Consider the following 72,089-nt stretch of genomic DNA (forward strand, 5'->3'; position numbering starts at 1 on the left):
AAAATTTCACTCAGGGCTTTACACACTTTTTTGAAATTTAACTTTCAACAAAACAGACTTAAGTGAAATATTAGGATAAGAAAAGAAAAGAAAATACTTATGATTGGATTCATTGTATCTTGCATGAAAATGTCTAATCAATCGTCAGGTCTCCGATAAGGTTATTTAACGACTAACGATACAAAGAAAATGGTCTGAATAAAGTCTACTTTTGTTTATATCAGAATTGATTAAGGTACAGTGTAATGTACAATGAAACCAATTGGGTGAAAGTCCTATCTTCCATTTTTGTTAATTTAATGAAGAAAACACACATACTAACCATTAATAATATCTCCAACTATTTATGGCACACAAAAATCGTCGTTTGGAGTAGCCATTGCAGTTCGTGTGTTACAGTTCCTGTTAATGTGTCTCTATTTGTAAAAAAATATGCATTACCATTATAATATTCTTAAAATTCTGTATTTAATTATTTTGAGACAATACGTAATTCTTTAAAAGACTAAATAAGTATAAAGTAAGTTGTAAAATAACTGGACGATAACGGCTATTGTTTTGCAAGTATTTAAAATATGTAAACGATTACAATAATTGATACTTTTGTGTTAAATATGTAATTGCCTAAATGATTTTACGAATAATCCTTTCTGGAGTATTATATAAAAGTTTTCAATACACCAGAAAAATTACGTTAAAATAAATACCAAGATACTTTTTTGTGTAGGTCCTTGAAATTTATTAATTTACTTTTAATGTAATATGAGTTTACCAAAACATAATATATTGATCAGTGATAGAGTTAGTTGTGAAAGATGGTAATCTTTCTGGTGGTGATTTCTTGTGATCCGTTATTTTCTTCAGTTATTGATGTTCCAAGATACTTGAATTCTCTAACGCGCTCGAAGTTAAAGTCATATATAAAAGGTATATAAACAAAAATATCTTTTCGGGCTACATTACAACGTGTTTGGACAAAAAAAAGTCCTTGGTACTATTACACTGATGATGGACTTTTTAGTCCGAAAACGTTATATGATGTAGCTCGAAAGGGTATTTTTAATTATGTATATATTTTTAAAAGATTTAAAAAAAAAACTTATGTAATTCATGGTATACAGCCAACTTCAGGAATTTCATTTTCCTTGTCCAATAAATAAGGATGCAGTCAAAGTCGGGTGCTTTTCTCAGAAACTAGAGACTATTATTTAACAGATACTAAATAAAGTTAATAAGAGCAACAAAGCACATCCCTGTAGAAGTCTTTTCTTAAATATTTCGAAATTATCTAACTAACCATTGGAAATTTTGTCAATACTTTTTTACTTTACTTGTATGCCCAAGCACGTGATATAATCAATTCAAAATTATTACTGAATTTCTCCTTCTTCTAAATTTTGCTCATTTACATAATATACCGTGTATATATATCGTACAAAAAACGTTGGTGTGTACAAAAATTGTAAAATCTAATACTATTAGTTCGTTACATAAAAAGTACTTTCAATGTAGATCACAATTGATCACAAACTGAGTCAAATTATTGTTTTTACCACACATACAACAATAAATAAATCATTTAGGCAATTATTGAACCAATATACTGCTTTTAGATAATAGATTGGAATAATTTTTTGCTTTTCTTGCTATCTTTGGTTTGCTTCGAAAAACTGTTAAAGCTTTTAATTACCACGATTATTTTTTATTTAGAAGTAATTTTTTCATTCCAAAACCTTTAAGTAAACACTAAACTATATTGTTATTTACCTGTGCACTTTCTAATATACTTTTTTCCTACTGAGTTCATTCCACGTGATTAATATGACTATTCTATTTCCTAGAATTTGGAGATTAACCACTTTTTTTTAGTTTTAGGTATAATTTTAAGGTCTTCTTCTTAGTTTGTCAAAGATCAACATTAATCCCATTTTGATTGATTCATTATAAAATATTTAATAATTGATATTTTTACTAGATATAAGTAAAAAATCATCAGCATAACGTATATGGTATATGTAGTTATTACTTCTTTATGTTACTACCTAAGTTGTTCTAAGATATTTTCGAGCGCTTGATTAAGCAGCTTTGTTAATATTGTATATCCCAGTCTGATTCCCAAATTTCTTTTAATTAAGATTAGTTTGTACCATGAGTTTGATAGATATTGTTGTTTCTTCGTATTAATTCTCTTCTGCTCTCTATGTAATAATCTAATTGGCCACTTGCTGTATCTGGCCGAATAGATGTGGCGGTTACAGTCGTTTCATGTTGGCTGTAATTTGTTCTTGCGAAGTTTAAATACGCCAAGTGACTTAAAACCAACAAGCGCAAAATCACCAATATCTTTTAAATTGTGACGATACAGCTGAAAGTCCATATCACACATACGACTTTAGCCTTAAGATCATACAAAACAAGGCTAGGTATTTAGCCTTGTTTTGTATGATCTTGATTGATTTTGTATGATATAAGGAGAAGAAAAAGAAACTACAACATTTGGAATATTTTGTCCAAAGAAAAAAGATTGCAGAATAACCTAAATGAATGGTATGGTTGCCGCTTACATTAACTGTTAATCGCAATTGGTCCGAAGGTGACGGTGACCATAATAAATTCTTGACTTTTATATAGGAATTTACATTAAAAGAATAATTTTTTTTATATAAATAACAGGTTTTTAATGGCCAAACTCAACAGAGGACGAATACTTAAGGAGTGATTTATTAAAATCAAATGCTAAAAAATTACCAAGATCTTTTAAAAGATGACGATAGAAGAAAAAAAGAAGAAATTGCAACAATTGGAACATTTTGTCCACAGACAGAAGATTATCTTGGCAGAAAAACCTAAGAGGATGATATAATTGCAGTTGAATTGTTAAAAGCAGTTGGTTCGAAAGTAAGGGTGACCATGTTAATTTTCAACCGTCATAAAGGAATTGACACTTCTTCTTCTTAGGGTGCCTATCTGTTCCGAACGTTGGCGATCATTCTGGCTATGATGACTTTGTTAGTTGCTATATGGAATGGATGTGTTGAGGTCCTTTTCTACCATGCTCTCAGGTTAGCAAGCCAGGATATTCTTCTTCGTCCTGATCCCCTTTTTCTTCAATTTTACCTTGCAGGAGTAGCTCATATATGCCTTGATTTCTCATTATATGTCCCAAGTACTGCAGCTTACGGCACTTTACGATGTTGACCAAATCCGCGGTTGTGTTCATCCACCGTAGTACTTTTTCATTAGTGACTTTGTCCATGGTTTCTTTAGGATCCTTCTGTATAACCATAGCTCTCCGTCCGGCTCGCGGAGATAAGAATACGGCCGGGGTCAGAAAGCCCTGACTGTCGTAAGAGGCGACTAATGGTTAGGAATCGGGAGGTGGAGAGCTGTCGCTTGAGGTGTCGGGTTGGTAGAAACGCACACGGTCGCTTCGGCGACACGGTCACCGGTCTACATTCCTAGTACCCGAGACGAGGCTCTCGTGGGACCACTCTACTCCCATTCCAAAAGAGCCTGATGAGGTTGAACGGGCTGGGCCCGTACATACCTCTCCTGACCTTGTGTCAGGCGTGGTGTGGGTGCCCCGGCACGTACCCACCGGGAGATCTAAGAGTGGTAGAGAAGAGATCCTCGGCGGCGACCTGTCAACGTGCGAGGTGGAAATTCCTCCGCCTGCCGAACCTACTCGCCCGTGGTGTGTGAACAACGGGTAGGTAAGGTACTCGTAACAAAGATAGGTAGCCCAGGGTCCTGCCAGGTTTCTATACTTGGAGGGCACGCCATTGTTGCAATGTATAACCATAGCTCAAAAGCCTGAAGTTTTAATAAAATGCACTTTTTGACTTTCCGATGCGACATTTAATCTCTTGGGTATTGTCCCACGACTGATTGATTATAGTTCAAAAGTAGTTGTACAGTGAGACACGTTCAATTCTCATTTGGTTTACATACAGATTTGCTTCAGTTATGTTTTCCTTGCTGTTGATCATTAGCTGTGTTTTAATAATTTTATATCCAGTCAATTGTTTTCATTATTTTGTTCATTAAGTTTTGCGGTAAAATTATGCACCCCTGTTTCTCTCCCTTTAAGATTTGGACCTCATCTGTATATTCTTGATCTATTCGGGGTACCGCTGATTGATTCCAATACAGGATAGCTATTATTTTTAGGTAACTTCAGTCAATCCCCGTCCTCTTTAACACTTCCATCATTTGTTCATGCCTGACTCTATCGAAAGCCTTCTTGTAGTCAATCAGGCATGCAAAAACATCACAGCTGACACTTTTTCATTTCTAAAACAATACCTGCACGCTAAATGAAGCTTCCCTCGTACCAACGGCGTTCACAAATCCTGATTGGGCGCAATTTGTTCCTCGCATTTCCGGTAAATTCTTTTGTGGATGATTTTTTAAAACCGCTTCAGCAGATGGCTCATTAGGCTTCTAGTCCTATAGTCCTCACAAACTTTTGTTCCTGGTTTTTTAAGCAATGCTGCGAACTCCGATTTTAGCCACTCTAGTGGTATTTTTCCTGCCTTGTATATTTCATTAAATATTGCAGTTATTATTTTTATTTGTTCTACATCTAATAGCTTCAGTAGTTCTGCAGGAATTCCTTCAAGTCCCGGTGCCTTTCCATCCTTCATTTGTCTGACGGCTGCCGTTATTCCTTCTGCTAGGATTTCGGGACCTGAATTTTCTTCAATGGTGGGTTCTTGTATTATTCTAAGGTCGTGGAAAAGTTTTTCCAAGTATTCTTTCTATACTTTCTTTTTATCTTCTTTGGTTAAGGCAAGATTGCCTTCATCATCTGTAATTTTGCCGCTGTTGCGTTTTCGGCTGCTTTCCAGGTGAACAGCTAAACATTGACACTTAAAGACGAACATTTTGTATCTAAGTGACTGTTTTTTAATCGCTCATCTCAAACAGCAGATGAATACTTAACGAATAAAAAGGGATTTAAAATCAACAGGTATCAAATTACCAAGATCTTTTACAATACCTACAACATCTAAAGCATTTTTTCTAGAGAAAAAGATTGTTTTGCCAGAAAAAGTTAAGAAGATAGTATGGTTGCAGATAATTCGAAAGTAAGAGTGACCATATTGATTGCCAGCATTTGGGGCGGAATTGGCACGTAAAGAAGAAAATTCAACGAGTCCAAATTTTTTTATCCTGAAATCTGGAGAGCCAAAGACTAAACGGGTATGGACACCTGCAGAGAATATCTGAAAATAGATTGCTAAAAAATATAGAAAACTGGACTCTTCCCACTAGAAGAAAACATCATCAAACACATCATCATCAGCCTCTCTCAATCCACTGCTGGACATAGGCCTCCCCTGTTTATCTCCAAAGTGTTCTATCTTGTGCTTGTTGTATCCAGTTTTTTGTTGTCTTTCGTAAGTCGTCTTGCCATCGTGTTGGTGATCTTCCTCTGCTACGTTTGCTTTATTGCTTTGACAAAACACGCTGGAAATTCGGATGCGGGAAAGGGTGAGATATATTATAAATTGTTAAATCAGCGGTAATTTTTTTATTTGATAACTACTTTTGTGGCATGGTGCTAAAACTATCTACTTGTTGCATTTCTTTTATCTTTTCTGTGTATTGTTTTTCATCTTTTTTCAATATTCTAGTGAATGTCAATACATATTTCGAATACTTAGCCCTCCTAGTACAATTACTAACTCCATGACGTCATATTTTTTAATAATCACGTAGAACTAAATCTGCAGGAACTACGGTACATTTCTGAAAGTGCACTCTTATTATGTTTTAGGATATTGTGTAAATATCATATGATTAAATCGTGTTGAAATGGGGCCAGCCTGTATTTTTGTTAATAATCCCCTTATAAAATATATAACTTATGTTATCATTAAAATTGTTGAAATAGCTATTCGCTTGAATGTTCAGAATGTACATATCACAATACTGTTTCTCTATACCATATAGTCTGTGTTTCGTTATCAGTATGCGGTGATTTATGTTGATATAGAATAGTCAAAATATCTACAAAGTCATCAAGAAAAATTGTAATTAGAGTAATTTGAGGAATTTTCATTTAATTGACACTATTTAGCAATTCAATCATTTTAAAACTATAAACATCAGTTCATTGTAAAAATATAATATAGTTTAACATGTTTTAAAGAAACATATACATATTATGTCATACTGTTAAAGTGACTAAAATCCCTAGTTACTACTCCAAGTGAAATTTTTCGATGACTTATATATTTTAGTCCTTATTTATTTTATTTTTATATGTTACCTCTTGCAGTTGTTTTTTAATAGTAATGAAAATGGAAAGGCCAAAATTGAGGTCTGTATCAAAGAAAAAAAGTGGACGAAAAAAATCAATCAAGTGATTCTATAACTCATATTTGTAGTCTTATCTAGTAAGCAATAAAGTGACAGTACACATTCAAAATTGACTCTGCTGCATCAACTGTTAAGGATAGAACTTATAATTTGTGAAATACTACTCTTTTCTGTGTTTTGTATTATTTGGATACATTTTAATCTTACCCTTTTTTTTATATTTGTTTTCCGACGCGATTGATTGTTGAAAGTTTTTGTTGATGTTTTGGTGAATTGCAAGATTAGAAAGGTGTCATCAGCGAAGTACAAATGATTCAATCTATTTCCATCGTTGTGTATTTCTGGTTTATCCAAGTATAGTGTCTTACAAATATATGTATCAGGTGTATGGTGTTGAAAAGGCTTGTTACTAGATTCTGTAAATGAGCTAGGAATAATTCTGGCCGACTCTGAAGTCATTTGGCGTCTTTAGATTGGTCCAAGTCACTCATATTAATATTTTTTAAATAAAATCGTGAGTAAATTGTTCTAATTCAAGAGTATTGTGTGTTTATTAAGACATAGACTAATAGTCCTCAGTAAAGGTACATATTTCATTATCAGTAGCAAGCACAAAAGTTTCTTTATTAAGTAGTTGCAGAAAAACTTATTACCAATATTAAAATCTGATTTACAAGTTCTCTTTTAGGATTTTTTTCTGTAAAAATACCAGTGAAGAAAATGCTTGCAGACTCTCTCTAAATTTGGAGTTTGTAAAATAGAATCAAGATATAACTAAGGCAACAAAACTAAACGGCAACTAAGGTCATATGTATATTCTACCTCATGAAAGATCAGTATCTTCTCAATATCAATATCTTTTGTATGTTTTGTATGTTGCTGTTTTTGAAAGCTAAAAAAGCGGGAAAATTTAGACGGTAGTGATCAAATGAACACCTTGTGGCTGTAGAAGAGAAATAAATAAAAATATTTAAGAAAAAGTTAACAAACTGGAACATTGGTCCATTTAATGTCCGAATTTGACTGCGGCCTGATCTTTTTGCAAACGAGTATTATATACGTCTTAAGAAGAATTTATGATGCTTTTAACTTTAACAAAATTCTAGGAACCTGAGCATTGGTATGTTGCTTTTTATATCAATGTTTGACCACTTTTGGCAGTGAAAATGAATCAAAGGATCAGAATTTTACAGTTTATTAGTTTTGTTACACTAAATTGGTGGAAGTGTTTGATTTGAGACTACCCAATACATTTCTTGTACGAGATTGCATTTTATCATCTTCATATTGTAGACAGAAACATATGGAACCGATAGATAAAAGTGGCTGTGGTTTTCCACAGTTTTATTTTAAATATGTATTGATTTTCTTGTTCTTTTTTATTTCAAAGTTTAGTATATTTTATAGATTTTATTCAATACACTGATATCACTGGTTTTAATAAACACTCATTTATCAGGTGTAATTATTAAGTTCCGAAATTTTGTTTTGTAAATTGCATTAACCCTAGAATACTAACCTTATTTTTACCTTCATTTATACTAACCATCGTAAAATTTACTACGCTGAGAAAAAAAATGTGGTCACTGAAAAAGTATTTTATTTAACGTAATTTTACAAATTATTTTGAACAAAGAGATGTTTCTAAAACCTGAAAATCACAAAAAAATATAAATTCTAAATTTTAGAACTACACTGCTGACAACAAAGGGCGCGATGTTCACCACAAAATGGACGTCGGCAGTGTTCGCAATGATGAGTTGTCATTCGACGTTTTTTAGACGGACAAAATTGACACATGGCACGTTTTGACACAGTAGGGCATATTCGTTCTTGCTGCGGCTCCAGATTTAAAATATTTTCAATAAGTAACTTTACCGAGCGGTTCAAAGTTGGCCAATTTACACGACGCTGTAGCCAAGGTTTAGTCAGTTGTTCAGACAAAATGGCCATAAATTTTTTTCTGGTGATGGTTTTTTTCTGCTGTCGTTGTTGGTTATGATTATAAATTATCCAAGAGTTTATGCAAGCTATATTTAACATGCCATAGAACAGGCAAAGAGGCCATCTTCGTGTTTTTCTGGAAATATTTATGTTTCCGCACATTTGGTCAAATGTGTCTACTCCGTACTTGGTTGCATTATAAAATTTAATGATATCTGGCTTTCCTGTTCGATCACATTCTGCTGGACCATTGTGGATTGTCGACAGAAGAAGCACAGACTTATTTACTTTTGTCTTATAGGATACCATTGTTTTTTCACCATCAAAGCAAAATAAGGAATGACCAATTTCACGATTTTTGAGATTTATCATCTCGGGAGGTATGTCTCTTTTATTTTGCCGTAGGGTACCAACAATAGTTAAATCTTAAGGAGGTTTTAAGAGCTCCGTTGCTAGTGGTACTGACGTAAACCAATTATCCATGGTTATGTTACGCTTACTTCCGTATACACCCTGAGTTAATTGTTTTACATAATATTCTCCTAGAGGCTGTCCATTGGTTTTAGTTCCCTTTCCTAAATACAATTCTGCATCAAACATATATTTGGTACCTACGTCACACAGCATTACTATTTTCAGTCCATATTTGGCTGGCTTGTTTGGGATATACATCCGGAAAGGACATCTTCCGCTAAAAGCCAGTAGCTGCTCATCGATTGTTAGGTATGATCCGGGCTTATAGGACGTTTTGCAGTTCTGTATAAGATCATCCCATATTTCACGAATGGCTGCTAATAGGTCTGTTTCCTTTCTGTGTGGTCTAGATATTTTATCATCAAAACGTAAACATTCTACAAGAAATTCAAATCTTTCCCGGCCCATAGTTGCTTTATATATCGCACCAGAAATTTTGTCATCAAACATTTGTCTTGTCGCTAAATGATTGTCTTTTTGGGCAGCAGCAAAAATAAGTAGTCCTAGGAGTGCATGCAATTCGTCAATATTCACTTTCGAGTTTGTAAGTTTTTCGACTTTATATTTTTGTGCCCTAACAGAAATTTCGGCATTTGTATATTCTAGAATTTTTTCCAGTGAATTTGGACTCATAAAACAATGAAAAGCATCTAAGGGAGTTTGTGCTTCCTTGGTTTTATTAGTGGGGCCTTGAACAAAATGTACGAAATTACGTTTTGGAGTTTTAGTTGCGGCCTTTGGTTGAGAGGACCATCTGTGTCCATTTTTACCTTTTAGACTCGACGGCAACCGAATTTGCTTCTCTTTAGCTGCAATTTCTGGAGATTTTTCTTCTTTTGGTAGAGTTTGCTGAGCAGGACATTTATTTTCCTTGTCGATTTTAGAGCCATTACTTTCTTTTCTTGGAAACACTGAAGTAAACTGTTTTCCAACTCATTACTCTTTTTAGAACTTCTTTTTCTTTTCTTACTAGTGGATGGCAAGTCATGGTCGGAATCTGAGTCGTTTTCGCTTGATGGTTCGAACTCTGATTCAGATGGACTGAATGCTTCTAAAACGACATCTTCTGTTTCAGATCCACTTTCCGATTTATCAGAATTGTTATCTGATTCATCTGGCCAAATTTCTTCCAGGCACAATTGCAACTCAGCTTCCAACTCCCGCTGCGTGAGGGGCCTGTGCATGTCTCTCTGTTTCATATTCATATTTCACACTAAAAAAAAATAAAAACTGATAATAAAAAAATAACTGATAATAAAAAAATAAAAACTGACAATAAAAAAAATAAAAACTGACAATATCGTTGTTTTTGGCAATTATAACGTTACCACTTACCTTCGTAATATTTACGAAGCTGTGCTCATTTGCAGGTACTTCACTAATAGTGTAGGCGTCACTGTACTTGTAAAACGTTTCGATATACACTAATGTAAGAATAGATGAGCGGGCGAGAGATACTGGTGTACCCCTTCCACAATATCCTACAGCAATGACATTGGCGTCGTAAAAATTACGATGGTTAGTATTCTAGGGTTAAACCACTGTAACTTTGTAACACTACAGACGAATTTCAAAGTTTGACAGATGACGTTTGAAGATTGAAAGGCCGATGAGTTTTATCGGCTACAAAAAAATATATTATGACAAAATTGAGCAATTCTTTTACATTTTATACTGCTAACAAAACTTGTGTTATATGGTATAGAAAACTGTCCATTACATTTATGATTTTTTTGCTACCGTCATAAAAAATGTACAAACACCATTCGTAAAACGGTTATTTCAATTATCAGCCACTTTAGTTTTAGTATATCAAGTATAATTCCTATGAAATAGGATATAAAAATTGTAATCTAACTTGTAAATTGTAACTTCGTCATAAGCTTCTCATTTTATAATAAACATGATACATGGTGTTTGCTGTTCTATCAACTAAATGTTTTAAACTTTCACGAGTTTTACGACCAAAAAGAAACATTCTAAACTAATTAAAAGATTTGTTCAGTATTTTCTTTCTTTAATTGCTTTCGAAATAAGATGTCTTGCAATTACAGTAAAAAGGAAACCTCTTCTGCTGGAAATTATTATGGAAGCCCTTCCTAGTTCTGGAAATTATAAAGATGCGGTGTTATGCTTCTTGAGTGTAGAGATACTTTTCCTGTCCCTGATATTTAATCGTGTGACCTCTGTACCAAACACTATTTTTAAATTGAGCTTTCAAAATCATGATCATCATTACCTTCCACAACTTTGATCAGTTCTCTACTTAGTTTGATCCAGAGGTTCATCTGGCTTCACATTGACTGAATATTTAATTACCTAATAGTGTCTTTACCTAATATCTGTTAAAACAAACTAAAACCTCCTGATGTTGAGTTTATATATAAGGTTTTTTTGTAAAAACCATTATACAAATTCTTGAACCTAAAACACTAAACAGTGGGACGCACCAAGTCAAGAATGATAATGTTCCCACTCAGTTTGTTCTGTATACAGTGTGTAAAAGCCAAATGGAACAAATTCATTATTTAGGTTACTGTACATATTTATAAAAAATCCCGAAACACGTCAAATTTAAATTATAACTTGACATTCTTTAACTTGAAAATGCAACCCCCACCTTCAACCCCCTTAGAATGACAGGTACAACCCCCAATTTTTAAAATAGGAAGTATAGGCTTGTGACATATCGTTTAAAAGGTCTTTTCATTCTTCATTCAAAAATGTTGTCGCTTTCAAGTTTATTAAGATTAATTAAGATAAAATAAATTAAAATCATGTGGTTACCGAAATTCGCTACAATACAATCAAAAACTAAAATGTAATGCAAAACGTAATAAAATGTAGAACACGAAAAAGAACTATGAATGTTAATGAAGTAGATGTTCAAAATGTTCACCGCGAACGTCTTGTCAACATCCTAATCTCAAATAAAACTGTCTTCTAACATTATTTAACATAACAGGCGTGATCGACGTAATCGCAAGCGTTATTCGTTCTTTTAGGTCATTTAAATCAGAAGGTTTAGTTTTGTACACATGGCTCTTCACATATCCCCATAAAAAGAAATTTAATAATGTAAGATCAGGTGATCGTGCTGGCCATTCAATCGATCCTCGCCTCCCTATCCACCGATTGGGAAATATTGTATCGAAGTACTGCCGGACATTAAGTTGGTAATGTGGTTGTGCTCCATCCTGCTGAAACCATATCGTATTCGCTGGAACTTGAGGGTTTCCTGGATCAGGATATAAATTTGCCAACGTTGGAATGACATTATTTTGAAGTAGTGCCAAATAATTGTTGCCATTCAAGTTGCCCTCAATGAAAAAGGGACCAATGATATTGTTTCCTACAATCCCTGCCCAAACATTAACCTTTTGAGGGTATTGAGTGTGTTCTTCTCTCATCCAGTGAGGATTTTCCGTGGCCCAGTAGCGGCAATTTTGCCGATTAGCATGACCGTTAAGTGAAAAAGTACACTCATCAGAAAACATAACGTCTTCTAATTGGATAATATTGTTATCCAACATGTCCATCATTTGCTCACAAAAAAAGTTCTCCTATCAAAATCGTCTTCCATGAGCTCCTGAGTAGGTATCATCTTATAGGGATGCAATTTATTTTCTTTTAATATGTTTACTATCGATGTATGGCTAGCATTGAATGTAGTGGATGCCTGTCTTCTCGATGTATGTGGATTTTCCTGAAACTCAAGCAACACATCTAATTTGAGTTCATCACTCAGTGCATTGGCAGCTGCTTTTTTTTATCTGCCTTACATGACCAAACTCGCGAAACTGCTTTTCTATTTTACTTATTGTCCCTTGGGATATAGGCAGTAAATTAGGAAATTTCTCATGAAATAGGCGAGTTTTTTCCTGTTGTGTTCGGGTGTTATCTCCGTAACCAATCATTTGTAAAACTGTTATTTTATGCATTTCCGTTAATCTAACCATTTTTCAGAATTGAATTGAACAAACTTTTTACTTAAATTAAAATACTGACAACTTTACTAATGCGTGTTAAAATGAAACAATTTACTAATGCGTGTTAAAATAACGTTGCCACGGAAATTCTTTAAAGTTTTTTAATGGTTACCATCTAAAAACCACATTGCTATGGTTTTTGTTCACTTTCTCATTATCAAGACCTAACCGGGAATTAAGTTTTGAGTATATTTTAGCGAATTTCGGTAACCACATGATTTTAATTTGTTTTATCTTAATTAATCTTAATAAACTTGAAAGCGACAACATTTTTGAATGGAGAATGAAAAGACCTTTCAAACGATATATCACAAGCCTATACTTCCTATTTTAAAAATTGGGGGTTGTACCTGTCATTTTAAGGGGGTTGAAGGTAGGGGTTGCATTTTCACTTTAAAGAATGTCAAGTTATAATTTAAATTTGACGTGTTTCGGGATTTTTTATAAATATGTACAGTAACCTAAATAATGAATTTATTCCATTTGGCTTTTACACACTGTAGAGTACTGGCACTTCCAGACAGACGGATTTTCCTCTTTATTTGGCCATTTTCATTCGCTTATGTTGTAGTTATTTATCTCTCTTAGTTTTTTCTCATGCAGTTTAAACATCTTTTTGTCTTTAACTCCATACGAAGTCAGCTAATCGACTTGTTTATAATGTATTTTGAATCAATCTTAAGCAAAATCGACAACAATACAACCCTCTCGAAAACGTTCATCAATGCCTTCAGTTGTTCTGGTAAATGTTGATACAGCTTCTCTTTATTCATAAAGATATTAACACAATCACTGTAAATCTGAAATCTCTCTTTTACGGCACTACAGCCCAAAATGAGCCTTGGCCTCCTTTATTTTTTGCCTCCACCCTTGTCTGTCTGTGGCTGCTCTTCTCCATACACGGACTCCTAAAAGTGCTTGTGCGTCGCTGCTTACTGTGTCTTCCCAGCGCTTTCTTGGCTTTCCAACTGGTCTCTTTCCCTGCATTCTGGCGTTCAGTGCTCGTTTTGGTAGCCTATCCTCTCCCATTCGTATCACATGTCCGGCCCATTGCAATCTTTGTATTCTAATGAAGTCTGACAGGGGTGTTTCCTTATACAGTTGATAGAGCTCGTTGTTATATCGAATTCTGAAGATTCCGTTTTCCCTCACAGGTCCTAGTATTCTCCTCAGTACTTTTCTTTCGAATGTGTCGAGTTTGTTTTTGGATGTTTCTTTCAGGACCCATGCTTCGCTGCCATAACATGCTATTGGCCGAATTAAAGTTTTATAGATTCTCATCTTTGTATTTCGGTGGACACTTTTAGACCGAAATATATGGGAGAGGGCAAAATAAGCTTTGTTTGCCTGCGTTATCCTTTTTCGTATTTCTCCATCCTCTGCTCCATCGGCATATATTTCTACTCCCAGGTATGTAAACTTTCCAACCGTTTCAATGTCATCTTCATGCATAATGTTTTGTGGGATTATATTTCTTCTCGTCTGTACCATTATTTTTGTTTTTTCTGTGTTAATTTCCAGACCTAGCCTTTTCGTTTGTGTTTTTAACTCTGCGTATGCTTCCTGTGCTCCTGTTGATGTTCTACTCATAATATTAATATCATCGGCGTAGGCAGCCAGTTGAACCGTTTTATTGGTCAGTAGGTTTTCTCGTCCAGTTTGCATTTGCCTAACCGCATACTCCAGTGCCAGGTTAAACAATGTTGGTGCCAGCCCATCTCCCTGCTTTAGTCCCTGCGAGATTTTGAAAAAGTCTGTCCGGTTGTTTTGTATTCGTACACATGCCTGAGTTTCATCCATTGTGGCTTTAATGAGTCTGAAATCTAAAATAAATCTGAAATAAATACCTGTAATTGCAGAGAATCAGTACTATGTAAAAAGCATTATTTGATTGTTTCTAAGTATAACATTAGATCTTTTTGGTCAATTAATCTTTCTTATATACGTATAAAGGTGCTATGATAAAATGGAGGTTTAAAGCTTTCGAAAAACAACAAGTAAAATGCAATGACTTATGCACAATACATCTTTTACTTCAGTTTCTTCATTTATAAATTATTATGATCGTTATTGTGCTTTTCGAATATTGTATTTAACCTTGTTATTTGGGTAATCGTTTACGTATTCCCATATTTAGCTGTGTATCAAATCTATGGTCCTACATACTGGTACTGTGTACTTATGATTTAATGTATTAACAAGAAATTGTATTAAGCATCTTACCATGACTTTAACCACCAAATAATCTTCATATTTTGGAGTATTTTATGTATTTATGACCATTGGCACACAACAATGACATACCATGCGAATACACAACAGATGCAAACCCAAATATATAATTATTAAGGTCAAGCATCATGTATCATAACCAATCATTTATTATGTTTATTTAACTGTTCCTTCAAAATCTTAAGGTATCTAACCACCTATCACGATCATGTTATTCTTCCTCATCTGTTGAATGTGACCTCTTCGGTATAATGCAGACAAAATATATAAAAAAAATCGATGTTATTGACTCTCTTTTTCTTTTTGATATCAAATGATGTAAAATATTCATCAATATGTGAATATTAAGTTTAGTGGTCTCTTTTAAGATCTAATAATACAAAATATGATCTGTTATCTGTTACATTGTAAATTGTAGAATACTGGATGCCTTTGGGAACTGACGAATAATAAAAATTGACCAAAGAAAATTTGTTTTATTTACACATATCCTCACCCAAAGACACACATGCCCAATATTTGTACTATGCTGTCCATCTCATAGAAAATAATAAAAATTTTCAGATTTTAAGCGATTCTTTAAGTTCCCAACATTTAATGGACGTCTTACGTTTACTTATAAGTAGACTTCGGCAAATATGCAAATAAAAATGTAGAAAATATGCGCATAAATATGCACGTGTTTACCCGAAAATATGCAAATATTTTACAAAATATGCATACAAATAAATAAAAAAATCGTAAAATAGTAACAATTTTATTTAAAAAAAAAGTGTACATAACTAAATATTTCCTACTATTCATTCAGATTTACATTTATTTTAAGTAACTACATCATTTTTAAGTATGAATAAACTTATTTAGAATTATGGTAACAATAAATGACCAAGTGGTGTTCAAAATTTTCTAACAAAAACTTGTGGCTTCTGTCTGAGTACATATATTTATATATGGAAAAACTTCGTTCAACATCAACTGATGTAACGGGAGCATTTTTCAAACTAACCAAAACATTTGGTTCTAAATTAATTGTTTCCGAAATATTTCCAGCTAGAACACTGACTACTTCAGAAAGAATATGGTAACCTTTATTTTTTTCCATAGTAGCTTCAAATTTTTTTAAAATATCTTTTCCAATATTACCTCTAACTTTCCGACAACATGACGCAAATTCTTTTATTAATGCTGTACTTTCGAACAATGACAGTTTTGGTGATTCTAACTGAGTAATTGTTTTTTGAACAAAACTAAAATTTGATTTTATAAATGAAAGTTCTTGTTGAAGCAAGTTACTCTGAAAAGTTTGTTTAGAATCCAAAAGAGATTGGGAACTTTCATCTGTTAACGTATCAATTATGTTCTTTATTTTAACAAAATGATCTGCATAAAAATTAGCTGCTTCTAACCATGTTCCCCATCGCGTTAAAATAGGTTGTGGTGGAAGAGGAATGTTAGGTAGCATTTCTTTATAAAGTTGAATTCTTATAGGAGATTTAAGAAATACTTTTTTGACACTGGATATCATGGTATTTACAAGAGGAAACTTTTTTCGTATTTCCTCTGCAACTCTGTTTAATCCATGCGCTACACAAGTAACATGTATTAAATCTGGGAAAAATATTTTTAAATTTTGTCCTGCTTTCACCATATAAGGAGCAGCATCCGATAAAATAAGCAGTAATTTATTAGAAGTAATAGTTGTCGGAAGAAAAAAAGTTGCTAATGTTTCTTGTATAAAACGCGAAATTGTTTTCTCAAGTTGCTGGCATGAAATAAGATGAGATTTTGGTAAGGTATCTTCTTTAAGAACACCAATCAATAAATGAGCAATATACTTTCCTGAGGAATCAGTGGTTTCGTCTACAGATATGTAAAAATAATTATCTGCAATTTCTTCCTTAATATTAATTAACACCGACGAGTATAGCCCGTTCACATTATTTCTTCTTAGAGACCGATCACTTGGAACATTAAGTTTGCAATATTTTTTTTAGAAACGAACTAAAATTTACATTTGCTAATTTTGAAAGCGGTATGTTTGCAGACACTAATGCGCGACACAAGTCTTCATTAAAAGTTTCTTGCTCATCTAATTTTTTTGAAGTAGATTGGAAACATTTAGCCATTGAAGTTTGATGTTTTCCTCCTATTTTTCCTTTTTTTGCAATGTGTGAAGCAGTTCTCACATGTTGGTCTATCTGAAATTTCTTCTCACATGCTATCTATAAATAAAAATAAAAACCTTTATTTTAACCCAACCTTTAAAATATAAAAATATACAAGGTGTTTTTGGTTAATCAAATAACTGGTTTGGAAAAAAAAAACACTCGCTAAGTGTTTTAAATGCAGTATTAATTCACAAATTAGTTTTTGTTACTAACCATTAGTACATCATATAACTTATTTTAAAATTCAACACAAGTTTTTTTTTTAATTCAATTACAATAAAAATAATTGTGTTTTAGAATAGCTGACTTCATAAAAAAAAGTAAAGGTGAAAAATTTTTCTAAATACACACCATTGTATTGTATCATGGACAATTTTTTCTCACTAAAGGAAGCTATTTTTCATTTAAAAACAACCTACGAGTACTAAATTTCAATTAAATACGTTTATTGGTTTTAAAGTTATTGTTGTTATTAACTAAAAGAATTTAATTTTTTTTAATTTAAACACCCTGTATCTCGAAAAGTAAATAAGTTTGACCCCTCATTAACTATATCGTTTTGTTCAATTTTTCGAGAAGTATCTACAGTCAAACGTTGTAAGTGTCATTTGGAAACACCCTGTATGTATGAAATATTAGATATTTAATAGAAAATATTAGATACTTACAATTTTGCCACAGACTGAATAGTAGATTTTTCCCATATCCATAGACAGCTCTTTATAAGGTTTAATCCAAGTTGAAGCACTGGTTGTTTTAGGCATTATAAAATCACAATCTTCCTTTTTGTTGCGCACAACGAGTGTTTACGCTTTGAATATCAAAACAAAAATGATTTACAAATCTGAGCATCAAGTTAGAATTGTTTAGGTACCTAATTCAATAAACTGGGAGATTTTGGAAAATCCCTAAATTAGGAACAAAACTATTAGCCGTTTACCTGCTGTTAAGATACAATAAATTGTAGATAGATTTGGGGATTAGATCATAAAATGCAAATGAGCGAACCCTTAGCGATTATCCAATAACTGAATGCCTCAGTGACCGAGACTTTCTAAGAATGTTGAGGGCTACTTAAATTGATCTTCTTTGAAATTGTAAATGTTTTGTACTTGTAGAGATTACGTACTTAGATCATTTCTTGATTAAAATGACTACAAAATTTTATACAAGAATTGAAATAAATTGGTATGTTTAAAAATTTTCAAATACAGTATAAAAATCTGAACTTTTATGCACTTTATGCAAACTTTTATACAAATATGCCAAAATATGAAATATTTGCATAAAATATGCACAATATGCAAAATATGCAATATGCATATTTGCCGAAGTCTACTTATAAGTTTATTCTCTCCTGATACGAAATCGTAAAACTTGTCGAATGTTAAGTAATTCTGGACATTTCATGGGTTTCTCTTCTTGGGATGCAACATTGTAAAAATTGTTGAATTTTAAGTGATTCTTGAATTCTTAAACATTTAATGGACTAACCCTTTTACGTTTCTGCTCTACTGATAGAAAAATCATAAAAATTGTCGAAAGTTATTGTTAAAGTCTTAAATATTTTATGGACAAACCTTCTTTTGCGTTTCTGCTCTCCTGTACAAAATCGTAAAAATTGTTAAATTTTAAGTGATTCTTAAAGTCTTAATTACACATTTTATGAAGTAAAAACTTTTGCGTTTAGGAAATCGTAAAAAATGCTGATTTTTACGTGATACATTAAGTGCTTAACTTTCATGGACCAACCTTTTTAGTTTTAGTTTTCTTCTGTTTGTTCCTTTTGGAACTTTTCAAAACATACCCTTTTTGTTTTAGTTTTCTTCTGCATATTCTAGTCGCTTGTATTCTCTTTTCGTTATAAATTTCTCTGGTATTTCTTGTGTTTCTTTGAAGTTGGTTAAGCTTGACTTGTCTTTTTTCCTCTACTGCAGTTCTGCATTCATCGTCATACCATTCCGCATTTCTTTGCCTTTTGGCTTTTCCGACAGTTTCCTTTTCCGACAGATTCCGTTATTATTGTTTTTAATTGTCTTCATTCTTCCTCTGCAGTATCTTCCTCTGTGATTCCGTTGAGTTTTATTTGGAGAATATTTTGATATTCTGATATTTTTATTTTTTATCAACTATACAATATAACAGTTGTGAAAGAAAAATACAGGTTTTGCCGTATTTCGAGCAACTTATAGTACAAATGTGTAATGTGCAAAATTGTATGAATACAAAACAGTGAACACTTAATGGGTGAAAATTTACAAAATTAATTAACTGAAGTATTGACTGAACTACTGCGTTTATCTATCCTATATTTTCTTCAATTTACCAGATCATTTGACCCTATGTCTCGGCCTCTCAAGCTGTAACAAAGAAAAGTACGTTACTCAAGATTAGTATTAGTACTGACAATTATGTAGATGAATAGCTCTCGGCCATAGATTAAGATATTTATTTTTTTTTACTATTAAACCGAGAACTTTACATCTCCTATTATGTTAATAAAGTCCAGATTATGAGAGTTGTGGTTATTCTTAAATAATTTTCAGTAAAAATAGAGTTTTAAGTACTTTCAGTCGGTAAAAGTAGTCAGGAACCAGATAGACTTCATTATGATCAATGAAAGATACCGTAATGCTGTTAAAGCCGTGAAAGCATATCCTGGATTAGACGTGGCCTCAGATCACAATCCACTTATCGCCAAGATTACACTTACCCTTAAAAATATTAAAAGACACAAGAAAACTTAAAGAGCCTAAAGTAAAAGAATGCCTCCAATATAAACTGCATGTGAACTGCAGCAAATTGAACACAAACACCAATGATATTGACGAGTACTGGGATCGACTAAAACATTGTCTACTGAAACCCTGTAAAGAAATACTAAAGACTTCCGCAAGGAGAAAAGAAGAATGGATGAATGACGAGATACTAAATATGATGGAACAACGGAGACAATTTAAAAACAAAGACAACAATAAATACAGAGAGATAATCCACGAGATCAGGAAGATGATAAAGCAGGCAAAAGAAAAGTACTTTGAAGAGAGATGTAAAGAGATCGAAGATCTTCAAAATAAATATGATCTGTTTAACCTACACAAGAAAGTTAAAGAACTGGCAGGACTAAGAAAATAAAATCCCACTCGTGCAATTCTGGATAGACATGGGACTACTATAACACATATGGGCGAGAAAGTACAAAGATGAGCAGAATATATCGGCGAATTGTTCGATGATGAAAGAGGAGATCTGGAACACATAGAACTTACGTTAGAAGAAATAGTTCCATATATTAAAAAAGAAGAAATATTACATGCATTAAAAACAATGAAGAGTGGGAAAAGACCTGGACCTGATATGCTTCCCATAGAAATCCTAAAAATTCTAAATGAGAAGCAAGTTTTCCCCAAAAAGAAAAACGCAAGAGAATGCAGCGACTGCCGCACCATTAGCTTGATGTCTTATGTGATAAAATTACTACTAAAAGTCATCCATAACCGAATACATCACAAACTGGACATAGACGTTAATGATACACAATTTGGTTTTCGCAAAGGCCTAGGAACGCGTGAAGCTCTTTTTTCACTTAATATACTGATACAAAGATGCCTGGACATCAATCAAGATATATACGCATGTTTTATTGACTATAATAAAGTAGTATTCGATAAAGTAGGACAATAAACAATTAATAAATGTCCTGAAATCAATGAAGATTGACTACAACGACCTCAGGATCATATTAAATTTATACTATATACAGCGAGCAAAAGTACGTGTTAACGAAGAGCTGTCAGAAGAAATTGAAATTAGACGTGGAGTGAGACAGGGATGCGTACTGTCGCCAATTCTTTTTAATGCCTACTCCCAAGAGATCTTGAAAAACGCTCTTGAGGGTGAAACAGCTGGAATAGAGGTAAATGGAGTTCCCATTAACAACATTAGATATGCGGACGACACTGTGATCTTAGCCCAAAATATTGAAGATCTTCAGAGACTGGTGACCAGAATAGCAGAGTATGGAAAAGAGTACGGTCTAATAATGAACGTCAAGAAGACAAAATTTATGAGAATATCGAAAACTCAAAAAAATAACGAGAATCTTCTAATAAACGGAACCAACGTCGAACAAGTGGACAAATATGCATATCTGGGAACAATGATTAACTTCACAAATGATTACAGTCAGGAGATCAAAATCAGAATAGAAAAGGCTGGAGCAAATTTCAACAAAATGAGAAGAGTGCTATGTACAAAGTATTTAAAATTGGACCTACGAGTTAGGTTGGCGAGGTGCTATATTTTCTCGACTTTGTTTTATGGAATAGAATCTTGGACCTTGAAGGCGACATCAATGAAAAAACTGGAATCATTCGAGCTGTGGGTGTATAGAAGAATTCTGAACATATCGTGGACAGAACAAGTTACAAAGAGGTTCTGAGAAGGATGAATAAAAAAATAGAAATTTTAAATACAATTAAAACAAGAAAATTGGAATATCTCGGACACATTACACGTGGAGAGAAATACACCTTTCTCCAACTGATTATACAGGGAAAGATCCAAGGAAAGAGAAGCATAGGGAGGCGTAGAATATCATGGCTGCGCAACCTGAGAGAGTGGTACGGATGTACATCAAATGAAGTTTTCAGAGCAGCCGTCTCAAAAGTGTGAATAGCTGTGATGATTGCCGACCTCCCCTGCGGAGATGGTACTTGAAGAAGTAGTTGAAGTCTCATTCGTTATATTACCAAACAAACCAAATGCAAAGAATGTTCACAACATCGGACAATATAACTAATGAGCCAAATTACGGAATTGCTAAGCAACTGCCCTAAAGAGTTATTTTTAACAGCAACCATTTTATTCTCAAAAGTTTTTTGAGATATCCGTCAAAAAAATACATCTGAGATATCCGAAAATACAAACGTTTACTACTTTAAAGATCTTTTTTCTATTATCAGGAGTATTGGCTAGGAAAGATGGGTGTCAAAATATAAAGAGGTTCAGACTTCAAGAAACCATTACTTTTCTATTATTACAGGCTTACCAAAACATATTCCCCATTTTAATTTTAGCTATAGTTCATTCCTCGTTGATAACCCAGCTAAAACTTAACCATGGCCTCTCTCCAGAGCATCTGCATAGGATTGGAATCTATAAAATTGGTTCTGTCGTTGTAATAATACAGTGATGAGTGTCTTACCACCCGGCAAAATAGCGGAAAGGATAGAAGACAGATTAAGTTGTGAGATAGTACGAGATAAGGCTAGTTATTAGACGTGTCTATTTGACTTCAGTCATAATTATACGGATGACCTCGAAAATATTTTATTTTAATAATTTCTGATGTTAGAATACATGATTAAATATATTAAGATATATTATAGTAAAAAACATTAATTAGTAGCGATTTTAAATTATAAATCTTTAAGTTTATTTAATAATAAAATTAACTCAACTGAAATATTTGACTAAACTAAATAAGTATGTTCATTCCGAAAACAATTGTTGTATGTGGAGTTGGCGTAATAGTTAGAGACGTTGTCTATTGATAAGAAGACTGGGGTTCAATTCACACCAAGGGTAAAATTTTTGTTTTACTCAATCAAAAATAATAGAAAATATGATACATATTAGGTAACAAGTTTTCGAAAAACTCATTATTTACAATTTATTCTTATTCCAATGTTATAAAATAGAAATACAAAATATTTCAAATTCAATTCCAGTTTTACAGTCTTCAGTTGTGAATGGAAAATAATCCATTGAAGACTGTTTAATGTCAAATCCATCACTAAATTCTCAGTGTTAATATCAATTCCTCTGTACAGGTAATGATTTTCAAAACAATTGACGACATTGGAATGGATGCGCGCGAACAGCTACCTGCTTTATAGCTAACCAAATCATCAAGCCTTCAAGTTATCAAATAATAACACATCGAGAAGTGTTTTTTACGGTAAACAGAAACTTTTTATTGAAAAAACAATTCGTGAAAAGGATTTTAACGGTCGAGGAAAAAGTGCAAATTGTTGTCTGGCATGTGAATGGATTATCAGACAACATGATTAGACAACAATTTGTAAATATGTTTCCAAATAGGCCGGCTCCAGCACGATCAACAATTCAGTCTATTATACGTAATTTTTTTACTTATGGATCCGTGTTCGATCCAAGAGGAGTTCGCAGACAAAGGGAGGTAAATCCAGATTTGGAACTAAGGGACACTTTGATTTGTGCAAGTATTGAGCAAAATCCTACCCAATCAACACCTCGTCTCGGAGAACAATGTGGAATTCCAAGGTTTAGAGTAGGTGAAATTTTGTAAAGACATCGATACCGTCCCTATAAACTTCATAAATCCAATGAACAATTCCCTGGGGATGAATATAGACGTTTAGAATTTTGTCAAACTGCAATGGAAATGTCACATCAAGATGAACATTTTTTAGAGAACGTTTTGTTCACCGATGAATGTACGTTTTCATTGCATGGCCGTCACAATTCAATCAATGCTAGGTATTGATTCGAGGAAATCCTCGTCAGATTTATGTCGCTCGTACCCAGCGTCTTCGAAAAGTAAATGTTTAATTTCGAAGGCATAATAGGGAATCATGTCATTGGTCCATTTTTTATAGACGGTATGTTGACTGGGCGGAAATACTTGGAACTTCTGCAAAATGAAATTGTCCCAGCCCTTTGTAATTTACCAATACCTTTGGATTCCATATGGTTTCAACACGATGGTTGTCCTGCACATAATTCTCGCATCGTCAGTGAATATCTCAGTGCGACTTTTCCTAATCGATTGATTAGTGGCCACGGATATTTTTTTATTTTTGTAGAATTTTTACTTATTTAAACATTCTTTAAAAGATTTTACTTTATTTTCGAAAGTACGACGATACTGTTTCGTCAATAAGATTTTTTGTTTTAACTTTAGTTTTTGTTTAGTTTTGTTTAGTGATTCAAAGCAAAACGATCTTTGCATAATTTCAAATTATTAAAAAAAAAAGAAAACCACATGTGGGTTTTGAACTCTAATCGTCTGCCATGTCTGTATCGCAATGTCGAATTCTTACCACTAATCCACGAAGGATTTATAATTATTCCGTGACAAGAGTGTATGAAACTCCTCAAATCATAGTAGAAATTATTCTTGGTTAATAATTTAAAACTTATTATTAAATTAATAATTATATATATATATATATATATATATATATATATATATATATATATATATATATATATATATATATATATATATATATTATAATAATATTATTATTAAATTAATTAATACTTAAATTATTTTATTCACATTTTTGCTTTATTGTGGTCAATCAGTTTTTACTTTATGCGAAATTAAAAAATGGAAATACGTCACACATTCGACGTTACTCATAATAATTATGACCGAGGTGATTTAGCTCGAATCTAACGTCTAAAGGTGTGAGACTATCGATAGTGGTAATGTAATGTAATATAAATTATACGTTTTTCCGATTATTTCTCACCTCTACGAGTTTCATCTCTTTTTATTTCACAAGGTAACTGTGTTTTCTATCTCTTACGTTAAAAAGCCGGGTGGTAAGGCACTCATCACTGTATATCTATAGGAGATTTGAATTACTTATTTTTCGATTATCTTAATCATAGGGAACCTACATTTAGGTTTGATCGATCTCAACATTAGCTTATTAGTTGACATCAGCAATCTGTTATCTTATTCTGACAAATCTATATAATATTCTATCTGTATCTGTAGAGTAGGAAGGGCAAGTTAAGTTTCACAGCACTTAGGCCACAATTGACCCATTGTGCATCCTCCCAGGAAGCTGTCACCCTCAGCTCATTGTCCATTCTGCCATTTCTAGGAAGGTTGACAAGTCACCAGGAGACATATAATATTCTAATCAAGTTTATAAACGATTCTAAGATAAACATTTAAACATCCTTATAACTTATAATAATTTTCTGTGGCAAAAAGATTCTTTGTGTAATGGGATCTCTCTCTCTCTCTCTTCACACACAAGTAAAGTATACAGTGATGAGTGTCTTACCACCCGGCTTTTTAACGTAAGAGATAGAAAACACAGTTACCTTGTGAAATAAAAAGAGATGAAACTCGTAGAGGTGAGAAATAATCGGAAAAACCTATAATTTATATTACATTACATTACCACTAACGATAGTCTCACACCTTTAGACGTTAGATTCGAGCTAAATCACCTCGGTCATAATTATTATGAGTAACGTCGAATGTGTGACGTATTTCCATTTTTTAATTTCGCATAAAGTAAAAACTGATTGACCACAATAAAGCAAAAATGTGTAGTGATTATTTAATCTAAAGTTTTAAATTATTAACCAAGAATAATTTCTACTATGATTTGAGGAGTTTCATACACTCTTGTCACGGAATAATTATAAATCCTTCGTGGATTAGTGGTAAGAATTCGACATTGCGATACAGACATTTTTTAATAATTTGAAATTATGCAAAGATCGTTTTGCTTTGAATCACTAAACAAAACTAAACAAAAACTAAAGTTAAAACAAAAAATCTTGTTGACAAAATAGTATCGTCGTACTTTCGAAAATAAAGTAAAAACTTTTAAAGAATGTTTAAATAAGTAAAAATTCTACAAAAATGAAAAAATATCCGTGGCCACTAATCAATCGATTAGGAAAAGTCGCACTGAGATAGTCACTGACGATGCGAGAATTATGTGCAGGACAACCATCGTGTTGAAATCATATGGAATCTAAAGGTATTGGTAAATTACAAAGGGCTGGGACAATTTCATTTTGCAGAAGTTCCAAGTATTTCCGCCCAGTCAACATACCGTCTATAAAAAATGGACCAATGACATGATTCCCTATTATGCCTCCCCAAACATTTACTTTTCGAAGACGCTGGGTACGAGCGACATAAATCTGACGAGGATTTCCTCGAGATCAATACCTAGCATTGATTGAATTGTGACGGCCATACAATGAAAACGTACATTCATCGGTGAACAAAACGTTCTCTAAAAATGTTCATCTGGATGTGACATTTCCATTGCAGTTTGACAAAATTCTAAACGTCTATATTGATCCCCAGGGAATTGTTCGTTGGATTTATGAAGTTTATAGGGACGGTATCGATGTCTTTACAAAATTTCACCTACTCTAAATCTTGGAATTCCACATTGTTCTCCGAGACGAGGTGTTGATTGGGTAGGATTTTGCTCAATACTTGCACAAATCAAAGTGTCCCTTAGTTCCAAATCTGGATTTATCTCCCTTCGTCTTCGAACTTCTCTTGGATCGAACACGGATCCATAAGTAAAAAAATTACGTATAATAGACTGAATTGTTGATCGTGCTGGAGCCGGCCTATTTGGAAACATATTTACAAATTGTTGTCTAATCATGTTGTCTGATAATCCATTCACATGCCAGACAACAATTTGCACTTTTTCCTTGACCGTTAAAATCCTTTTCACGAATTGTTTTTTCAATAAAAAGTTTCTGTTTACCGTAAAAAACACTTCTCGATGTGTTATTATTTGATAACTTGAAGACTTGATGATTTGGTTAGCTATAAAGCAGGTAGCTGTTCGCGCGCATCCATTCCAATGTCGTCAATTGTTTTGAAAATCATTACCTGTACAGAGGAATTGATATTAACACTGAGAATTTAGTAATGGATTTGACATTAAACAGTCTTCAATGGATTATTTTCCATTCACAACTGAAGACTGTAAAACTGGAATTGAATTTGAAATATTTTGTATTTCTATTTTATAACATTGAAATAAGAATAAATTGTAAATAATGAGTTTTTCGAAAACTTGTTACCTAATATGTATCATATTTTCTATTATTTTTGATTGAGTAAAACAAAAATGTTACCCTTGGTGTGAATTGAACCCCAGTCTTCTTATCGATAGACAACGTCTCTAACTATTACACCAATTCTAGATACAATAATTGTTTTCGGACTGATCATACCTATTTAGTTTAGTCAAATATTTCAGTTGAGTTATTTTTATTATTAAATAAACTTAAAGATTTATAATTTAAAATCGCTACTAATTAATGTTTTTTACTATAATATATCTTAATATATTTAATCATTTATTCTAACATCAGAAATTATTAAAATAAAATATTTTCGAGGTCATCCGTATAATTATGACTGAAGTCAAATAGACACGTCTAATAACTAGCCTTATATCGTACTATCTCACAACTTAATCTGTCTTCTATCCTTTCCGCTATTTTGCCGGGTGGTAAGACACTCATCACTGTATACAAATGCCACCAAAACAATAGTTTCAAAATGATAAAAAGTATTTTACCTACATAGAATAATACGTTTGTCGAGAATACAGTACTAACCTGTTACTCTGACATCAACAAAAGCTTCTGCCATACCAACTGGATTCTTAGCCACGCATAAATATGTACCCTGATGTTGATATTGGATAGGGTTGAAGTTAATGTATCCGTCGCTGACGTAAACTGAAGTGGGCATCATGGCACGTCTATAAGGCAACCAGTAGATCTCGATGGGTTTGTCTCCAGTAGCGATGCAGTTGATAGAATTGTACACACCTGTACGGGCTACTAGGTTAGGGGGGTTGACGGTGATACTTGGAGGGACTATAAAGAAAAAAACGCAGTGTTAATACAATATGATTATAATCAAGGTATACATTTGAACACTGTATTTAAATTAATTTTAAATGAGCTACAGTTTCAAAAAAGTGTAATTTAATAATTATTTTTTCTTTTTCTCCTTTATTAATTACAGGTTTAAATAAGTTAGTTATTCTGTTTCTGTACTTTTTTCCTTTTATTCTGTATTCTTTTGTTTCTCTTCATTTCAAGTCTTTCACTCTTTTATCTGTTTGCGTTATTATCCAGCTTTCACATCCGTATGAGCATATGTCGCCATTGTATCTCTTCCCATTCTGTGCAACACCAGTTCGTTCGTAATATGATCGGTCTATAGTATTTTCAAAATTCTTCTGAAAAGCCACATCTCAAAAGTTTACAGCTTTCTCATCAAGTAAACATTAACAGTCTATAAAGAAGAATTGAGTGGATATAACATTTTACCATACGATATCGGATTTGCAGATTGGGACTTTCTTTACTTAGACATTTCTTCATCTTCAAAAAAGCTGCTATTGATTAAATTTCTAAATTCCGGATTTAGATCTTCAGTACTTCTATGTACTTTATTTTGTCCATTAGTTCAATATCTTCAGTTTTTATTTGGATCCTTATTATGACTTTAATAACCATGGTTTTTGTTATATTTATGTTTATTGTTAAACCAAACTATTTCCCAGTATCACAAATTGTGTTTAGTAGCGTCTGCAGGTCTTTCTCGGCCATAATGCCATTATATTTTCACTACTTATCTTGATCTTTTCTGTAGTTTGAAAAGTAAATAAATTTTCAGAATATATAATAAATACTAGTGGTGAAAGAACACAGCCGTGTCTCACACATCTACTTATCCGTTGCGCATTTGTGCTATTTCCATCTAATGTTACCACAGACTGTTAGTTTCTTTATAATATACAGTGATGAGTGCCTTAAGAACCGGCAAAATAACGCAAAAGATAGAAAATATAATAGGTTGTGAAATAAAAAGAGATGAAAGTAGTAGAGGTGGGAAATAATCGGTAGAAACCTATAATTAACATTATAAATCGATAGTCTCACACCTTTAGACGTTAGCTTCGAGCTAAATCACCTCGGTCATAATTATTATGTGTAACGTATGTGTGACGTATTTCCATTTTTTAATTTCACATAAAGTAAAAACTGATTGACCACAATAAAGCAAAAATGTGAATAAAATAATTTAATTAATAGTAATTATTTAATCTAAAGTTTTAAATTATTATCCAAGAATAATTTCTATTATAATGTGAGGAGTTTTATACACTCTTGTCACGGAATAATCACTATCCTTCGTGGATTAGTGGTAAGAATTCGACAAAGACGTCGCAGACGATTAGAGTTCAAAACCCACATGTGGTTTCCTTTTTCTTTTTTTTTAATAATTTGAAATTATGCAGAGATCGTTTTGCTTTGAATCGTTAAACATTTATGTCAGTCGTTACTAGTATTAGAAGTGTTTAAAGTTAAACACAAATATCTTATTGAAAAAAAAAGTATCGCCGTACTTTCGAAAATAAAGAAAAAATTCTTCAAAATTAAAAGAACGTTTAAAGAATGTTAAAATAAGTAAAAATTCTACAAAAATAAAAAAAATATTGTAAATAAACGTATTTACAATATGTTCAAATAAGCCTTCATTAGCAGCAGAACAATATCCCAAACTGTCACTGAAGAAATATAAAAGTTTGATGGATCAGAGTTCAAGTCACGATGTTCTCATGCAGGCGCTCAGGGTTTAAATCCCACATGAAGGTTTTACTTTTTTAAAAATTTGAAATTATGCAGACATTATATCGTTTTGCTTTAAATCACTAGACATTTATTTTAGTTTTTATTAGAAGTGTTTATAGTAAAATATGAAAATCTTATTGAAAAAACAATGTCGTACTTTCGAAAATAAAGTAATAATTCTTCAAACATAAAAGAACGTTCTAAATAAATGCACTTCCAAAAATATTTAAATAGGTAGAAATTCTATAAAAATAAAAAAAATATATTCTAATGAAATGTATTTACAATAAATGTTCGAATAAGCCTCCATTAGCAGCAGAACAATAACCCAATCTATTATAAAAGTTTCGTCTAACATTAGTTAATGTTTCTGGACTAATACCTCTCATTGAATCAGAGATCTTTTCTCTTAATTCTTGGAGAGAATTAGGCCTATCGTCTTCAATTCCATATAGCTTGGACTTGATATATCCCCACATAAAAAAATCACAAGGTGCAAGATCAGGTGATCTTGCAGGCCAAAAAATATATCCGTGGCCACTAATCAATCGATTAGGAAAAGTCGCACTGAGATATTCACTGACGATGCGAGAATTATGTGCGGGACAACCATCGTGTTGAAACCATATGGAATCGAAAAGTATTGGTAAATTACGAAGGGCTGGGACAATTTGATTTTGCAGAAGTTTCAAGTATTTCCGCCCAGTCAACATACCGTCTATAAAAAATGGACCAATGACATGATTCCCTATTATGCCTCCCCAAACATTTACTTTTCGAGGACGCTGGGTACGAGCGACATAAATCTGAGGAGGATTTCCTCGAGACCAATACCGAGCATTCATTGAATTGTGACGGCCCTGCAATGAAAACGTACATTCATCGGTGAACAAAACGTTCTCTAAAAAATGTTCATCTTGATGTGACATTTCCATTGCAGTTTGACAAAATTCTAAACGTCTATATTGATCCCCAGGGAATTGTTCGTTGGATTTATTAAGTTTATAGGGACGGTATCCATGTCTTTTCAAAATATTACCTACTCTAAATCTTGAAATTCCATATTGTTCTCCGAGACGAGATGTTGATTGGGTAGGATTTTGCTCAATACTTGCACAAATCAAAGTGTCCCTTACTTCCAAATCTGAATTTACCTCCCTTCGTCTACAAACTCCTCTTGGAGTGAACACGGATCCATAAGTAAAAAAATTACGTATAATAGACTGAATTGTTGATCGTGCTGGAGCCGGCCTATTTGGAAACATATTTACAAATTGTTGTCTAATCATGTTGTCTGATAATCCATTCACATGCCAGACAACAATTTGCAATTTTTCCTCGACCGTTAAAACCATTTTCACGAATTGTTTTTTCAATAAAAAGTTTCTGTTTACCGTGCAAAAACACTTCTCGGTATGTTATTATTTTTGATGGCTTGATGATTTGGTTAGCTGTAAAGCAGGCAGCTGTTCGCGTGCATCCATTACAATGTTGTTAATTGTTTTGAAAATCATTACCTGTACAGAGGAATTGATATTAACACAGAGAATTTAGTGATGGATTTGGCATTAAACAGTCTTAACCGGATTATTTTGCAATCACAACTGAAGACTGTAAAACTGAAATTGAATTTGAATTATTTTGTATTTCTATTTTTTAACATTGGAATAGAATAAATTGTAAATAATGAGTTTTTCGAAAACTTTTTACATAATATGTATCATATTTTCTATTATTTTTTGATTGACTAAAACAAAAATTTTATCCTTGGTGTGAATTGAACCTCCAATCTTCTTGTCACTAGACCACGTCTCTAACTGTTACGCCAATTCCACACATAATTGTTTTAGGATAGAATATACCTACCTTTAGTTTAATCAAATATTTCAGTTAAGTTATTTTTAATATTAAATAAACTTAAAAATTAATAATTTAAAATCGCTAATAATTAATGTTTTTTACTATAATATATCTTAATTTATTCAATTATTTATTCTAACATCAGAAATTATTAAAATAAAATATTTTCGAGGTCATCCGTATAATTATGACTGAAGTGAAATAGCCACGTCAAGAACTAGCTTTATCTCATACTATCTCACAACTTAATCTGTCTTCTATCCTTTCCGCTATCTTGCCGGGTGGTAAGACACTCATCACTGTATATCAAAGGTAAATTCGTTCATTGAAAATATAAATGATATTTTAAATATAATAAAAAATTAAAATAAGTAACTTTCAACAATATTTCCAGTAAATGTTCGACAAACATTTTCCTATTTGGCAATTCCTGATGTTTTGTCATATTTTTGGAAAAGAAGCAATATGTTTAAAAGCATATAGAATCTTTCGATTCGTTGTATTTTTGGTGTTGTTTGGTATAACAAAAATAGTTGGTACACATTTATAACAAAAACTGCAAGTGTGGTTTGGCATTGATATAGTCTTTTATAGATGGCAATACATAAGTTCGGCTTGCTTTTGGTTTTGAAATCTGTCATATATATCTAATGTCTGTCAAATATCAACCTGATGTTTTGGGGGTGTAACATGTGAATTAGTAATATTTGTATTAGGTGTGTTATATTATAGTTTGATGTCTAGAATCTACAACTCAAAGATTTGATATTCTTAATGAATCACTCCGTATCTTCTTTTTCTTTAAGTGCCTTCTCCCGATCGGAGGTTGGATATCATCATCACTAGCTTTATTCTATCTACTGCTGCTGCAATAGAACTGCATTTAAACCAGTCCCTTAAATTCTTTAACCATGACACTCTCCTTCTTCCTATACTCCTTTCACCTCTTATCTTTCCCTGTATTATCAGCCTTAGCAGTTCATATCGCTGTCTTCTCATTACGTGTCCCAGATATTATAACTTTCTTATTTTTATTGTATATATTATTTTTCATTCTTTGTCCATTTCTCGCAATATTTTCGTGTTAGTTTTCTTCTGTGTCTATTCTAAGCATCCCTCTGTAACACCACATTTCAAAGGACTGTAACTTAAGTGTTCTTGCTTTAATGACCAGCTTTCAAGTCCATATTTCAGTATCGAAAACACGTAGCATCTCAGTGCTCTTACTCTCAGTTCTAATCTAAGATCTTTGTTGCAGAGCATTGTTTTCATTTTTACAAACGTATTTCTTGCTATTTCTATCCTGGCTCTTATTTCGGTTGTTTGATTATTATTGTCTGAAATCCAGTATCCTAGGTATTTGTATTTATCAACCATTTCTATCGGTACATTTCCCAAATGTATGTTTGTTGGTATATTTGTTTTCTTTGTTATTATCATGTATTTGGTTCTTTTTATATTCATTTTAATCCATATTTTTCATAAGAAACTGTTTGTTTTGTTTAGCAGTAATTGGAGTTGTTCAGCAGAGCTTGCCATAATCACGGTGTCATCTGCATATCTTATGTTGTTAATAGATTTTCCGTTAATTATTATTCCTTCACTTTGAGATAGTAATGTTTCTTTAAAAATGGCTTCACTATATACATTAAATAGTAATGGGGACATAATACATCCCTGCCTAACTCCTCGCATGATTTCAATTTCTGGACTGGGTTCGTTATCTATTACGATTTGTGCTCTTTGATTCCAGTAGAGGTTTGTTATTATTCGTAAGTCCCTATGGTCTATGTTTTTTGTCTTTAGAATTTGGACTAATTTTCCATGTCTTACTTTGTCAAATGCTTTTTCAAAATTAACGTAAAAAACATGCAGATCAATATTCATATCCATGCATCTTTGAGCTAACACATTAAAAGCAAATAATGCTTCTCTGGTTTCTAGTCCGTTTCTAACCCAAACTGACTATCATTTATTTCTTCTTCCAGTTTTTTTTATACGACCATGTATTTTTTTCAGGAATAATTTGAGAATGTGACTTATTAGTGATATTGTTCTGTATTCACTGCAATCTTAAGCGTTTGTATTTTTAGGGATAGCACAAAAGGTGGATAGTAATCATTGTTTCAGTATGTGTCCTGTTTTGTATACTAAGTTAAATAAGTCTACTGTAATGTCTAAGGTTTCCTCATTTATGCATTTTAAGATTTCTATAGGGATTTGGTCTGGACCTACTGCTTTACCATTTCTGCTTTTTTAATGCCATTTTAATTTCCTCTTTTAATATCTTCAAAACCATATCCTCTTCTACTTCTATCTCCATCTGTTCTGTTCTATTGTCTTTGAACAGTTCATTAATGTATTCTGGCCATCTCTTTAATTTGTCATTAGTATTTAACACACGTTTCCTATTTGCATCTTTCAGTAATCTCGGTTTTCTTGTTCTATTGTTGTGAGTTAATTCTTTAATTTTTTTATGTGTGTTAAAACTATCATGTCTTTTCTCGTATTCTTCTATTTCGGCGCATTGTTCTTTTAACCATTGTTCTTTCGCTTTCTTAATTCTGTAATTTATTTGTTTATCCACTTCTTTGTACATCTGATTATCTTTGTTTTTATATTGACGTTTTTCTTCCATTAAATCTAAAATTTCTTCCGTCATCCATTGCTTCTTTTTATATCTGGTTGGTATTAGAATTTCTTTTTGACTTTTATCTATTTCTGTATTTATTAATAACCATTTTTTATTCGTCTCAGTATTTTGTAGAATTTGTTCTTTAACATTCATTAATCCGTTGTTGATTTCATCTGCCAGGCGTTGCCTTCTGTGTGGGTTCCTTAATTTACTTGTATCCATTTTTGCATTTGTGGTTCTTCGTTTTATTATTTTTATTTTGAGCCTAATTTTGGTCACTACTGGGTTGTGATCTGGTCCTATGTCGGCACTTGGATAGGTTTTTGCGGATATAATTACCTTCCTGTATCTTTGTCTAACTAATACGTAGTCTATTTGGTTTCTTACAAATCTCTCTTCTTAACCTGCTGTTGACTTCCAGGTATATAGTCTTCTCTTTGGCATTTTGAATAATGTATTAGCTATAATAAAATTATTGTTTTGGCAAAACTCGATAAGCCTGTCGTTTCTCTTGCCCAGACCATATCATCCTGTACATTCGTCTACTTTTTCTTCCCCAACCTTTGCGTTAAAGTCTTCCATTATAATTGTTACATCTTGCGTTTTAATGGATTTTAAAATGTTGTCTAGGTCTTCGTAGAAAGTTTCAATATCGCTCTCTGGTTTGTCCGCAGTTGGAGCATAAACTCGTAGGAATCCACAAAATCCAGACGAGAATGCAATTCATGCAGACGAGATCGTTCTGTTTACTAATAATCCTGCAGAACTACTAGTTGATCTAAAAATGAACTTGAAAAAAACAAAAACCATGTACAACGAGCTAGTGGATGTCCAAGATGTCCAATTATCAACATTACACTTGAGACAATAGACGAGTATGTATACCTGGGACTATTAATACATAAATCTGGCTTCTTACTTCCAGAAATCACTAGAAGAATGAAACTGGCTTGGGCATCTTCTTTTGGTAGAAATGTAGTTATAATAAAATCGAAGATGCCAATCCACCTGAAGAAAAAAGCATTCAATCAGTATATGCTACCAATCATGACATATATGGCTGCAAAACTTGGACACTAAAGAAGGAGATAATATCGAAAGTCACTCAAAGGTCAATGGAGCGATGCATGCTAGGTATAAAAAAGAGAGATTGAAAAAGAATAGAATGGATCAGACACAAAACCAAGGTTATTGATGTAATCTGTAGAATTATATCTTTAAAATGGCAGTGGGCAGGACATTTAAGAAGTACACTGTGGTATCCAAGAGGCATCAAGAGACGAAGAAGATGTCCAAATTTAAGAATATGCTGAGAATGATGATCATGATAATGATACATATGTAAAACATTTACAAATTTCAGTAAGAGCTTTGCTACGACTTTGATGAATTGAGACGCCGAAAAAATAAAAATAAACGGTGAAAGGAACACCGAGTTCGTCAAACTTTCCCTGTACGAATTGATATCAGTCTATTGATAGTCATCAACAGAAAAAGGAAATTATAAACAAAGAAAGGAAAGAAAAGAACAGTTTGAAAATTGAGTTTCTAAATTTACGCCTAAATTTATAAAAAAAAAATAAATAAATAACGAAATATTGTGAACCAAAGTTAGAAATCTACCTTCTTCTTCTTCTTCTTTAGGTACTGGCTAGCTACAGGCAGCTCTGAAAAAGTTGACGAAACTGCAATTATATCACTTTCTCAGATTGTTGAGCCAAGAGATGCGTGTTCTTCCAATACTTCGTTTTCAATGTATTTTTCCCTGCATTATGGTTTGTAGCAACAAAGGAAATATACCAAAATCTGTTAAAAATAACTTTAAGTTGTAGAGGAACTGAAATTGCCTACTCTACAACGAAAGTTGTCGTTGATAACGAGAGGAGCTTGTTATTGTTTCGTTTTGGCTTTGATAGAAGATATTTAATACATAAGGAATATAATTATTTACTCCAAACAAAATACATCAACAGTAGACTAGTTCATTTATAATAGCTCTAATACATTTCTAATGAAACATAACTAAAAAATATCATTTTGATCAAAAAAGATCAAAGATCAAGAAACAAGAAAAGCACTATCACTGCTAAATCCTATAAACACAAATCATGTATTTTATCAATATGTATTTTATCTTTAACGTTTACTATGGAAAAGCTTTCAAGAGGCACTACCCCGAATAACTAATTTGGGTTATCGATAAACTTTGACATCTTAGTTTGACATACAAGCTGCAAAATACATTATCTTTTTGTCAAATGGTTAAATAATATTAGGTGAAAACGGAGAATGAAACCATAAAAGTCCCTAAAGATCCTTCGCAATGTAAAATTTTGAATCGTGAAAAAGGCATTGTATTTAATTGAAATAAACCAAAATTTTAATTTAACATCATGATCTATTCCCGTTAAGTAAAATAGAGAATATATAAATGCCACAATATCCCACATAAAATAACACTATTAATCAAGAATATAGTACCAACCTTTTATGATGACATCAACTGTAGCATTTGCTTCACCAGCTCGATTTTTAGCCACGCACAAATATTTACCGGCATCTTGCGGTTGGATATTCTTGAAGCCAATGACTCTATCTCTAATGTAAACTGAACTGGACATGTCACGTCCAGAAGCCGACCAGGAGATGTTGATGGGTTGGTCGCCACTGGCGTAGCAGTCGACAAAACCAGACTCACCCTGACGGAGGACTAGTGTAGTCGAAGACAAGATGATCGTTGGAGGGACTAAAAAAAGGAGAATTAACAAAATGTAATTATAAACAGCGTATAGATTCAAATTATGTAATAAAATTAATTTTAAATGAGCTGCCGGTTGTGACGGGTAGCTTTTTTAGAGAGCAGACTCAGTAAAACACAGGTTTCAATTAAATAAAAAAAATTAGATGCTAGGTAATGTGTACAATAAAAATTAACACTTCTATCCTGATGACGACGGCAGCGATGGCGATATGACCCACAGCATACAATGAACCCAAAGTCATAACATCCATAAAGATCGGACGTCTGCGCTGGATGGGCCATGTTGAACGGATGTTGGAGACTGAAACACCAAAACATATAATGAGGAAAACATCAGTAGGGAGAAGGTCAAAGACCCAAACTTAGATTCATGGAACAAGTGGAACAAGATCTGAAAACACTTAAGATTACCAACCGGAAAAACAAAGCAAGGAACAGAACAGAATGGCGGAAAATCCTAGAACAAGCCAGGACCCAGAAAGGGTTGTCGAGCAACTAATGATGATGATGATATATTCTTTCAAGTTTAAATGTATTTTTTTTTTAATTCTTCCAAGTGGGCCGGAAATTGCAACTAACAAATAACAAGTAACAAAAAAACAATTTCCCGAATCGCTTTGATTAAATTTTTTTAGGCGTACCTCATCGAAGTAAATAGTTTTTCTATCTTGGTAATTTTTTAAAAAATGCTTTCTTTTTGAGTTCGAGCGCGGCAATATTTGAATGATGAAATTATAATTTCATTACATATATTTCAACCAAACCCTAGGGAAACTCATATAGAGGATAAACGAGTAAATACTGATTTCTTTAACATACAATTGACTACTACAAAAGAAACTCAAAAATTAACTAAGAACATCAAAAAAAGCACCTGGATTTGACCTGATCAATGGTGAGATAATAAAAAAAATTAAGTAGAGAAGCCATAACAAAGCTTACCACTCTAATAAATGCATCTTGTAGACTTAGATATGTTTCCATCCTTTGGAAACGTACAGAGGTCATAATGATGCCCAAAGTAGGACAAGATAACTACGAATTAACATCATACAGGCCAATCTCCTCATTATCCCTAATCTCAAAGGCGTTTGAAAAATTACTACTACAAAGAATGAATCATATAATTGAACAAAAAAATATTATTCCGACATACCGATTTGAAATTCGTGATGAACAGTCCGCAGTTTACCAGATCCATCAAATAATAACTAAAATAGAAAAAGCGTTGGAAGGAGACAAAATTTGTTCAGCAGTATTCCTGGATATCGCAAAAGCATTTGACAAAGTATGGCACGACGGCCTGCTAATGAAGCTAAAGAAAATATTTCCTATGCAACTCGTTGAAATATTGCAGTAATACCTATACCAGCGAACATTTGAAGTTAAAATGGAAAACGAGTACTCTGAGTTGAAGCCAATACACGCAGGGGTTCCACAAGGTAGTGTTCTTGGACCAGTACTATACCTTTTGTATACATCTGACATTCCGGAGAAAGAAAACATTCAACTAGCCACATTTCCTAATGAGACAGCAGTCCTGGCAATAGAAGAATCTACGGTTACCCTACACAATGCAATTAATGGCATAGAGCGCTGATCCAATATATATATATATATATATATATATATATATATATATATATATATATATATATATATATATATATATATATATATAAGTATAAGTATAAAATAGTATATAAAGTTTAATAAACAAAAATCAGTTCATATTAACTTTACTAACAAGAAAATCATTTATCTCACAATTATCTTAAACAGCAGCATTGTTCCTAATAAGAAAACAGCGAAATACATGGGTTTAAATCTGGACGTCAAACTCAAACAGAAAGAGCATGTTAAAAAAAAAGAACAGTTGAAGATAAATGACAAAAATATATATTAGCTGATAGGTAGGTTCTCTCAACTTTCTATCCACAGCAACCACAGCAAACAGATATTGAAACCGGTGTGGACCTATGGCCTACAATTATGGGACTGTATCAAAAAAAGTAATTGCAGAAATTTAGAAAAGTTCCAGAACCGGATACTAAGGAATATTGTAGGTGCTCCTTGGTATATTCGGAGTGACGATTTACGTAGAGATCTTAAAGTCAAATCTATTCCAAATGGAATAAAGCAAATCGCCAGGAGACATGAAGAGAGGCTCCATGAAGTACCTCAACTTTTTGTCAACCAACCCCAGATGCGAACGCTGAACAGAACTAAACCGTTCGAGCTGGTATAATTTGTGAAAATATGCAAGGCTTAGTTAGTGTTGAGCATTGTAGCCAAACAAAGAAGTGGGCATTTCTTTGTGACCAAAAAAGCTAGGATGGACCAGGTGACATCTAGCTTAAAAACAATCTTACGAAAATTAGGTTAAAGAAAAAGTGCTAATTAACCTTGTATATTTGGTGTATTCTTATTGTTTGAAATAAATAAAAAAAGTTCCTTCATAATGCAAAATATGAACATAGTTTCAGGACGATAAAACTTACTTACCTTCCACGATGACATCAGCTACAGCACCTGCTTTACCAGCTCGATTGGTAGCCACGCATAAATATCTACCGGCATCTTGCAATTGGGTACTGTTGAAGCTAATGTATCCGTCTTTGATGTAAACTGAATTGGGCATGTCACGTCCTAAAGACGACCAGGAGATATTGATGGGTTGGTCGCCAGTGGTACTGCAGTTGATAAAATGATACTCGCCTGGATGGGCTACTAGTTTACGCGAAGTCAAGGTGATCTTTGGAGGAACTGTAAAAAAAAGAAGGCAGAATTACCACTATGCGATTATAAACAACGCCAACGTGTACATTCAGATGATGTATGAGATTTCTTATATCTTTAGTTCTAACTTTGTATTACAAAATTCGAGGGACTGCCGAATGCCCTTATGACGCTGAAGCGATTTATATACGAGGCGTGTTAAAGACGTGCAAAGATATGGCAATAATTTTATTTTTACATGAAAGCCTGTACCTTAATCTACTTTTCTACATAATTTCCGTGAATATTGAGGCACTTGTCATAACGTGGCACCAGTTCTGATAAAATTCTGCCGCCTGACTTGTTAACCACTGCATTACAAATGTTTTGACTTCGTTATCGTCTTGAAGACGCTGACCGCCCAGGTGTTTCATCAAGTACTGGAACAAATGGTAGTCGCTGGGCGCCAGATCAGGATTGTATGGAGGATGATCTAGAGTTTCCCATTTAAATGATTTAAAGAGATCTTTGGTCTGATTAGCCACATGTGGACGGGCATTGTCATGCAGCAAAACGATACCCTTACTCAACTTGCCACGTCTTTTGTTCTGGATTGCACGACGCAGATTTTTCAATGTCTCACAATAAGACGCTGCATTGATTGTCTCATTACGAGGCAGAAACTCCACTAGCAATACTCCTTTTCTGTCCCAAAAAACTGTGCACATGATTTTCCGGACAGAAATTGTTTGCTTAAACTTCACTCTTTTGGGTGATAATGAATGTCGCCATTCCATGGATTGTTGTTTCAAATCTGGTGTGACGTAGGCCACCCACGTTTCGTCACCACTAACAATTTGGTCTAAAAAATCTTCACCTTCACTGTGGTATCGCTCAAGGAAAGTCAATGCACTGCCTAAACATTGGGTTTTGTGCAAATCCGTCAACATTTTTGGAACCCAACGTGAACACAATTTCCGGTAATTCAAGTTCTCGGTAACAATGCGATATAAAACACTACGAGAATACTGAGGAAAGCAGTCGGACAATGATGAAATTGTAAAGCGTCTGTTTTCTCTGACCTTTTCGTTCACTTTTTGCACCAAATTTTCATTAACGACCGAAGGACGCCCACTTCGTTCTTCATCATGTACATTTGTCCGGCCATCTTTAAATGCTGTCACCCATTTCCTTACCATTCCATCACTCATAATGTTTTGTCCGTAAACTTCAACGATCTCACGATGAATATCGATCGGTTTTACGCCTTTAGCACTAAGAAATCGTATAACAGCCCGTACTTTACAATCAGCGTGACTCACGATTGTTGGAGGCATCTTAAACACTGGAGTAAACAAGTATACAATGAAGAATCAGACTGTAATGGCGTCAGTGTGTAGACAAGAGATGTAGGTAACCAGCGCTCATGCGCGGAACGCCGACCGTAGCGCAGCGGCGGCGGAATTGCAAAACGGTACTTACTTAAAAAACATGTCTTGTACAATATTTTACAAGTGTGCAGGAAAATGGTAAACTATGTAGAAGGTTAGTGATCTGAGACGTCAGGAAACTGAGGCCTCAGAGGTTCTTAGAAGTAGACTTAAAAGGCGGAGTAACTGTAATTACTATGTAGTTTTTGCAGGTTATCTAATTTTCATTTTTATTGACTTCTGGATGTCAAAAATCTTGTTGTTTTTAATCTTTTTACCTTCTCGTTCTTCTAATTTAATTTGTAACTCTTTTGAAAGTTTTTTGATGCTAAAATATTGGCTGCTAATTTGGTGATCGATAAGAAATATAATACAAAACTCGTTTTCCAACAAATGAATTGCCAAACTAGAATTACGCTGGTTTTTATAAGTAGATTGATTTCCTAAGACGACTTAACCCAAAAGTTCAGCGAAAAGTGAAGTATTTGTTATGAAAATTGTACAATAGACTAAAATATCATTTTGTTTACATCCTAGCGTTAAATGTAAAGAAGTCAGACAAAATTGAGCAGATTAACTGTAAATGGCAATTGGTGACGTCAAAATCACTAGTAAATAAATACAGATATATTGTAAGCTAAAGTAGGAAAACTACCAAAAAATATTAAAAAATATCTTTAACTAGTGGAGGAACTGGGATTGCTTACTCTGCAATGAATGTTGCCGTTGATGCCGAGATTAGCTTGTCCTTGTTTCGGTTCGGCATTGATAGCAGACCTGAATACGCATCTTGAAAGAGATATAATGTATAAAAAATATAATTATTCACTTCAAATAAATACATCAACAGCACTGTTCAATGGTTCTGTTGACTTGTTCATTTAAGATGACTCTAATCGGTTTCTAATCAAATTGAACTAACCAAGGTAAGTAGAAGAGTAGTAGCAACTTTCAGAGAAACTTTCAACTTTCTCTGAAAGTTGCTACTACTAAACCTATAAACAGTAATCATGTTATTTCTAAAGCAGCTGATATAAAAAAATGAGTCAAACTGGTATTTCTTATCGGTAGAAATTTTTTATTTCGGAAAAGCTTTCAACAGGCACTAACCCCAATAACACATTTGGGGTATCGGTATCCTTTAACATCTTAACTTACAGTCGGTTCACAATTTGTTGATAGCTCACTACAAGTTTAACCCTAATTAGAAAACTGAAATACAGAGAGGATAGGTAATACGATATAATAGTAAAAACCAACCTAAAACTGACGGTTTAAGACGTTTTCGACTAACCCACCTTATATCTGATGGAATACAATACCTTATAATCCTATTACGGGGGTATTTTGAATGGTTAGAGATGAACGACCAGTGTCGTAGAGTATATGATTGAAACATTTATCTGAACTAAATAAATATATTTTTTAAATTGTACTTATGTAAATTGTATTTTTTAATAAAACTTATTTATTTTATTCAAAAATAAAAAGATTCTTGCCATTTGTAAAAGATACATTTATTTAATTAAGGAAAAAGGCGCCAAATGTCGCCTGGCAAAATTTATAATGTGTTTTAAATTTATCCATTATTTTCGAATCCGGAGAAAACTAATAAATATTTTTGAAAAATTTAAACGCAGAATGAAAGATTACATTATTACTCAGGGCAGAAAGTCCCTGAAAACTTCTACAATGTTTATTTTAATATGTTATGTAACAGGGGTGAAATTAAAACAGAAAATATAGTACAATTTTTAATTGAAAATATTGCATGCAAAAGAAACTTTTTATTTATTCTAAAAAATATTTCATTCTGCCTTTAAATTATTCAAAAATGCTGTTTAGTTTTCTCAGGATTTGAAAAAAAAATGGATACATTTAAAACACATTGAACATTTTGACAGGCGACATTTTGCGCCTTTCCCCTTTAATATCTTACGATTACAACTATTATTACTTACCTTATATAATTACGATTAGAAAACTATTCAAATTCAAAATAAATAGGATCAACTTCGGAATCCGAGTCATCTTGAGGGTTAATAATTAGCGGTTGTGTCTCTACGGTCACATCAATTATGTTATCAAGATCCCACATTTTTTGTTCTTCTTCTATTACATGCCTTACTGCATCTTTCCAGTTTTGTTCTGTAATATGTTGTAAAGACTCGTATAACAATTCACGTACAGCTTGTATTTTATATAACGTATTTTTTCTAGCCACATAACTTTTCATTTGTGCCCAAATGAGTTCAATTGGATTTATTTCGCAGTGGTAGGGTGGAAGTCTAAGGACTGTAATGTTTCGCCTTTCCGCCATTTTGTCAACTACGTATTCCTTGAACTTAGATTTGTGTTGCCGGGCAATTTTTAGAAGTTCTGCTTTTACCATTCCATCTTCGTAAGGCAGATACTTATTCCGCAGCCAGTCAAGAATATCCTGTTTCTTCCACGCAGTCGTTGGAAGTCTTCCTACTAGTCGTGAATGATAAGGTGCATTATCTAATACTATAATTGAATTTGGTGGTATGTGTTCAATCATCTGCTCAAAATAATCTTCGAAAACATCAGCTGTCATCTCCTCGTGATAGTCTTTTGTGCTTTTGGACTGAAATTACAACAAACCATGCTTAACAAATCTTTTTCACTGCCAATGTGAGAAATTATTAATCTACTGCCTTTACCAGAAGGTAAATCCTTCCATAACCTTCCAACCTTCCATAAAGGCTTGCCTGGAGCTTAATATATTTTTATCTGACCAATTTTTTTTTAGAGTATGACCTGAATTTACCCACGTTTCATCATGGTAGAAGATGGGCCTTCCTTCAGCCCGGAATTTTCGTATGGATCTTAGATAATTTCTTCTCCAACATATTATCTCCTCCCGGTCAATCAAAAGTGATTTTCGGTCTGATTTCTCCCACCAGAAATTTAATTCTTTTAAACTTGCCACAATTTAGTTCGTCCGATATGAGGCAAATCCGGGTCGTCTCTTACTTCTTGTAAAATTTTGTTTTGGTTTGGTATTTCTTTTTTGAAAAAAAATCCATGAATTTTCCTTCGAATACCATTTTTGGCAAATTCATCAATTTCAATAGGCTTTTTCCCTCTCTTTAAGTGTTCGTTTGTGTTTGGGTTAGCTATACCGTGTTTTTTTCTTTCTTCTCTCTTGGTGAATAGACAGACTTACTGACTGTACGCAACAGTACCGGTGTAAAACTTGATGATGTTGATGATGAAGCCATCACAAACAATCCAACAAAACGAGCACGAGCGAAAGGTACGTATATGTTCGTAGGTATATGGAATAAAAAATCACTCACGCACTGCATATAATTCGCAAAAGTAATATTCGAGACGCTAACTACTGCCGTAGACGCGGACACACCGACGAGCCGTAAATTACATGCGATCAAAAACGTACTAAACAAAAACATTGTTTTCGTTCGTAATAACTTCACCCTTTTAAGTTAAGTTTCGAATATAAACTGAACAAACCAGGCACGTGGCCAAAGCATACCCATTATATTATTAAAAATCTGGGGAATTCCATCCTAATTATCTTGCAACGAATAGTACCTTCGAATATGAATTCCAGGTTTTCTAGTAAAGTGATTAAACGCGAAGATTAGTATTGAAATATCCAAAGAGATAAGGTATTTTTTATTAATATAATATAATTACATAACATTAGCCGTGAAAGTTTTAATTGTTTTTTTGCTAAATATATTACTATTAAAATATTTTTAATATTATATATATATATATATATATATAACAGTATTAAAAAATATTATATTATTATTTAATGAATAAACACCTCAGGAACGCCTATGGTTTACGACCGTTTTATGAGTTTAAGGCACATTTTGTGCTCTCAACAATTTATGAACGGATAATAGCATACAAACTGCTGCAATAAACATGGTATTGTTTTCCAATAATTAAAAACTAATAGAAGAAAACAGAGAATGAAGAACTTAAAAATAGCTAAAGATCCTTTTCAGTGTAAGGTTTAAATCGTGAAAAAAGCATTTAATTTAATTGAAATAAGCCAATATTTTAAAGTCTATCATAGTGTATTCCCGTTAAGTAAAATAGATATTATAGAAATGCCACAAGAAAATAGTTTCAGAACGATGAAAAGTATTGTAACCGCATAAAATGATACTATTAATCAAGAACACAGTACTAACCTTCTACAGTAATATTAACTTCAGCTTCTGCTTTGCCAGCTCGGTTGTTAGCCACGCACAAATATCTACCGGCATCTTGCAATTGGGTACTGTTGAAACTAATGTATCCGTCTCTGGTGTAAACTGAGCTGGGTATGGGAACTCCCCAACGCAACCAGTAGATCTCGATGGGTTGGTCGCCAGTGGCGCTGCAGTTGATATAAGCATGCTCACCTGGGTAGACTTTAAGAATACTTGAAGTCAATGTGATCTTTGGAGGGACTATAAAAAAGAAGACAGAATTAACACAATGTGATAATAAACAACGTGTAGTTTCAGATGATGTATTTAAATTAATTTAAAATGAGATAATTTAATTTTTCCGTCGACCTTCCATTTATGATTAATTTTAACACCCTCAAAATCATTGATTAATGACCCCTATTAATGAATGATTTTCTATTAATGAACGATTTTATTATAGGCAATACAACATACATTGCTTGTATAAATTAATTTAACCACATTTAACGCTCTGTGATTGGCAGTTACCTGTGGTGTAGGCAACCAAACATACCTATTTATATTCCCACTAAAAAATTATTTAAAATGAAGTAGCCGCTGTAAGTACTGTTTGTCATTGTATGTCATTATTTATCGTTAAGTAAATAAAAATTTAAACTAAGATATTTTTATTTCTGAAAAGTATGGTGGACGGAAAAGTTTTGTAACGAACTCGTGAATTAAAATGGCGATTAACAATCTCGAACATTAACGTCTCGTTAATATATCTCAATTGTTAATCGCCCTTATTAATACACTTGTTGGTTAAATAACTATTAAATAAGCTGCAGTTTCAATAAAGTGTACTTCGATGATAGTATTTTCCTTTTCTCGTTTATTAATTACAGGTTTTTGGATAATTTGTCAACTTTTCTTCATTCTCTTTGTGTGCTTTTTTCTTTTGTTCTTTATTTTAACTTGTTTAACTTAACCTGTAACATATGTAAGCAATGGAGTTTGTGTACTACGTAATAAAAATAAATTATATTGAATAGAAACAAACGCGATGGATAGAGACTACTGGAAAAATTCTTGAGAAGGCTAGGACCCAAGTAGGGTTGTAACGCCAGATGATGATGATGAAATCTGTTGCACGATAAAATACAAAACTTTTTGATACTTTTTTTCCACTAAGTTCTAAATAGGAGTAAAGCACAGCAAATTATACTTACTCAAAACCGTGAGCCCAACTTTGATGTCGAAGACTGGTGTGCCATTAAAATCTAAAGCTGTGCATTTGTATTCTCCTCGAGCTTCTTTTTCTACATTGTCGATGTACAAAACTCCACTTCGTTGACTAGAGTTGACAGGCAATGGATGACCGTCCGTTCTTGACCAACTTACATTTAATTTTAAACCTTAAAATACAGAAAAAAAAATATTAATGATTTACCATTATCATTAGAGCATTCAAGGCCATATATCACGTCTCTTTTTGAATCTCCTCTATCTTACTATTACTCTTGATACTAATGTGTCATCTCGATGGCTTTTAGTGTTTCTCTATACTAACTTGATCTTGTTTTTGTTGCATAATAATTTCTCTTGAATTTAAAACTTTTGACGAGACTGTATTTTCAGTTAACTTTGTCTAGAGATTAGTATTTTTATTTCTTGGAATATTTCAAGTGTGTGTACTTAAAAGTCCCCATTTTCTTATGAAATTAGTTCTGGGAGTGAGAGTTTCACTTAAGTAAAATCTCAGGACCTAAGAAATATGTTTATCATAAAAAAGTTACAAAAACAGTAGTACGACTTGACTTCAGCTAGTTGCCAGTTAGTATTTGTATATCAATATGCATTCATACGTTGATATTTACATGTTTAAAGTTTTTTGTTTACTCAAATATTATAATGTGACGATAGGTTTAGCGATTAGAAAATAGTCACACATGAAGATAAATGGAGAAATAATTAATAACATAAGGTATGCTGATGACACTGTAATTCTAGCAAGTAGCATGGAGGAACTGAGTTGCCTAATGAGTAAGATACAAAAAACAAGTGCACAATACGGACTCAGACTAAATATCACAAAAACCAAATGGATGTTAGTAAGCAAAACTCAACAACCACCACAGCAACTGATATTAGACAATGAAAAAATTAAAGACGTGGATTCGTACATCTACTTGGGAACAACAGTTAACTCAAATTGGGATCAAGCGAAGGAAATACGTATAAGAGTAGAAAAGGCAAGAGCATCGTTCACTAGCATGAAGCAAATTTTCACCTCTCAAAATTCAACTTCTGAAATGTTATGTACTCCCGGTTTTGTTATATGGAATGAAGGCGTGGACAATGACCGCAACATTGATGAAAAAAGTAGAGGCCTTCGAAATGTGGGCTTACCGACGTATATTACGTATATCCTGGACTGAGCACGTGACCAACGAAGAGGTACTACGCCGGATAGGTAGAGAGAGAGAAGTAGGAATAAGTATAAAGAAAAGAAAGTTGGAATACTTGGGTCACGTTATGAGACATAATAAATATAGAGTACTACAGCTGATCGTTCAAGGGAAAATAGACAGCAGAAGGGGTCCAGGGAGGAGAACACACTCGTGGCTCCAAAACTTGCGGCAATGGTTCGGATTGTCATCTGCTGAACTATTCAGATCTGCCGTAAACAAAGTCAGAATAGCCATGTTGATTGCCAACGTTCGGAACGGACAAGGCACATGAAGAAGAAGAAAATAGTCATCCCAAATACACCTGTTTTCGCAGTACTAGATGTACTAGTAAAACTTAGTTTATTTCATGACCTTTACTATCCTGACCAAAAATTTTTAGAATGTATTGTCCATTATTATATTTTATATTTGTGTTGTTAATGTTGAGTGTCAAAGTTTATTTTAAATAATATCAACGACTATGTCTTAAAAAAGGAATAAAACAATTGCGAACTTGTCAAAAAGTCAAAAGAGTTTTTCTCTAACATCTCGGCCAACCTTCTGACTGTAGCCCTAATAAACTGGTGGTTTTTTTCGTATTGAAAGAGGCGTTCGGCAAGGAAACAACATGTTTCCTAAATTATTTACAACTTTGCTAGAATAGGCTTATGAAACAATAGATTGAAAAGAAAAAGGCATCAATGCAGATGGAAAATTTTTAAATAACAGGTCATGTAGCAAGATCAGTTGATGACCGGTGGACAAAAAGAATTTTGGAATGGAGACCCCGAATACGAGCACAGAACAGAAATAGAGGTCGACCCCCAAAGAGATGGACAGATGACATAAAAGAGTGACTACAAATTGGATTCAGATGGCGCAAAATCGGACTAAGTGGAAAAGCATGCGAGAGGCCTATGTTCAGCAGTGGACGTTAGAGGCTAGTTGATGATGATATATTTATCTAGTATTCTATATACCTAGTAATCTAGTAAATCTTTCATTACTTACCCTTCTCATTTTCAACGCTGCACGGTAATTCGGTTCTATTACCTAAAACTACTCTGAATTCTGGATAAAAAGGATCGGCAGGTCTGAAAGTAGTTGTGTAATGTGGTCTGAACGGTTTGTTGTCTTTCCAGCCTCCTTCTGAGCCAAAAGAGAAAGAATAGCAAGAGAATAAAGTAAAAAAACAAAAACTGGTACAGTAGACGCTACTGCCATACTGTTTGCTGTATTTTTAAAAGTTTAAATATTAAAAAATTATTAAAAAAAATATTAAAAGTTTAAATTTAGTTAAGTTTAAAACGTCTAATTGGCAATTCCAAAAAATCACTCTGTTTAAATTGGAGATAACTTGGCCGTTCCATGTGTAAATTTCACTCTGTATGATGAACCATTGCGGTGACCCAAACACTAAATTGTTTATAATCGAGTTAAAAATAGACTTTGGTAAGCAATTAAAATATTCGATTATGAATAAAGTATAAACATAATATTTAGTATTTAGAAAAAAAAAATTCTATTGTATTGGATATCATATAATGATTAAGCTTTTGACATTACATAAAAATTATTTAGCACCTAAATTAATAAATACTTACTTACCTTGGACATCTTTGGTATCATCATCACCATATGAAGATCGTAAAATTAAATATATACAAAATACGATGAGCTTCATGTTGTTTTGAAATTATTTTAATTCATATTTAGCACGATACAATTTTATCTAAATAACTAAATCTGCAAATTGACTGATATGTTGGTGCTCTTATACCATGTAGAATTCAAGTAAGTGAGATTGTTATAAAAACTATAAATTTTGATTTTGGTAATTACCTAGATATTGAAAGTTTTATGGGTCGGGTAATTAAGTTCGATGATAAGCAAAATTATATATGTATATCAAATTTTGATAAACATTATTTTTTAAAACGCGACAGTAGAAATCCCAAAATGTCTATTGACGAAACGAAAATTCAGATTTTTGCTATAATCTGTGCTTTCTATAAATTTCAAGGCAAAACAGACGATAAAAAAGGTGTCAGAAAGATATAGGGAATCTAAAAGTTGAACTTTACAACATATCTCCTCATCTAAGCATTATCTAATTTGAAGCGATTTTTTATGTCCCTGACATTTGATTGACTAAATCTTGTAACTTTCCCTGAATTAGAAGCGATTATTGAAGTCTCTAACATTTGGTGGACTAACCCTTTAATGTTTCTGCTCTCCTGCTACAAAACGTAAAAACTGTCGAATTATAAGTGATTATTTACTGTCCTAAAATTTTATGAACTAAATATTTTACGTTTTTGCCCTCCTGATACAAAATCTTAAAAATTATCTAATTTAAAGCGATTCTTTATGTCCCTTACATTTGATGGACTAAATCTTGCAAGTTTCCCCAAATTAGAAGCGATTCTTGAAGGTTTTAACATTTGGTGGACCAATCCTTTAACGTTTCTGCTCTCCTGCTACAAAAACGTAAAAACTGTTGAATTATAAGTGATTATTTCCGTTCTCAAAATTTTTTTAACTAAATCTTTTACATTTCTGCCCCCCTGATACAAAAGCTTAAAAATTATCTAATTTTAAGCGATTTTTTATGCCGCTAACATTTGATGGACTAAATCTTGTAAGTTTCCCCGAATTAGAAGCGATTCTTGAAGTCTCTCTAGCATTTGGCGGACACCCTTTAACGTTTCTACTCTCCCGCTACAAAAACGTAAAAATTGTTGAATTATAAGTGAGCTCTGGGATGTTGGCACCTCATTGATCGAATTTCGTAAAAAAAATTATACGGTCTGAATGGTCACGTTTTGGTCACAAATGGTCAGTTGGTTTCAGCTTTTGGTCAGTTCTGGTTAATTTTTTATTAAGGGTTGAAAATTTTCAAGGACAAAAAAAGATGTTGGCACCTCATTGAACGAAATCGATAAAACAAATGATTGTATTCGATAGAGATTAAAATGCTGACAAATGGTCAGATATATTGAGCGTTTGGTCAGTTTGCTTTTGGGGTGAAAATAATTAATAAAGTTGCAATAACCTTAGCACGCAAGCGCAGTCCATTAAAAATTTTAAAAATACCAGGATTGCAGTGCCTTGCCGCAATAAACATTTTAAAAATACTAGGAGAACAGTAGGTTCCCGGGTTTTCCTATTTCACTATGTTACAGCTAGTATTTCTGAAATATAATTATACCATTCGAAAGATCACAAATTAATCTCCAATGGTCAGATATTTCCAGAAATTGGTCAGTTCTTAGTAATTTTTTATTAATTATTGAAAATTTTTCAAGGACAGTTGATGTTAGTTTCTCATCTAAATCTTAACATTTTTACAGGACACCAAGTCTTACAGTGTTGCGCGATTTTGAATATGTGATGAATTGTAAGTTTTCACCCAGACACATTGTTTAGATTCTAATCACAGGAAACGGTTATAGTACAATTTGTTGATATCTAGACAGTGTAACAGTTGTTAGTGATAATACGAATTGTAATATATTTCTTTGTTTTAGATATTGGCTACGATTAATAGTAATATATTCCAACGGGATTAACTTGGCTGATAGGTTTGGCAAATACGCATCGTAAGACACATGTTTTCAAATATACACCGTTGTCGCGTCTAAAAGATAGTTTTTCTCGTCTCATTTCATTGTTATAATTTTTGTAGGATATCAATTTGTGATTCCTAAATTTGATCCGATTTTTATGCAATCATTTTATTTATTCTTTTATTAGAAAAATGAAAAAAAGATTACTGAGACACATAAATTTACAATAGTGGTAATTAGGAAAATTGCTAACAGTCATTACCATTAGATATCCTCGAAATTCTCAAGTGTTCTGCGACATACTGTGTTCTGATTCAAAGGTTCTGCGACTGTTTTTTACTTGGATTTTCAGTTAAAAATTCACGTTAACTAAGATCTTACTAGGTTCTCTCACGTTAGGTTGGACAGTTGTGAGTATTCTTATCATAACATCATTACATGAGTGTCTTATATATATATATATATATATATATATATATATATATATATATATATATATATATATATATAAGAAAATGATAATGCGAGTGAATAATAAAAGTTAAATGTAATGGCATGTCTCACAAAACAGAAAACCAAAAAAGGTATATCGATGGAAGGCAACCGTATATACGTATTTCTGACTATTGGTCGTCTTCAGTACGGTGCAGCCAAGTTAGAAAAGGAGCATGTTAACATGGGAAAGGATCGCTACAGGAGCAAGGCAACCAATTTGTGGCATTAGAGTTAGAAGACCTTGATGGTTTCCCGGGCAACAACTAACAATAGCCACTGAGGAAGCTACAGCTACCTGGTTAAAGGACTGCCAAACGTTTAAAACAAATAGAAAACATTTATATATATATATATATATATATATATATATATATATATATATATATATATATATATACAATGAGTAAGTTCCAAAAGAACTAAATATTTTGGTCACGAGGATATCGGACAAAGGAGAAATAATAAAAGGAAATCACAGCTCCATTCCTATATTTGAAGACGTTTCGCTTATTGTATTTACAAGCTTCATCAGTTCAATCTAAAAGAATACAATGCTGGTAGGTAAGAATATAAAACATAGAAAAAGAACTTACGAATGGTGAGTGAAGAATGATAAGGTGTAAAACAAACACACCATTCTCTTGGTAACCGTGGTCAAAATTATGTGTTTGTTCGGCACCCATTTTGGAGCCATTATCAAGAGTGATACGGTTCGGTTCGAGTTCGGGGTCTCAATCTGCCTACTCCCCTCACTCGAGACGTACCAGTATCGTGTTCTGTATTACAAGAACTGTCTCTCGGCACTGAGGTCTCAATCTGCCTAATCCTCAGTGTCGAGTGACAACCGGTCTTACCCTGTGTGGCTGCTTTTATACTCGCTGTATGCGCGGGAACGGTATGCGCTGACGTGGTCTGAACTGACGTGGCCTGAGCGGTGTGGGCGGGAGGTCGCTGAAGCAGGGGTCACCATGTTGCCGGCAATCGTTTCGCGTCATCGTGCGTGTTCAAGCTGTTAGTCCGTTTTTCGATTTCGATAGCTTCACGAATGATTCTCGATTTTAAGGAGCGGATGGGGGCGATGGTTTTTGTTTTTTCGAAATCTATTTTGTGGCCTGTTTGAATATGATGTTGGGCTAGGGCTGAAGTAGTATCGGAATGTTTGACAGATATAGAATGTTCGTAAATACGCTTATGGATTCGTCGGTTTGTCTGTCCGATGTATGTACGTGGGCAACTGAAACAGGGTATCTCATAGACCCCATGGTCTTCATTAGGGATTTGGTCTTTTACGAATCTGACGAGATTTGACAACTTGGAGTGAGTAGTAAAGATGGTTTTGATATTTAGAAGAAGAAGAGTTCTACTGATCTTATCAGTGACACCTTTAATAAAAGGTAGAAAGATTTTGGGTTGATCCGGCGGCAAGGTTTCTTTTTTGGATGGAATGGGGTTTAGATGTTTTTGAATGCTCTTATTGATTTGGGTTTTGTGGTAGCCGTTTTGTAAGAGTGTTTGCCTTATTGAATTAATTTCGGATGACCTGTGATTGTTGTCGCTAAGTCTTATGGAACGAGAAATGAGAGTGTTGACAACTGAATTGAGTTGGGCGGGGTGATGATGTGACTGGGCATTAAGATATCGGTTTGTATGAGTGGGTTTCCGGTACACGGAATAGGAAAAACTGTGAGGTAAGTTTTTCTGAATAAGAACATCAAGGAATGGCAAAGACGCTTCAGACTCAACTTCCATCGTGAATTGAATACTAGGATGTATTCCATTCAGGTGGGAGAGGAAGAGATCTAACGTGTCTTTACCATGAGGCCAAATGACAAAAGTGTCATCAACATACCGTAACCAGCAGATGGGTTTGAGATTTGATGAGGACAGGGCTGCTGTTTCGAAATGTTCCATGAAAATATCAGCTATTGCGGGAGAGAAGGGAGATCCCATTGGGGCACCTTTGATTTGACGATAGAAATGATTTTGGAATGAAAAGTATGTATTAGACATGCAGTGTTTTATAAGAGATAGTGTGTCTTGGGGGATTTGATATTTAGAGTCCAAGATGGAAATGGTTTCATCGATGGGAATGTTGGTGAACAAAGAAACAATGTCAAAACTAACTAGTATATCTGAGGGTGAAATAGAAATATTTTTCAGAAGATCAATAAAATGAAAAGAGTTTTTGACAAAAGACGAAGCTTTTTCGGCTAATGGTTGTAAGGATAAAGCGAGATGTTTTGCCAATTTCTGAGTGGGGCAGTTGTATGCACTGACGATGGGTCTTAGGGGAACATTAGGCTTATGGATTTTTGGAAGGCCGTATATCTTTGGAAGTATATATATATATATATATATATATATATATATATATATATATATATATATATATATATATATATATATATATATATGTGTGTGTATGTTGTGAATAACGTAAAATTAAAGATTTCTTTTTCATTAATCATATAAAGTTTTTGGTACCTAAGATTAACTTGAGGTTAAGTCAAGTTGTAGAGGGCTGTTTTGTATTGGTGAGACAGATTGCTCAACAGCATGATGAGGCAGCGCCATATAATTCTAATAAATGGCCGAAAATTATTCTCAAAATAGGTACTATTTCCGAAGAGGAAATCGAAAAGTGAAAGAAACTCATTTTAAAGTAAAATTGTGGCTCATTCCCAACAAAAATAATAAATTGCATTAAGATACCACAAGAAAATAGCTTCGGAACAATATTCTTATCATATTTAATAATAGCATGTACACTAGGTACATGAGATCCAGGTCACTCTTTTGATAGCATCTAATATTTAACGAATATTAAAATCATTAATAAATGTTGAAGTTGTATGTAAAATGAATAAATAACACATTAATGGAAGCCATCGAAATATACCTACTATTTACTTAAAAATTAAATTTATGCCAAGCAATTTTAAGTGTGTTTAAAGAAATATTGAAACGCAAGCAACACTGTAAGCATCAGCTGTTCTCATCTTCTCCCATCTTAGTATATTGGTATTTGTAAAAAATTAATCAATCTCATTACGGAATAATATACTGATGGCGTGCTTATGAGTTAAATTTATATGAAATCATAATTTTCGTTATTTAAAGTTAAAATTATTTGATTTTATATTTATCTGCATCTTAATTATTTATCTCAATAAATATTACGTGTTGTGGGTAAAAATGTTTACTTAATTTTTATCACCGAGTTACGCCAAATATAGGCAACTTACAGTTGCTGTATAATTTTAATAATTATTATTCTTTAACAGAATAATTATAATAATAACTTTGAATATAATTAAAAAAAAATGAATATTAAAGTTCTGAGACTAATTGTTGATATTTTAGTGATAGGACCTATTGTTACAAAAATTTTTATTTTGATTGGTTGTTAGAAGGCTAATAAATAAGAGTATCTAAAACATGTTTCGTCCTTTTAAATTTCGTCATACGACATTTACAGATAAACTTAAAAATAGTTATATATTTATCTTCACTCTTTCTTTTTTGTTGAATGCTATTAAACACCTTTGAAAATAATGGATACTCAAAACATATTCTCAAAAAACTGATATTTAACTCGCGACATTTTTGACGGTACTATTGATATCGGAGCAGTACAGCAAATTCAATATAAAAACTGCCATTGATAAAATGTTTAACCCCTTCTGTGACTAGATTATTTAAACAATTCACTAATATAAAAATTGTTAAATATAATGTATTAGAAACCGGACAACTGTCTTCAAAAGTAAAAGACAAGACTCCAACTCTTTATAAAATTAATGTTATCTACAAGTGGCCTTGTTTGAATTGTCAGAGTTGTTATGTCGGTCAAACTTCACAATGGCCCAAACAGTGAATAACACAACACAAAATTCACTGTACAAAAAAGAAAAATACGTGTTCGGCAGTTGACTACCATTTAAAAACTGTTTTAAGTGTGTACCAGGGTTTTAAGGCAAGAAAATAGATACAAAAGAAGATTGTTTTTGGAAATGTACCACATCAATAAAAAAAAGGAGTCAATGAATGACACAGCAGACAGGGGGCAGTTAAACAAAATCTACTATAATATTCTAATTAATTTAAATTAATTGTACTATATAAACAATATAACATTTTGACCATCCTGTATATTTTTAACATGTATAAAACTGACTATTTCTATTGTTTGTTAAATATGTACTTGCCTTTTGTTATGTTACCTTTATGCGTTTTTTAATCACTAATTATAATTATACACCCAAGTGATATTATCTGTTAGTACTGTTTTGAAAATGGAAATGTTTATAGTCATAAATGATAATGGATTATGGAGGAAACATTTTAATTTTGAGTTATACCACATCTAATATAGAAGACATAATACCATAAAAACAATTAAAATCAACAGATCGAGATATGTGGGGTATTATGGTATGTATGGTCAGGTACTGGCAATAAGGACATGGGAAAAATCGCCCTGAATGGGGAACACTAGAAGGAACTTTTATGAGAAGAGAAAATTCATAAAGGTCTGTAGAGCTACAAGATAATAATATTGGATTGTAAAGTCAAACGATTATGAAAAGTAGTAAGAAATATTCCAGTGCGGTATTAGAAGTAATGGAAAAATAAATAAAGATTCATGCAGTAGAATTAGAATGTGATGAATGAAATGCAAATTATAAAATTGGAATAAGATTAATTATAATGTACTAGGCACTAAATGGTTATATCGTTGTGATGCCAACTGTATCGTTGTTGGATAGATCTATCGATTTAATACAAGAGTACGTTAAGGGAATACTGTTAATATTAAAATATTATCAGTTGAAAATAACTGTTTGGTAACAATACAATTACTGTACAAAGTTATTAAACCAGCCAGGAAAATATTCTAGTTGAATGTTTTTGATGTTTTTTTTTGAATAGGTATATTCAGAATAGAAGAATTATTATGATTAAAAGAAGTAAAAGGACTGCTATCTTCTGATATACTATTTTTTTTAGTATTTTTACAAACAATATAATACCTATAAGTCTAAAAATTAATACAAAGAGACAAAGTGATCATACAAAATGTGTAATACTGTAATATTTATATTCAATATGGAAAATATATAACTAACGTAAAAGAAGTATAAGAACGCTGATATTAAAAGATATTAACACTTTATGTTATGCCTTAAACCCATATGACCATAATATTTCAATCAACACTTCAAATTCAAAAACGCATAAAGAGCAGAAAAGTGCAACACGTGCATTATATCAGTATTAGAAGGTATATCTACCTCGGCGCTAAGCTATTAAGTGCCGGCTTTCAAAACTAGGTGCTCTTCGATTTTATTTTTATTTAATTATATTTATTTCATCTTATGGTAATCGTATGGAGTTTAATAAAACACTATGTAAATAGTTTATTTAAAAAAAAATATTCTCATTGTTTTAACTTTAACAAAATTATTAAGAAGATTATTAATACATACCTAATTTATCACTTATTATATCATTTTCTATTGAAATTAATACTACACTATCAGGTCTCCTATGTATCACAGTTGTTCTTAAATATAATTTAATTAACTAAATGCTTATCTTAACTAACTGATTTTCATTATAATTTTTTCAATTTTATCCTAAGAATTTTTGTAATAGCTCATTTTAAAGGTAGATTTCAGTACTTTCAAAAATACTGTAGAATAAAGTATTTAAATAATTCACTACTGCTAACTCTTAATTACCATAACTGGGGAACAACAAATTCTAACAGCTTCGACAATAAGAAAAAAGAACCTTCTTTGTTTTTTTATAAACATTCTTTTTCATCCTAATATTTTTTCCATACAACGTAACATTTTTTAGTTTTTTTGCGAAAAACAGTTAAAAAACATGTTTTTTGACATTTTCAATTACGAATAATTCAAAAAGTATTAAGTTAAAAAACTTCATATGACATTTTTGGCTTAAAATTTGATTGTCTATATTTTTATGATATTTTGACGTTATTAATTTACACCCCTGCCCAGGGTAAAATCCCATCGGCATTAGAATAACTTTTGTTATTTGGGGTATTTCAGAACTTCTTTCAAAATTCGATACAGTTTTAAAAATTCGTAGCGGAAATTGATCAGTCAATGGACTACTGATTAATGATGAAATAAGTCTTGTATCTGAAAGAATCTTTACCATTGAATCCGAAAGGAATCGAAAGTAGTTATAGCAAAAACTAAAGCAGATCTGTTTTAAAAACTATACAATGAATTTGGTGTTTAGTGAGAGTAAACTAAATGCTCGACCAAATACTTACCATGCCGGGATAGTATTGTGAGGTTTTTTTCCTGGGTTTTCCCTCATAATTTACTATGGAATCACTAACAAGGGAATGTTACTGTCATCATATCATGTGTTTGTATTTTTAAAGACGAATTACACGCTATGATTTTTTCTGTCGGATATTCTCAAGTTAAAGTTGATTTCATGTAATCGAATGAACTATCTTGCAAGTCATGTCGTCCCAGGAACGCAACTCAACAATATCAATAATTGGCAATATCATTTTAAAGTCGTCTACTTTAAAATGTATAATGTATGTCTGAATTAGCAATATAAATGAATCAGATAAAATTAAATTATTATAAGAATTTTTCACAAAGTAACAAAAAAACAAAATTTGTTTAATTTACTAATGTTTGTATTTTGAGAACGATTTCCGAAGTGGAAATTGAAACGTCAATAAACTAACTTTAACCTTTAATTGTGGCTTATTCCCATTTAAATAGTAATATTCTAGATGTATTTATTAGTTAATTTTCGTCTGAACATTGTTCGTTGTTAGGATGGCTAGGAAGTATTTTAACTACTTAAGTTTTTCTATATTTTTCACAATTCTCCATATTCTTATTTATTTACATACGTTTTTGAAGTTGTTTTACTCCTTTTAATTTCCAATTGCTTTATTTGTTCCCTTCTAGACACTCCTATGTTCATGTATTGTTTTTCTTTCTTCGTTCTTTAAAATATATGGTGTAGTATACATATTTTAAACATATTGTAGTATACAAATTAGAATTAAGACTTTAAAAAAACTTATCCGTGTTGCTGAATCCTTCGATAAATTGTAGCATACAGATTTAATGTAGAAACTAAATATAAATCTGTTACCGTTAATCTTAAAAATAAAAAAATTTAATTATATACCAAGTATTCAAATATCAAACATTTCGAGCAAAATACGGCCCATCGAAGTATTAAGTGGTGAACATGTCTTAGTTTGAGAATTATCAATTTTAAAAGTATCAATTTCATAGGGACTCTCTTCTTTCTGCTAGTTGTAGTGTGCACTTCGCAAAGTAAACACTTCGTAAAGTCCTAGTGAAGTTTCGTATTGTGCTATATAAAGTTTGGTGAAAGTGTTATAAGTGATAACTGTTATAAATTTTAACAATTGTAATGTACCTACCTACTCACATGTAAGATAATTAAAGTATCTATGTATTTCTATATAGTTTTTAGTCACCTGGTATATGTTATTTACAATTATGAAAAGTTCTCATGTATAATCACTAATAATTATTTGCTGTTAGAAATCAGAATCAATACTCTTCATAAATATTTTCCTATTTAGAATAAATAAGTTTCGCTAGTTTATTCACCTAATACTTCGTATCTATGGAATAATAATAATTTATTTCTCTTATTTCTTTGTTCGATAAGCTATCCGTATTTGCTATTTTAATATTAATATTTGAGTCCAATCTCTTGTACTCAAATCCATCCGGAAACATCGTTAAATAATTGTAGATAACAGAACTTATATATTCATAGTTTTAAGAAATAACAAGGAGAGTGTAATTTTCATCCTCTAATATAATAAATTTATACATGTCAATATATTCTGTTTAATTCCAAAACAAAGAGTTAGTCCGGAGAAGAAATAAACGCATAGTATTCCATAACAAAATTTGGTGTCAGAACGTGGGATATTAGTAGCAGAGTTCCTCTGATTGCTGATAGAAGGAGAGCTGAGGAATTTTTGAATTGACTTGTTTCCTTCGAGGAATCATTCAAAAAAAAACTGTCAGTGTGGAAAAATCGCCACTACAACTAATTACATTGGGGTCCAGTACATCCAGTTCGAAATCCAGTTCCAGTCATAACCCAATTGTAGTTCCATCGGAAGTAGAGGTGAACCCGTGGAATAATAGACTATGCGACCAACAACAATATTCTACTTGTAAGTACATTCTATCTTAAATTCTGTCTCATATTTTAAAAATCTTGTAAACGTATGTCTACTTTATATCCTGATATAAGTAACTTATTTGACGAACAAATACCTTCTCCCGACTCAAATTCTCTTTCAAATTCTTCTACTTCTAATTCAAATAAAATGTCAGTATCAATTGAAATAGCTGAAAAACTTCTCATTCGATTTGATGGTACAAAATCAAAATTATACGAATTCATAGACAATTGTGATAAAGCATACAATTTAGTAAATCCGCAATCCAAACCCATCTTATTAGCCATTATAGAAACTAAATTAACCGATAAAGCTAGGGCCATAACTAGAAACAGAACATTTGACGAATGGAAAGATTTAAAAGACTTCTTATTAGATGCTTATTCTGAACGCCGAACTGAAGGTCAGTGGCAATTGGAATTACATTCCTTACGTCAGATGCCCAGTGAAAATGTAATGTCATTTGCAAATAAAGTTGAAAATTGCTATATAAAATTAATAAATACACTTGATCCAGACTTATCTCCAGATGCAAGAAATGCATGTACTAAACTCTTAAAAACTCAAGCACTAAATGTCTTTATTAGAGGATTAAACAAAGACCTCTCTATTTTAATCAAAGCCCGAAATCCAGATTCCTTAGAAAGAGCTGTTGCTATAGCAATTGCCGAAGAACAAGAACAGTTATCAAGACAAGAAATTTTCAGACCATTCTGTAATATTTGCAAACGAAATAACCATTCCTCAAATAACTGTCGATATAAAAACAATTCAGATAGAAATGTTAGACATCTTCAAAATTCTAGTTTTCAAAACCCAAAATATCCTAATTCAAATCTTCAAAGGTCAAATTCTCAAAATCAAAATTATAAACCTTCAAATTCAAATTCCAATTCTGATTTTCCTCCAAACTTAAGAAAAGAAAATACCAACACCTCCCAACGTTTTTGCAGATACTGCAAAAAACCAGGTCACGTTATAGAAGAATGTAGAAAACGCGAATTTAACAATAAAAACAAAAATCCAACAAATTCTTTAAACTTCCAGAATCCTCGACAACCAACGGTCGATTCTCGAGGAGTTCGTTCAGTTCAGGCCGTATCACAACCATCAACTTCTCAGTCACTTCCTATGTAGATTTACCCTTAGTAAATAATTCTAATCCATCCTCTTGCAAGTTTCTAATCGATACAGGCGCAGATATTTCTTTAATTAAATATTCAAAAATACTAAACATTCCAAAAATTTATTCTAAGTCTATTACTCTACGAGGCATTGATAAAAATGTCTTAAATCCAAATAAAACTATATGTAGTTGTAACGTAAATTTCAAGATAAAAGATTTTGTCCAAACTCATGTTTTCTATGTCGTAGAAGACGATTTTCCTCTTCATTTCGACGGTATATTAGGTAGCGATTTTTTTGAAATAAATAAATGCCAAATTGATTATAAAGAAAATAAATTAAACTTTAAAAATTGTTCTATTTCAATCGAATATATAAAATCTCCATTAAACAATGACAATGACGAATTTCTGAGAGATCAAAATATCGAGACAAGTTCTAATATCGATGAAATATTTCCTTATGATGCTAAATCCATAGAGGATCATTCTTATTTAGAAACCAATGATATCCAAATAACCTTAAGTAGTGAAGAACTACTATCCAATCCAATTCAATCTAAATCTAACTCTAAATCCAAAGAAAATTCAAGTCCAAAATGTGTAAAATCCACTGAGATATGCACAAATAAAACTTGTAACTCTTCACGAAATCATAAATCAAAATCCTGTTCAGAAGAAAAATCCTGTTCAGACGATCTTATACTAAATCAAAACTCTAATTCTAACTCAAGAAGTAATAAAACTATTCTATCCGCAAGAACTGAAACAATTGTTCAAATTAAAGTAATAAATAATGAATTAAGCGAAGGATTATGTCCCGAACGCGAAATCTTTAAAGGTGTATTTTTATGTCCTAGTGTTGTTAAAGTAAAAAATGATTTCTTTTTAACCTCAATCGTAAACACTACTGAAACGGATGTTGAATTAAACGATATTCAAGTAGCAATAGAAAAAATTCCAAATTTACAAAACAATGCAAATATACGAAAAATGTCTTCTTATAAAGATAATACGAATTCTAACAGAATTGCTAAATTAAAAAATGCCTTGAGAACAGATCATTTAAATAGTGAAGAAAAATCATCTTTAATTTCTATTTGCAAGGAGTACAATCATATCTTTTATCTGGAAGGAGATCAACTTACCAGTACAAATGCCATAACTTGCAAAATTCCTTTAAATTCTAATGTACCTATTAGCACTAAATCATACAGGTATCCTGAAGTACACAAACATGAAGTCGAAACTCAAATAAAAGGTATGCTAGATCAAGGTATTATCGAAGAATCAACTTCGCCATGGAATTCGCCCCTTTGGGTTGTGCCAAAAAAGGCCGATGCTTCAGCAAAGAAGAAATGGCGAATTGTTATAGACTATCGACGACTAAATGATATTACTATAGGAGATTCATTTCCACTTCCGAATATAGTCGATATATTAGACCAATTGGGTCATTCAAAATATTTTTCAACAATAGATTTAACATCAGGATTTCACCAGATCAAAATGGATCCTGAGGATTCTCCAAAGACTGCTTTCTCAACTCCGTCTGGACATTATCAATATTCACGAATGCCATTTGGATTAAAAAATGCTCCCAGTATTTTTCAAAGGCTAATGAATACTGTCCTCTCAGGAATACAAAATTACAGATGTTTTGTCTATCTCGACGATATAGTCATTCATGCCGATACATTAGAAAATCATAATAAAAGATTAAAAGAAGTATTCGAAAAATTGTCTACATTCAACTTAAAAATACAACCAGATAAGTGCGAATTTTTTCGTCGCGAAGTAATGTATTTAGGACATTTAATAACTGAATTTGGTGTCAAACCGGACGAAAAAAAGGTATGTGCTGTTACAGATTTTCCTATACCCAGAACACAAAAAGATATTAAGAGCTTTTTGGGTCTCACTGGTTATTATAGACGCTTTATAAAAAATTTCAGTGCTTTAACACAACCTTTAACAAAACTGCTGAGGAAAAATGTTGAATTTAATTGGACAAGCATTCAACAACAGTCATTTGAGAACCTGAAATCAATACTTTGTTCAGAACCAATACTTCAGTATCCAGATTTTACCAAACCCTTTGTCTTAACAACGGATGCTAGTAATTATGCAATAGGGTCCATACTTTCTCAAGGTAAAGTACCAGATGATTTACCTATTGCTTATGCTAGTCGTACCTTGAACAAAGCGGAATCAAACTATAGCACAACAGAAAAAGAATTACTTGCAATTGTATGGAGTGTTAAACACTTTAGACCATATTTGTACGGAAATAAATTTTTCATTTATACGGATCATAAACCACTCACATGGCTATTTAATGTAAAAGATCCCGGATCAAGACTCGTTAGGTGGAGATTAGCATTAGAAGAATATAGCTATGAAATTATTTATAAACCAGGTAAATTAAATCAAAATGCTGATTGTTTAAGTCGTCCTCCTTTAACCATATCTGAAACAAATATTTGCGAAGAAAACAAAAACCCGGCAACAATCACCTTACAAATAAACAAAATGAGTAAAGAAAATAATGACACTTATTCACAGTTCTTATCTAAATCCGAAACTATATTAATAACAAATGATAATATAAAAGAAACAAATGAAAAGATTACATCATTTTCACAAAATTTAGCATTGTTTGTTTCCGTAGATTTAAATTTTAATGAGATCGTTCAGAAACAAATAAATAAACAATTCAGTCATATAGAAAAATTGAAAGCCAAAAATCCAAGACTAAATGACATTATATATATTTCTGATCAAAATAAAAACTTTTATTACATATTTATAAAAAATAATTATTGGGACAATACCTCTTATGAAGATATATTTAATTCCCTAATAAAATTAAGAGACTGGTTATTAAACGATAAAATATTAAAAATTTGCCTACCCAGAATAACTTTTAGCTACGATAAATTAAGTTGGGGAAAAATTAGATCTATGATTAGATTTATTTTTAGAAAAACTGATATATCTATTATCATTTATCATGATATACTAACAAATCCTGAACCTGAGGAAATAACTACAATATTACAAGAGAATCACACTAGTCCTACGGCTGGACACTCTGGTTTTCATCGGACATACAATCGTATAAAAAAACATTTCAAATGGAATAATATGAAAAATGATATTAAAAACTTTATAAAAACCTGTGAATCTTGTCAGAAAAATAAACTCGTTAGAAAAAAATTCGTAAAGCCCATGGAGATAACAACAACAAGCTCAAATCCATTAGAAAAAATATTTTTAGATATAGTAGGTCCTTTACCTTTAACCGAGTCAGGTAATAAGTTCATATTAACATTACAAGATGACTTAACAAAATTTTCTCAAGCTTATGCAATTCCGAATCATGAAACCAAGACTATCGCTGAAAATCTGGTTCGTGGATTTATTTGCAAGTTTGGAAAACCCGATATAATAGTTACTGATCAAGGCCGAGATTTTACTTCCAAATTATTTTCTCAAATCGCCAAGCTTTTTAAAATCAGACATATAAATTGTACTGCTTATCATCCAGAATCAAATGCTGCATTAGAAAGGAGTCACGCTACTTTAGCAGACTACCTTAAACATTATATTAAAGCTGATCAATCCGATTGGGACGAATGGCTAGATTTTGCTATGTTTTCATATAATACAACTAATCATACTTCAACCAAATTCACACCATATGAACTAATATTTGGATATACACCTAATCTACCTAGCAGTATAATACGACCAGTAGAACTCAAATATACATATGAAGATTATTTAGATAATTTAACACTTAAGCTTAGAAAATCTCATGAGTTAGCAAAAACGAATCTATTAGAATCTAAAGTAGTCAGTAAAAAATATTATGACCAAAAGATTAATGACACCGTTTTCTTAGAAGGACAATTAGTATATCTCCAAAATGAGCAAACAAAGAAGGGTCAAACCAAAAAACTTACACAAAATTATAATGGACCTTATAAAATTCTAGAGATAAATTCTCCTGTCAATTGCACAATTTTAGTAAATAAAAAACCAATAAAAGTTCACATGAATAGATTGAAACATGCTTTTGTTTCAGGTATGCAATAATATGGCTGACAAATAGTGAACAAATTCACAAGAAATATACCAATACTCCTATCAACAAATCACCTGGAATCTATTACGAACACATAAAAAATGTTCAATTTATTGAAACTCATTGGAACATATTAAGTCATATTCCTTTACAACCTTTTACAGACAAATTAAATTTTGTAGATCTCACCTATCAAAAAACATTAAGACTGTGTCAAAACAAACCAGTTCTTATTGAATTACGATTATGCGATACTTCACTAAAACTCTTAGGACAAATCATACCTAGACTCTTTCAAGATGAACAAACTTTAAAAAACATAATTCTGCATGAACATTTTAGACCAAAACGCGCTCTATTTAATGCAATTGGATCTGTTTTCAGGACCTTATTCGGTACCTTAGACAGTGATGATGCTGAAAATTTCAATAATGCTATTAACAAAGCTGAAAGTAACGAAAATCATCTTCTTGATTTACTAAAACAACAAATTCATGTAGTAAAAGCCACGATTGCAAATTTTAATAACTCTATTACAAATCTAGACCGAAACAAAGTGATTTTTGATAAAAATTTTGAATCAATTACCAATTACACAGATAAAATGAATAATAAATATTTTAATTTAGATTTAAAACAAAAAATTGAAGAACATTTTACCTTACTAACTTTCTTTATAACAGAATTACAACAAGAATATTCTACTTTAATAAACGTTATTCTATTTGCAAGAAATAATAACCTTCATCCTTCTGTTATAACACCTGAGCAACTAATTCAAGAATTATCTAAAACGGTAACGCATTTACCTAGTACATCGACTTATCCATTTCCATTGACTATCGATTATGCTCATAAATATTTCGATATCATTTTACTTAAATATATATATTTTGATAACAAGATTTTAATTACGGTTAGTATACCTTTGGTTAGTAATACTCCTTATTCTCTTTTTAAACTAATATCTCTTCCTATAATTCATCCAACATTAAAGAGACTTACCTTTATTCTTCCATCTGTCAAATATCTTGTTCTTTCAGAAAATAGAAACATTTATGTTACTATTGATACATTAGAAGACTGTTATTCATTAGATGAAGAAAAACTTATTTGCAAAAATCCTGATACTTTCCGATTTACACACACTAATCCAATTTGTGAAACTGAATTGTTAACTTCAATAACAAACATACCATCTAGTTGCGATACTCGTATAATTCAAACAGAATATGAAATTTGGCATAAATTAAACAAACCAAATTCTTGGATATATGTTTTACCCAAACCAACAGATTTAACTTTAAGCTGTCAGACTAGTACGCCAATATCTATTGTTCTTTCAAACACAGGTATTTTTTCTACTTCGAATAATTGCAAAACTTACACCGGATCAACTATTTTGATATCTGTCTCAAATCCAAAAGAAAGTAATTTTCAGTCTATCATTCCAGATTTATCCCTTCCAGAAGTCTGTTGTGATGATATTAAGATAAATAATGAATCCAAATTACACCTTGTTCCCTTACAATTAAATAATCTCGATCGAGATGCATTAAATTTAGCAAGCCATAAACTAGATAATTTAGAGAAAATGACCTCAGAAACAAATATTAATTTTTCAGACACAATAAAAAATAGTTCTTATTTCACTTATGCAATCTTATTTTTGATAAAATGTATGTTACTTTATATTTTATACAGGATAATTAAATATTTTTACCGACGATTTCGTAGAAATCCGTCACATAGTTGTCAACAAATTACAAATTGTTTAACACTAAATATATGTCAAAGTAAACGAAAACATGTACATGAGACAGATTTAAGTATAGATTGTAAACATAATAAAGACAATAATTATAGTGAATCCAAAAAGTGTGAAGAGACTAGTTTCACAGAGACTACACCGATAAGACGAAGTGAAAGACTATCGAGACTAAAAGAAACTATTTAAATGTGTTAAAATAAAATAATAATGTATACAAATGTTTTATACCATTTAAATGAAAATTCATTTTACAATTATTTTCATTCTTACAAAAGGAGGTGTAATGTACCTACCTACTCACATGTAAGATAATTAAAGTATCTATGTATTTCTATATAGTTTTTAGTCACCTGGTATATGTTATTTACAATTATGAAAAGTTCTCATGTATAATCACTAATAATTATTTGCTGTTAGAAATCAGAATCAATACTCTTCATAAATATTTTCCTATTTAGAATAAATAAGTTTCGCTAGTTTATTCACCTAATACTTCGTATCTATGGAATAATAATAATTTATTTCTCTTATTTCTTTGTTCGATAAGCTATCCGTATTTGCTATTTTAATATTAATATTTGAGTCCAATCTCTTGTACTCAAATCCATCCGGAAACATCGTTAAATAATTGTAGATAACAGAACTTATATATTCATAGTTTTAAGAAATAACAAGGAGAGTGTAATTTTCATCCTCTAATATAATAAATTTATACATGTCAATATATTCTGTTTAATTCCAAAACAAAGAGTTAGTCCGGAGAAGAAATAAACGCATAGTATTCCATAACACAATGAGTGTTTCCAATCGTCGTTGTAAGGTATCGCTGGAAGAGTGCCTTTCTGTTCTTAAACAGTATGTTGATCATCTACCAAAAGATCGAAATCTACTTCCGGGGCCATCTCAGCCTATTTGGGGCGAAATTTGTCAAAATTTCGAAGGAAGATGGAATGCAAGAGATGTCTACAGGCATTGCAAAGAAAATCGCCGCAACTTGTGGACAGAATTGCATCCGGAAGTAATAATGGATGTGGATGATCAAACTCTATATTCATCTGAATCCTCAACTCGCTCCTCAACCCTTTGCTCCCTAAATGATGATGGAAATGACGACAATGGAGATTGGGAATTTCCAAACTTGGATGATTTCGAGGTAAGTTTATCCAAACAATTATACCACAAGATTTGTGAAGATGACGCAATAAATTATAAGGGACGCGATTATTGTATTTTAAAACGGTGGGCGTGGACAGACTACATAGCTGAAGAATTTTACAAAATTAGTGAGTCTCGGTGTGCATTTTTATTTAAAAATGCTAAGGTTTACAATGATGAAAATGCTGCTCATCATTTGATAATAAGAGGCGCATGCAAGAGCAAAAAATGTAATAACCCGTTCTATGGATTTTTAGACTCTAAACCAGATACTTTTCCGGTAATTTTACGTGTTAGATGCAGGGACACAGTATTTGATGTAAACCATGAAGATGTAAGAAGACCTACCAGAAAGGCCAAGCGCGTAAGAATTGGTCAAGAAGCTGCTGCTCTTGGACCGAATAATTGGCTGAAAAGTGAGCTGCAAACATTGCATACTCGTCGTATACCTCCGACCATGCCTTCCGCACCTGTAATTCGTAAATGTGTCAATGAATTTAGAGATAAGAGACTTAACATTGAAAAAGACGACAAAAAGAATGTTATCAAATTGATTGAAAACATGAGATACAGCCATAAATATAATAACTTTATTCGAGACATAAAGAAAGATAAATTTTATGTTTTCTATGGCTCTAATATACAATTACATGCTTATAAGAGATATCACCGTATCATGAAATTAAAAAAGGAAATATCATCCGTTGAAATTGATGGAACAGGAAGCATATGTAAAAAAATATTATATGAAAACGGTCGTACAAGTGGTCACATCTTTCTTTATGCATTAGTTATTAATTTTAACAATTTTAGTTTCTCAGTATATCAACAACTAACTGATGACCAGAGTACGATATTGCTCGAGTTGTGGTTGAAAAATTGGATTAGGATGGGAGCTCCAAAGCCAGACGTAGTAACCTGCGATTATTCTAGAGCTTTAATCAACGCAATCTCGTTGGCTTTTAATGAGCAAAATATAAAAACATATATCGAAACACTTTTTTTAAATGCAACTGGCGATACAATAATGAGAATGCGTCCAGCAATTGCAACTTTCGTTAGATTAGATGTTGCCCATTTCATTAAAATGATCGCCAACTGGTCCTCTATAAAAGCGGTACAAAACGATAAAATAAGACAATTTTACTTATTCTGCATATCCTTGTTAATCGATGCACAGACATTAAAAGATTTTAAAATAATATTAAAAATGCTATGTACAGTCTGCTTAAACCAATACAGTGACTCGATTTTACGGAACGGGAAAAGTGTTAAAGAGATTAGGCATGTATTAGAGCAAATGATCAGTGATCGCTCTTATTCTGTTACTGACACATTATTGAGCAAGTCTGAAGACGGTAAAATGAACGATGTCGCGTTTTTCAACTATGAAAAGAGCTCTGTTATTAAATCATGGATAAACAACATCCAAGAATCGGCTGTAGAAATAGATGAGAAAGGTGCGGAGGCCAATGGATTTTACAATAAAAAATTTATAGACGACTTTTTTAAAACAGTTGCAGTAGAATTCCCTCTGTGGTCTGCAGCTTGTCTACGAGGTAAACAAGGACATGCAACAACTAGTCATATAGAAGCATATTTTAATGACAAAAAAAATCGTGTTTTATCAAATTATAAAAATCTAATAAGAGTTGACAAATTTTTAAAAATTGATTTTCAAGATCATCAAGGGGGATCAGTTATTTTAAATAATCATTTGTTAAATGAGTTCCGATACGTTGAAATAAAAACTGAGTCAAAAGAAAGCACACCAGAAGATAAAAGTATGCCAGATAAATCCAATGAAATATTGAATGAAGACGCAGGTACTTACGATAATTGGCGAAATAAATCGAAGCCAGAGGATAATGATTATGACAAGCCTATAGATGAGAAAATTGTAGACAAGGCACCAAAAGAAAAAAAAAGTGGCTTCTATTTTAAAAACCATCCTAGCATTTCTTTTATTAATAACAACATAAATGCAAATATAAACACGAGAAAAATGAATATTCTTAAGAATGGCAACAATCTGAGAGCAGTGCTGATAAAAGACAGCCACTATTACATCCAAAATACATGCCCTTTTGATTCAATCATTCAAATTCTGGCAACAGCGGCAGTAGATGATCCAGATTATTATGCTTTCTGTGAAATGAGTCCATCAAAAACGGTGATATTTATTTTGAAGTTCATGAAAGCTTTAACGATGGACCCAATCTATAAAGAAAGAGCAATATTAGTAACATCCATCTTTAAGAACAAAATAGGATCTACTGCATATGACAACAAATGCCAGCTTTTCCCCCACCAATTAAATTTATATGATTCAGCAGCGTCAATTTGGAGTAAATGTTTTCAAGATTGCCCTAGTGGGTTCGACACATATTCTTGTGTGAATTGTGACACTTATTCCACCAACATCCTAACAATATGTGTCACAGATCAACAAAAATTAGGCGAACTTGGCTATGCATTCTTAGGAAATCATCTACAAGAAATTGCCACAACTTTTCAATCCTCTTGCCATCATTGCCATCAGGTTTGTGGGGTGAACAGGGTATATAACCACCACATATATGTGGAGTTAGAGTTGAGGAAGAATTTGATTTCCGAATTAATTAGCTGCAGTTTGGAAGATTTACAAAAGGCAGCCACATTTGTAGCTAATAATTATCAATACAGGTAATGAATAATTTATTTTCATATATTTTTTAAGTAATATTTTAATTTTGTAACTATTGTATAATGGAATTTAGCAATACTTATTTTAAAGTTGGAATTTCTTTATTGGCCATTTAACATCACAGAGCAAAGGTGTTTTGCAGCTTTAGAAAAATATTGAATAAATTAACAACTATAAAAAAATGTGTTTATTTTGAAAATGTCTTTTGAACTGAAAATTTTTAATGGTCAAACAAAAGCAGTTCTAATTTTACCATTGTGTTATTTCCTACTCCACAATAAACACAAAAATATTAAATTTCTTATATAACAGCATCTTAACAGCTACAACCTAAATATATAAGCAATCGATTAAAAAGCAAACAACTAAACAATTAATAAACCACTATTCAATATCACATATTTCACTAAAGCAATTTTTATATTTTTAGCTTAAGAGGAGTAATAGCTTATACACCTGGACATTTTAAAGCTTATTGCTTCAGAAGAAATAGAAAATGGGAATTGCAGGATGATTTGTTGGATAAACCAGTGGTGGTATCCAATAAATCAATCATAACACCTACTGCTGCAATATATATAAGGCAATGTTAGAAAGTTAGATGATTTGCTATAAATCAGAATTTAAAAGAATGAAATCATATGGTAAGTATTGTTATGTTATTATGTTTATATTTTTTGACCTTATTTTAATTATCATTTTGTATCTTCCAAGAATTTATGTACTTCATTTTGTGTCTTCTAAGAATTTTATACCTAAAGTCATTCCATGGCTTTCTTGATTTTTTTCCATTTGGTAATTTAATTCTAAATTAGTAACTGTCTTTTTCCTATATTATTTATTTTTGGGAATTAGAAGAATAAAATTAATCATATTGTAATATTTGTATCTTATATATGTACCTATCTCATGAATACGACATTTCATGTAACATTAACTACATTAATAAGATTTTTGTGTCTTCTAAGAATTATATACTTCAACTAATTTCTTAGCATTCTTGATTTTCTGCAATTTCTTGTTTTAATTCTAAATTAATATATTGTTTTTTGTAATCTCTTTAAATCTTGTATAACATAGGTACTCATTTCTGGAGCAATAATTATATTCAATTTAATTTCAAAAAACTGTTTCCATATCTACCCAAATTGTTACTAACTCCACACATGACACATAATAATGTAGTATAATCCAACACTTTATCAATTTTTTATGATTTTGTCATTTAGTATTTTACATTCAATTTTGTAATGAGATATTTTACTTTGCCCTTGCATATTTTTGTCTGTTTATAAGTAGGTATAGTATTAAATTTTTTATGGATAATTTTGTTATTTTATTTTTATATTATTTTAT

General features: G+C 32.2%; 2 protein-coding genes across 3 annotated transcripts; both read right to left on the minus strand.

The window, feature by feature from the left end:
- Positions 1-7,910: 7,910 nt before the first annotated feature.
- On the minus strand, positions 7,911-11,354 carry LOC140442995 (uncharacterized). Its single transcript, XM_072533988.1, has 2 exons — positions 10,081-11,354; positions 7,911-9,958 (listed from the first exon to the last, which is right to left on the minus strand). Exon 2 carries the CDS (start codon positions 9,948-9,950, stop codon positions 9,519-9,521), a length of 432 nt encoding a protein of 143 aa, XP_072390089.1. The 5' UTR covers positions 9,951-9,958; positions 10,081-11,354; the 3' UTR covers positions 7,911-9,518.
- A 7,938-nt stretch (positions 11,355-19,292) lies between these two features.
- Positions 19,293-49,422, minus strand: LOC140444709 (basement membrane-specific heparan sulfate proteoglycan core protein-like). Of its 2 annotated transcripts, none has more exons than XM_072536470.1 (8): positions 49,207-49,422; positions 48,610-48,744; positions 46,378-46,563; positions 45,164-45,424; positions 39,325-39,585; positions 36,544-36,804; positions 27,533-27,796; positions 19,293-19,494 (listed from the first exon to the last, which is right to left on the minus strand). In XM_072536470.1, the coding sequence occupies exons 1-8, from the start codon at positions 49,280-49,282 to the stop codon at positions 19,490-19,492; spliced, it is 1,449 nt and encodes a 482-aa protein (XP_072392571.1). In that variant the 5' UTR covers positions 49,283-49,422; the 3' UTR covers positions 19,293-19,489. The 2 variants fall into 2 exon arrangements, with proteins under 2 accessions (XP_072392571.1, XP_072392572.1); XM_072536471.1 differs by having other exon boundaries at positions 19,294-19,494; positions 48,610-48,747; positions 49,207-49,420.
- Positions 49,423-72,089: the final 22,667 nt, after the last annotated feature.

The sequence above is a fragment of the Diabrotica undecimpunctata genome, chromosome 6 (assembly GCF_040954645.1).
Source record: "Diabrotica undecimpunctata isolate CICGRU chromosome 6, icDiaUnde3, whole genome shotgun sequence".
Classification (NCBI taxonomy): Eukaryota; Metazoa; Arthropoda; class Insecta; order Coleoptera; family Chrysomelidae; genus Diabrotica; species Diabrotica undecimpunctata.

Excerpts from the sequence above, each read along its gene's own strand:
- LOC140444709 (XM_072536471.1), bottom strand. The coding sequence starts at position 49,282 with ATGAAGCTCATCGTATTTTGTATATATTTAATTTTACGATCTTCATAT. Across the intron at positions 48,748-49,206 it reads TGATACCAAAGATGTCCAAG|AAGGAGGCTGGAAAGACAAC; the intron begins GTAAGTAAGTAT and ends CTTTTGGCTCAG. Across the intron at positions 36,805-39,324 it reads AGCTGATGTCATCGTGGAAG|TCCCTCCAACGATCATCTTG; the intron begins GTAAGTAAGTTT and ends TCCTTTTTTTAG.
- LOC140442995 (XM_072533988.1), bottom strand. The coding sequence starts at position 9,950 with ATGAATATGAAACAGAGAGACATGCACAGGCCCCTCACGCAGCGGGAG.